General features: G+C 45.1%; 2 protein-coding genes and 3 long non-coding RNA genes across 9 annotated transcripts in view; 3 read left to right on the forward strand and 2 right to left on the reverse strand.

Annotated features, from left to right (window-relative positions):
* The window catches only part of LOC147016948 (uncharacterized), a 21,853-nt gene extending 18,895 nt beyond the window's left edge, over nucleotides 1-2,958 (forward strand). Inside the window, exon 2 of the long non-coding RNA XR_015049260.1 lies at nucleotides 2,377-2,958. This is a non-coding gene — a long non-coding RNA (uncharacterized LOC147016948). The remainder of the gene's footprint in view (nucleotides 1-2,376) is intronic.
* The window catches only part of LOC147016947 (signal peptide peptidase-like 2B), a 52,043-nt gene extending 48,178 nt beyond the window's left edge, over nucleotides 1-3,865 (reverse strand). The window contains exon 1 of one of the 2 annotated variants that reach the window (XM_085846208.1): nucleotides 3,598-3,865. The gene's annotated coding sequence lies outside the window, so the exon portion shown is untranslated. The remainder of the gene's footprint in view (nucleotides 1-3,597) is intronic. The other variant, XM_085846211.1, reaches the window with a different exon arrangement.
* Nucleotides 3,866-14,177: 10,312 nt separating this feature from the next.
* Nucleotides 14,178-41,778, forward strand: SNX33 (sorting nexin 33). Of its 2 annotated transcripts, XR_015049254.1 has the most exons (3): nucleotides 14,178-15,870; nucleotides 18,864-19,567; nucleotides 40,062-40,180. XR_015049254.1 is itself a non-coding variant. In XM_085846184.1 (2 exons), the coding sequence occupies exons 1-2, from the start codon at nucleotides 14,649-14,651 to the stop codon at nucleotides 40,313-40,315; spliced, it is 1,476 nt and encodes a 491-aa protein (XP_085702310.1). In that variant the 5' UTR covers nucleotides 14,185-14,648; the 3' UTR covers nucleotides 40,316-41,778. The 2 variants fall into 2 exon arrangements, 1 of the variants encoding a protein (XP_085702310.1); XM_085846184.1 differs by lacking the exon at nucleotides 18,864-19,567 and having other exon boundaries at nucleotides 14,185-15,870; nucleotides 40,062-41,778.
* On the reverse strand, nucleotides 35,624-45,287 carry LOC147016950 (uncharacterized). The gene is made up of 4 exons (XR_015049255.1): nucleotides 45,172-45,287; nucleotides 44,853-44,988; nucleotides 39,056-39,156; nucleotides 35,624-35,758 (listed from the first exon to the last, which is right to left on the reverse strand). It is a non-coding gene; the product is annotated as an uncharacterized LOC147016950 (long non-coding RNA).
* A 23,129-nt stretch (nucleotides 45,288-68,416) lies between these two features.
* LOC147016951 (uncharacterized) overlaps nucleotides 68,417-72,089 on the forward strand; it is a 77,211-nt gene continuing 73,538 nt past the window's right edge. The window contains exons 1-2 of one of the 3 annotated variants that reach the window (XR_015049262.1): nucleotides 68,417-68,967; nucleotides 69,183-69,311. This is a non-coding gene — a long non-coding RNA (uncharacterized LOC147016951). Of the gene's footprint in view, nucleotides 68,968-69,005; nucleotides 69,076-69,182; nucleotides 69,312-72,089 lie in introns of those variants that run through there. The other 2 variants (XR_015049261.1, XR_015049264.1) reach the window with 2 other exon arrangements.

The following is a 72,089-nucleotide window of genomic DNA, read 5'->3' on the forward strand; positions in this document are numbered from 1 at the left end:
ACTGGCAACATATGGTAAAAGACAGATAGCATGAATGTATTTTAAACAATATATTACATCATTTTTATCCATTGATTATCATTCAGGTTTTCCCCTTCGACTGTCCCGCAGCAGCTCCACTTCGATGACATTACCACGTAGTTTAGTGACTACAACAACGTGTACCATTCGTGAGTTCCGGAGGATTCATAGAGCGCATTAAAATTCCAGGGCACCCTACTTTAAAGTGATCCAAAAGGCCGGATCAGTTTCGTGTACATATTCATATCTTGTAGATTTTAGCTGATTCTGAAACTGTTAACAGCATGTCGATCGGATGGTTCTGTGATTTTCTACAGTAGTAAACAGAAGTACGACTTAAGCCTGTGCGCCACTATGCGGAGACCCGAGGACCTAATATTTCACAACAAACTAAAAACTCACAAAATTTGAAGATATTTTAAATAAACAATTTATTATAATATCAATTAAATATCATTTTTATCCATCGATAATATGAATTGTTCTGTACAGCTCTAGTTGTTCTCCTGGGATCTGCGCATCCATCCACGATCTATGTTCTAATGAAGTGCAGTAGGAATAATAAAAAGTCGGATGAACATGAACTGTTTAACTACCATAATCATCAAAACGAATTTTGAGGAGCCTCTTAAGGAAGACAATAATATCATTACTATATATGTCAAATCTTGTTTCATTTCATGCAGTGACAAAAATCTGATGGTGGAACAAAAAAAGGGGCGTGCCAAAATATTAATATAGATATCATGACAGTAACCCTGGATGAGCCCTTGGGTGGTGGAGGCCCCGGGTCACGTGCCCCAGTTGCCCTTGCGTAAATCCGCCGGCGTTGCCCCTGAAGCATGCGCTGTTTGCCAACCTATGGTTGTTTGTCGGTGCCCCGTCCTTTTTAAATGCTGAGCATCAAGGAAGCAGCACATCCTATTTGTGAAGTTTTCACTATGACTCGGCTCCCAGACACAGAGGAAAGGCATTACCCCATCGTGTCTGGTTGAATTAGGACACCGTTGGATGTTTACGAAATTGCGTCATGACAGTTGAAGTTTTGTTTGTATCTTTTTTTTTTAACCCAAGACCCTTGAATGTCAGAGGAGGGAGAAAATTTCAATGCACAAATGGAGAAGGTGAGTTTGCAAATTGTTTGTTCTCATGTTTGGGCACACCTTGCTATCAGGTAACCGTCTTAACTATTTGTCTTGATGATGTGCAACAAATATGAGAAACAGCATTGCGTAGTTCCTAAAACCACCGAGGATAGCTGAAGCATTAATTGGATAAAATTGGAAAAGTATTTCCATTTCAATCGTGCATTCCAACCAAACACGGTGGTGTCACGGTCAACTCCAAGTCTGGAAGGTCGGTGTTTCGAACCCCGGCTGAGTCATACCATTGATACCAAAGACTGCAAACAGTACGTGCTTGATGTTCAAGTGAATCGGACGAACCTGGGCTGAGTCATAGCTTGCTTGATGCTCTGCATTTCATAAAGATAGAGCATTGACAAACAACCATATGTTAGCAACCACAGCACATGCTTGATTTATTTATTCAAGGCTGTTCACATGAAGTCCTTCAAACCTGACACAGATTCAAGGAGTACTGTCAGCCCAGGTAAGTGAGTGCAGTGTGAGCGAAACGTTGTTAAAGTGTGGCAAAGTAGAGGCATCAACAAATCGCAACATCCCGTCTACCTGGTTGAAGAATGAATCGATTGTTGAAAGGTATTGTGCATTCCTGTTTGATGAGGCCTGGGGAATAACTGGCTGAGAATTGTCCAAGGATGAGGACTTGTGAACATTACAACTGACGGTTCGAAGAAACCCCTTCCATAACCCCAATCCACCCCCAAACCTTTCCCTTTTAATTCTGGCTTTAATCCTCAAACTGGCCTTGTTGTCGCAGGTTATGCGTGCGTTGTGCCAATTTGTCATGAGGCTGTTACATTCTCTCATATTCTCTGTCTGTCTCTCTCTCTGTCTCTGTCTCTGTCTCTGTCTCTGTCTCTGTCTCTGTCTCTGTCTCTGTCTCTGTCTCTGTCTCTGTCTCTGTCTCTGTCTCTGTCTCTGTCTCTGTCTGTCTCTGTCTCTGTCTCTGTCTCTCTCTCGAACCCAGGAGGCCACCCAGTGCTTTGCTTGGCTGGTTGGGGAATGTGGCTTCGACACCTGTATGTGATGTGTTACCTTTACCGGTGCCTCATCTGTAATTGTCATCATCACAGGAAAGCCTATTGTAACTTGTAATGCAAATCAAATCATCTTTTTGATTTTTTTCCATCGCACACGTTATCAATGACCTCAAATAAACTGTTTTCATTGAATGTATAAAGGAAACAAAACGTATTCTTTTCACCCACAGAGCCACGCTTGTACATTCCAATCCCTGCGAGTCAGCAGACACACCAGCCAGATGTCTCACAGCCCCTTCTGTGGCATGGCACGGATGTTTGGATTCGAAGCTTTGGGAGATCTAATGATCACGATGTCGATGATGCCTCGTCCTGCCTGTGAAACACCGTGATGGCAGTTGTTTATTGCTGGGAAGAGATTCGAACCCAGCCTCGACAGTTCAAAAGTGAGTGTGTGTACCGATAGGCTGTCCTATAGGTACGCACACACCATTGAGCTCCTATAGGTGTGACCATTGAGCTACGTCGTGCCCACGTGACAAGGTGTACATCGAGCAGGCGGGACTCCCAGTTGAATGTCCGTCTGAGCGCCGGCACTCACATTGATGAATCACCCTGCCTGTGCATCACCAGGATGGCAGTTTATAGCCGCGACGGGATTCGAACCCAGGCCAGACAGCTTCAAGGCGAAATAAATGATTGAGGTTTTAACAGGACAGGTATTGTCACTGCTGGTTAATCGTGTTTATTGCATACTTTTGCTCAACAAAGTTGTTTGGCAAGACGTCACAATAAACGCGTCACATGATGATGATGATGATGATGATGATGATGATGATGATGATGATGATGATGATGATGATGATGATGATGATGATGCGTGGCTGTTCTTAATGAGGTTCAAGGAACGAGACGTAATCGTCAAAGAAACGTCGATTTCAAAAAGTAGACATGACAAGGAATAATTATTATTATTATTTTACTATTTAATATTCACTAGTGCGTGCCCGTACGTGCAAAAAAAAAGGCACATAGGTCCCCAGCGTCAATTGTGGTGTCATATCAAACAACAAGAAGAATTGTGACGTCAATTGTGACGTCAATTGTGACGTCATAGCACCGTGTTCTGTCATTGATTTGGTAAATAAATGGCCTTAACTTGGGAACTACTTGTCCGATTAATATCAAACCTTGAAAAGGCACATACTCAGGTCCCCAGCAATATACCTGGCAAGTTTCAATTAGATCGGACCAGTGGTTGTCGAGAAACAGTGGTCACAGACACAGACACAGACACAGACACACACAAACACACACAAACACATAGACAGACACACAAACACACACGCACAAACACACAAACACACACACGCACACACACAGACACACACACACACACACACACACAGACACACACACACACACTGCTGGAATTATAGATGGATACTAACCACGTAACACTGTGTTATCTCTCATTCCGAGAAACGATGGAATTGTTTTTAAAGTTGGAGTTCCGGAAACGATTGCGTCTCATTCCGAGAACATTCGAGACGGCCATTGTATTTTTATAGTCTTCCCTTTCCACCATATGGAAAAGAAGGAGGGAATTCGATAATCTCTAGGGTTAAACAAGTTCCAGCACCGCAGTATCGACTCATCCACAATAAACACGATGACAGGTCGTTTAAACGAACTTTCCTCTTCTTCCTCTTCACGCCATTGCGCTGGTAAAACGAAACATACATTTGGGCGACATATTCCACTCGAAGATAACACTACAATGGTGACTGTGAATATATTGTGCTGTTTTTTTAAAAAAAAAATTAGAATCAAGTCAATTCTGATTCCAAAAATGTGCAGACGTCAGTAGCCACTACAGCAAACAATACCGTCATGGTCACTATATAGAGGATCAAAGAATAAGGCGTTCAAAACCAACGGTTAAAAAGTCAGGAGGATACCCATTCCCTACACACACATCTTCACACTTAATGTTAGTCCAAAGCCCATAAAATAACTTTATATCAAATACAATTAATATCTGAACTAAATTTTAAAATTATTTATATTAATATGCTAAGCCATATTTTGTGGACGTATCTCCGAAACTGCCGGACGGATTGTCGCCACTTTCGGCATGCGGGTGGTCTGTGGTCTATTGTACAGCATGGGCTATGTGAGATCGCGCCAGACGGACGGGTTTGGGAATTTTTTGGCGATTTCCTAATTTTTACATTCGTTTGCATGGCGACGTGTGATGTCACCGCTGAGACACGTCATGACGTCACGGCATCATCGGTCATTCGCTGACGTCATTACGTCTGTCGTCGACAGACCATCACCGCTGAAAGGCGAAATGCCACTCCGAGAAAACAGCATCTGCAATGTAAAACCCTCTTCTGCACATGCTGACTACCTCAGAAGGTGAATTTGACACAAGAAATGTAACAAGAAACATTGTATATAAAGAAATTCTATAAATCACATTGTGAACACTGGATATATTGATGTCCTAATGTACCCTCACTGTAGAAACTTGGCGCGGAGCGTGGGTTTGGCTAGTTTTTATTATTACGACAAATATGTCGGTTTTGGGGGAAGGGGTGCACGATGAATGAGGTCAGCGGGTGATGAATGCACAAACACGAAGCACACATTCACCTTTTGATGAGACCCTAACCATAACCCTCTCACAGAGATCACAATCACTGACTGATGTATACTATCATGAGTCTATCACCCATTCATTCATACAAGTCCTGCCAATGTCCAGGTCAGGTCAGGTATGGGAGCATGCAGCGCGTCACCATGTCCACATTCCGCAAGTATTCCAGGGGCCTCCGTCTGGCCATCACCCAGGAAAATGCCCATCCCCATCTCCTGCTGGACTATACAGGATGCTCACGGACTATGCAGGTAACAAATCTTATCTGAGTCTCTCTCAGCAAACGTTCGTTGGACACAAAGTCTGTCCAGTGATAACCAACGATTCTCCAAAGAGACCTTGTACCAAAGGAGTTACGTCTCCGTCTCAGATCCCTGCTCGGAGTACAAGCCTCACATCCATAGAGAGCAACACAGGAAGCACCAAGGACTTAAAGACTCGGACATTTGTCCTCCTGCGTAGGCACCAAAAGTGCCACAACTTATGATCCAGTGAATCCATGACTCTCCAGGCCTGACCCAGACATCTATTGACCTCTGGCTCACAGACACCAGATACATGAATATCACTGCCAAGGTAAGTGAATCTCTACATGACCTCAACATCCTCACCACAAACAGGTACAGGCAAGAAAGCAGCATCCAATATGTCATTGAAAGCCTGGATCTTAGTTTTGACCCAGGAAACCCATAATCCCATTCCTCATTCAGCACCTTGAGGTGCTTCTGAAGATGTAGGCTTTCAGTGTCCAGAGTCTCCACAAAGACGACTGAATCATCTGCGAAATCAAGGTCGGAGATCTTGACATTCCCAAACGATGCACCGCAACTTAATCTCTCCGACATCCTCCCCAGAATCCAGTCCATACAAGCACTGAAAAATGTGGGTGCCAGTACACACCCCTGATGATCTTCAGTTACAACTGGAAATAAGTCGGAGATCGAACCACCACACCTCACAGCACTCTCAGTACCAGAGTATAATTCAGAAATCAGATCGATCAACCTTGTTGGTACCCCATGAAGACCGAGAATCCTTCAGAGCGCTTCCCAATCCACTGAATTGAATGCTTTGCCGGAATCAACATTGGCTGCAAGCAGCTCCTGCTGAAACTCTCACCTGCGTTTGGTGAGGACTCGAAGAGCAAGGATACGGTCAATCATTGACATTTTGGTGGAAAGCGCGACTGCTCTGGGTGTTGCTGTTCAAGCAGATGTTGGTGAACCCTTTCAAGAATTATCCAAGCAAAGGCCTTTCCTGGCACTGAGAGCAGCATCACCCCTCAGTAGTTGCAGTCCTGGGGATCACCCTTCCCTTTACAGAAAGGCACAACAAGACCTCTCTTCTCGTCAGTTGGACGGCACTCCCCCTCATTGGGCCTGAGTCATTTGAGCCGTCCCGAATGAAAAATTTCCAGCTCGCTGGATTGGCCGAGAACGACCAACTGCCTGACCCCCACGATCACCAGACCATGATGTATTTTCTGTGGGGATTTGTCAAAGATGTTGTCTACAACACTAACGTGGCAAACCTGCAGGATCTTCATTCTCAGATCACAGCTGCGTGCGCACTGGTGGACCTAAACATGCTGAGCCAAACATGGCAAGACCTCGTGTACCGCCTTGATGTCCTGCGCGCGACAAACGGAGCTCACATTGAGGTGTGTTGATGGTGTGCTCAAAACTTTATGAGTTTCTGTATTGCATAAAACAAAGGGTATTGTTGTATCATTTGTGATTCTAAATATTGTTGCGGTTTTCGCGCCCGCCGGCGTGCTGACGGCCACGTAACTCGAATCGCGGCACGTCGCCCACCGGACGGACAATCCAGTCGTGACCCTCTCGGACTAACGCCGGGAACCAGTCACGGGTGGACCTTTCGGTCTCACCGCGATCGAGCCAATCAGCCCCCGCGTGGGATAGGGTTGCTCGCCAAATTCGACCTACCTAAGTACCCACGCGGAGGGTAGACCGGGCGATCGCACCTCGCCGCAGGTCGACTTCGGACACGGGCCACTTAAGCGACCCGTTCCGTACTATCAGAATAACCGAGCGGTGTTATCGTCGACCTCGACGGTTCGATTAATTATCGGGCGTATTCAGCCCACTACCAACCCTTTACGTGAAGCAAGATGAGGATTCAATGGAGGAAAAGACGAAGCGAAGCGGGAGAACAGTTCAACAAAAAAGCACATTTATTCGCGGCACACGGGAAGCACACAAATACAATTCCACCAAAAGCACACAAAAAAAAGAAAACACAATTCCATTTACACAAAAAGCAAATATAAAAGTGAAAAACACAGTGCAGAGCTAATACCGACTACCGAGCACACGGCAACACTTATACAATTCTACTTCACAGACGGCGCCGACAACACATACCCAAAACCAAGGAAAAGAAATACCCTCAAGGATGAGGCGGGCCTGAGGCCGAGACCGGGTCGCACCTACCCGTCTGGTGATGAGACGCGGAGCGGCGATGGCGCCTCACTCCGCGGGCCTCGCGGACAGTGCCTGGCAGGGGGTGGGAAAGGGGCCCCCTTGGTCGCACTATCTCAGCGCGGGGGGAAACAGGAGGGGGTTGCTGATGCTCGGGGTATAGAGGATCTTTATTATCCCTGGTGTGCGTCTCCACCTCGGCCAGGTCGCGCTGCCGGCCTTCCTCGGGCGTGCAGCTCCCGGCACCGTCGCGAGCACCCCCTCGTCTGCCTTCGCCGCTGCCGCCTCTCCGCCTCTGGACTCTCCACCCTGGACTCTTCTTTGGGCTCTCCTCGTTCGACTCTCTTCAGCTTCTCCAGCTACTGCAGGCTTCGGGCTCCAGACTTCCACACTCTGCTGACTGACGAACACCGTCCTTTTATCCCCCCGTAGCTTCGCCTTTGACCCCCTCCCTTTGACCTTTCACCTCGCTCCCCATTGGCCCGAGAAAAAGTGGGCGTGAAGGCTTTTTGATCCACAAATTTGCATATATCGATCGTTCTGGAGGCGGGGCCAAATCGCCCCTCGCTCACCGATTGGACGGCAAAAAGTGGGCGTGTGTCGTTTTTGATCCGTTTTTGAAGCACAAAATCCGTGATTTTGTACACGCTGTTCGACGCGCGCCCTGCACGAATCCAACACCGGTACCCACAGCGGGGCAAGAACGGTGGCGATGCTACGGTTGCGAGGTGTGACGTGAAGGTCGTGGCGGTTGTGGTGAAGCGGTGGTTGTGGTCGGTGGTTGATGTTGTGGTTGTGGTGGTAATCATGGCGGTTGGTCCAAAATAAAGATAGTAAAAGAAAAACGGCTATCCTGAAGAGTCGCAGCACGCATGAATAACATTTATTCCCACTAGACAACGGGTTTGGGCCTAACTACACATGCACTTGCCGAGATACCTCACCTAAGGGACCTGAATGGTGGTTTGCGAATCTGGTAACCACAACAATATGTTAACAACCAAAGTTGTCCAAGTCTTTTTGGAGCACCCTCTACATCAATCGGTCAGTCATGTGGATGGAAATGACATTCTTTGTAGCGGACGTTCTCATACCGATAGTTGTCTGTATTCTAGATGAGGCCTTGCTGAATTCCTAAACAGTGTTAAAACTACCTTTTTTGGTTTATAATCTAATCCCCCCACGAATACAACGTAAAACCCTATTCTCTTAACCAATAGCTACCTGAGACTGTGCTGTCTACTTGTCCTCATATCTATTACTACCCTCATATACATTATATATAATCCCTTTTTTCATTATTCTTTCCCATCCCAGCACCTTACATTTATTTATGTTAAACTGCATCTCCCAATCATCACAGTGACATGAAGGTATCTCGACTTTTCTGAATCTGATCACCACCCTCTCTGCTATCTACCTTATCTCCAAGCTTAGTGTCATCTGCATATTTGGAAAGCCTACTCTTACCCCACTATCCAATGTTTGATGTAAAATATGAATAATAATGGTCCCAGTACTGATCCCTGAGGTATCTCACGACTGATGTCCTCCAAGATAGACATCCTGCCACTCACAGCCACTCTTGGCTTCCTACCACTAATCCCAGTTAATTACACGACCAGCCACTTTGCAAGTCCTCACTTTAGCTAACAACCTTCTATGTGGGACCTCATCAATAATGCTTTCTGAAGGTGGAGATATACGACATCCACTGCCTTTCTCTCATCCATCCATTCAGAAACTGCTTCAGAGAACTCTAATAAATTTGTTCGACAAGACCTACCTTTGGTAAACCCATGCTGATTGCAATCAATTAGTTTTGAATTCATTTAAATGGATCCTCATGTGGTCCCTAATTAAGGTCTTTAACACCTTCCCCACAACTGAAGCCAAACTAACAGGCCTATAGTTCCCCAATCCTTCTCTGGATCCTTTATTAAACTAGATTATTATTTTTTATCCTTTATTCATAGAATACTTAGCCTGCGCAGTCTTGAGAAGGACGTTGTGCAAGCCAACTCTTCTGTGACCGACGATGTCACTTTTATCAAACTGCGTTTCCCATGGGTAGTCTATCAATGAGTTAAAGTTTTGCATTGATCAGTTAGCAGTTTCAACAATTGCAGATAATTTTTTTTCATACTGACCGGATCAAGCGTTGCACTTGTCGAATTATGACGTCATAATGAAGGCACCAATGGCATCATTATTAACAAGTCTCATTCCCCATGGGGAGTACTTGACAATGATCCATGTTTCAATTTTTCCATGGAGCGGTTTCGGAAATATGAAGGAGCAAAGTTTTTGGTTTTTCCAAGATGGTGCCCGTACCACGTGACTTATGACGTTATAATTGTCATTATAAATTCCTACAGGAGGAGATGCACCTATGATCAAAATTTCATGTCAACCACTCTAACGGTTGCTGAGATAATGAATATTTAAAATACACGGACATACGTACACACGGACATACGTACACAAGGACATACGTACACACGGACGCACTAATCACTTAACCCTGCTTTTCGCTTCGCGAGTGCAAGGTAATAATGTTGTTACATTTGCTACTCTACAATCCTTCGGTACCTGTCCTGACTCCAGTGAACTATTGAAAATATTCCTTCAGCATCTCGCTTACCTGCTCACTGCCCAGCCACGTCCATCAATACTCTCGGGTGCATATGATCTGGACCCGGAGCCTTATCTACTCTTGGATTACTGAGCTGTTCCTTTACTTCCTCCATTCCAACCTGGATCTTCTGTAAAAGCCCTTCCTCAACTCCTTGATAAATACTCTCAGCTATTGGCAATTCTCCTGACTGTTCTTGTGTAAAAGTTGAAGAAAAATACCTGTTTAATAAGCCTGCCATCTCAGTTTCATCACTAACCACTCTCCCGGTGCTATTCCTCAACGGGCCCACACTGGTCCAAACCTGTTCTTTTCCCCTGATATATTGAAAGAAAGCCTTGCTATTATGTTTAATATTCTTAGCCATGTCCTTCTCATACTTTCTTTTGACTTGCCGAGTTATTTTCTTAATTTGCCTCTGTTTAATCTGATAGTGATATAAATCAAACTCCAGTCCTGCTATTTTAAACCTCATAAATATGTTCTGCTTCTCCTTAATAGCAATCCTTATCTCACTTTTCAACCACCCTGGTCTCTTTCTGTTTCTAATTTTACTCCTCATTGGAATGTACTTACTCTGCACTCTACACATTTACTTCTTGAAGGTTTCCCATTGCTCTGATGCCGATTGTCCTGTTGTTAGCTTCTCCCAATCTACATTACCCAACTCTCTCCTCATACCCTCAAAGTTTGCCTTCATGGAATCGAATAGCCTTACTCCACTGTCCAGAACTCTAACCCTTAACAGAATCCTTGAACACACAATGTTATGGTCACTTGGCCCTAAATACTTCCCTAACTCCACCATAGTGGGATCATTAATTAAAAAGGGGGTCTAACATTGCATTCCCCTCGTGGGCTTATCTGTAATGTCTTTGTGGGTTGAAAAGCAATCCTTGACTCGATCTGGAATATCCTCATCTGTTCTGCCCTTTCCCCTTGTTCCTGGACCGAATCTATCCCTGGTAAGTTGAAATCACCCAAAATCACTGATCTTCCTTCCCTCACCACATGCCTCCATTTGAATTCTTCATGTACCCTTACCCATCTTTTCTGCTCTTCCCTCACACCAGGTGTCCTATAAAGGCATCCCACAATTTATGTTACTCTTCTTACAATCACCCAATCTTTATTCATACACAATACTCCACATTATAATTCTTACTTCATGTCATTACCTTATCTTGATACAATACTGGCTTTTGCCCAGATTGCTTTGCTACACCTCAACCTGTATTATTTATTTTCTATCCCAAGTCTATGTACTAGTCACGAGTGTGCCTGTTGATCCGTTGGACGAAACTTTCTTTGGTCTTCACAGCCTTGTTGCATACCCACCTGTTGTACTGCTTGAGTAGTATTAGCTTGCCTTTCACCAAGCCCAGATGTGCTCGGGGCAAGTGTGGGGATCATATGTTCGTCATTATTATTGCCATATGATACTACTATTATTGTTATTATTGTTGTAAATATTATTAGTGTTAATTAATATTTGCTTTGTTTCAATGTTGTCATTGTTTTTGTTTTCGATTTTGTAATTATGCCATGCCGTGGTAGAAGGACGTATTAAGATGCTTCATATACGTTAACATGGCAGGTGTTTCAAACATGGCAATTCTAGTGGGTTTTTTGTAGTATAATCGAGTCTTATTTAGGGTCCCACACTTGACAGATTCTACGGAGTATTCGGGGTCTTTGGCACTTTGGGGTCATCGGGAACTTTTGGGGACTTTATTTATTTTTGTATACATTGTCGAGGCTCGTATGAGAGCTAACACATAGAACGTACAACAAGGGGAGGAGGAGATATGAAGGTGTGGGAGAGAGAAGGAAAAAACTGGGGAACAGAGACATGAAGAGATCTGTGGAAGGGAGAGGGACGGGGCGGGGTACACAGGGTAAAGAAGATGGACATTACAGGGACTTTCTGGAATGAAAGCAGGGAATTTGAAGGGGGTGGGTTTGGGGTGGATGAACGGGGGTGGAAAAGATCATGGTTTTGGATGGGGAGGATAAGAGGTGGTGGTGAACAGCTGTTTTGAAGACCTGAAGGGAAGAATGTGATTGAAGAGAGTGTGGGAGTTTATTCCAAAGGCGGGAAAAAAAAGAGGAATGAAAGAGTGAAGGTGAGCAGTGATTCTTGATTTTGGTTGTTTTACCAGAAGAGGGTTGCTGGCGGACCTTGAGCACCCTGCAGAAATATGGGGGGGGGGGGGGTGAGATCGGAGAGGAGACGGTAGAAGACAGAAAGACCACCGGCCTGCCTGTGGTGAAAGAGTGAGAGATCCAAAGACTTGGTCTCATTGCGGGAGATACCAATGATCCTAACAGCCTTGATTTCCACAGCGTGAAGCCGAGAAAGGTGAGAGGCAGGAGCACCAGCCCAGAGGGGAGAGCAGTACTCCATCAGGCTGTGGATGATAGCTTTGTATATGGTGAGGAGCTCAGGTGGGCCAAGGAAGGATTTTGCACAACGGAGGATTCCCAGTCGGCAACTGGCTTTGAAGGCGAGCTCGGAAATGTGGCTTTCCCAGGAAAGGTCATGGCAGATAGTGAGACCCAGAAGCTTGAATGAAAGGACTTCTTCCAGAGGATTGTTGAGAAAGTAAATGGGGTGGGGGGGGGGTTCTAAACGGTGCTTTCGAAGAGACATAGTAAGACTGTGAGATTTGTCCGGATTGAAAGACATGTTCCACGTGTAGGAGCAGTTTGTGATTTTACCCAGATCTGCAGTGAGCGAAGAAGCTGCTGCTTGCCGGTCTGAGGGATGACAGATGGTACAGCAGAGCGTGGAGTCATCAGCAAAGAGATAAAGAGGATTTTCCAGAGAGTTGGAGAGATCATTGATGAAAACCAGAAAAAGAACAGGGTCCAGAACGCTGTCTTGAGGAACTCCAGCCTGGATAGGAAGAGGGGATAAGGGAACTCCATTTTGGGCCACACATTGGCTGTGACAGGAGAGGAAGTCTGCAAGCCATGAGTGGAGATGGCCTTGGATACCATAGGAAGAGAGTTTGGTGAGTAGGGCAGGGTGCCAGACTGTGTCCAAAGCACACGATATGTCCAGGGATACGGCTCGGATTTCCTGTCTGGCATTGAGGACCTCCATCCATTGTTGGGAGAGCAGAAGCAGCATATGCAGAGTTGCGTCTAAAACCAAATTGATGATTCGAAATCAAACCATTGGAGAAAAGGAAGGATTTAATGACTTTTGGGTCTTCGGTAAATTTTTGGGTCCTCGGGAACTTTTGGGTCCTCGGGGGGCTTTTTCGGTCTCTTGGGTGCTCGGGAACTTTTGGGACTTTTGTGTCTCTGGGATTCTTTTGGGGACTTTTGGGTCCTCGAGAATTTTTTTGGACTTTTGAGTCCTCGGGGACTTTTTGGGTCCTTGGGGACTTTTAGGTTTTCGGGAACTTTTTGGGACTTTTGGCTCTGCCAGAACTTTTTGGATCCTCGGGAACTTTATGGGTCCTCTGAGGCTTTTGGGTCCTCGGGGTTTTCAGGGTCTTAAATTGTCTTCAAAATTCGAAGGGGTCTCAGCAGACTAAAGGGTCAAGAGGTACATTCTAATTGTGGGCAATTCATGAATAGACGTACGTAATTAATAGACAAAAAGTATGCCACACACACACACACACACACACACCATCATATTCCTCGTTATTAATTTCTCCAAGAAAGACCTTGATCTAATTATACAAGGATAGATATATTAATTAATTATTACACAGGGATACATGGTATTTAAGGAACTTGGACACTGGATCCATTTGTCGCGTCATTCCCGCGCTGCAGCGACATCACGTGACTGTAATTGAATCCATCAGTTTATTTACTTAAATATCACCGGTTTGGGGTTTGGGGAGGAGATGCGGAGATGAAGAAGAGCGAGAAGAACAGTGAAACAGTCACCGAAGGGAGATCATCAGGGCGTTTTTCACACGTCCTTTCATTGCATTCGGAAATACCCAACAAACGTGTTTATATCATGGTTTAGTTGTTACGTTCAAACTTGATAAACATGAACGATGAAGTAACAACATCATGATTTTCAAGATTTTTTTTTTTCCCCAACTCGTCTTTCGTATGTTGCTCAGTGCATGACGGTCATGACGATACAGTTAGCGTTATTCAATTGCTACCCGATATTGAGTTTACCAAAAATTACTGCAATATTAATAAATATAAATAACATCTGAAGAAATATAAAATAATTAACGACGAACGGGAAGAATCGTGACGACAAAGAATTATTGTCGAACTGATTGCGTCACATCCGCTACGCTGCCTTTGCCCCGCCCACACCCAAACGGGGAGGCGTCTATCGGTGGGATAACTTTCCGTTACGTGTGCTTTTGCTTTTTTTTTTTTTAAAGAGTAACCGAGCGGGTGAAAAGGTAGTCGGTCGTACAAAGAACCGACGTTCGCGTCTTGCAGTGCATCGCGCTTCCCACGTACAGCTCGGAATTGTTCAACAAGAAGAAGCTTCGGCGAGGCTGGATCCGCACTGCATTGTTTATCCGTTCTTTGGCTGTTTGTGTCTGTTATGCAAAAGCAACGATCGAGGAGGTCGGGGCGCAGGAGAGAGAGAAAGAGAGTGAGGGCGGTGAAGGAATTAATTAGATGAGGGCAGATATCGTTTCAACGAAGAACGATTCGATCACTCGTTTCGAGCATAAAGCGGCCTTCATCGGTTCTGTTGGATCTACTTTGTATACTTTGACACCGAGAGAGTGAGTGGTGCGGATCGGCACGGGCGGCATGAAAAGTAGTGCGCACACGGCGTCGCGTGCGGCCAAAGCGCTGTACGATTTCCACAGCGAGAACCCGGCGGAGATCAGCATCTACGAGAATGAAAGGGTCGCCGTGCTGAACGACGCCGTCGGAGACGGCTGGGTGGAGGGAATCAACAGCCGAGGTGAGAGGGGACTCTTCCCGGCCACGTACGTGGAGTTCTCGGGCCACGAGAGCGTCGCGAGTGCGGGAACGCCTGGATGGCCGAGCACGGAGCGGGTCGACGACCAAGAGGACTGGGACGCGGATTGGGACGACTCGTCGTCCACGGCCGGCAGTTCGGTGTGCGCTGCGGCCAACGGGCTGCCGTACGCGCTCGGGGACGGCGCCAGCGTGCTGGGGGACAAGAACCAGATCGTGGAGGGTGTGCGCGGACCGGAGTGGCAGGAAAACCCGCGCCCTTTCACGTGTTCCGTCGAAGAACCCACCAAGCAGACCAAGTTCAAGGGCATGAAAAGCTTCATCGCGTACCGCTTGACCCCGAGCTTCACGCACGTGTCCGTGAGCCGCCGCTACAAGCAGTTCGACTGGTTGCAGACGCGTCTGCAGCACAAGTTCCCCGTGCTGAGCGTGCCCCAGCTGCCCGAGAAGCAGGCGACCGGTCGCTTCGAGGACGAGTTCGTGCGGAAGCGGCGGCGCGGCCTCGTGCTGTGGACGTGCTACCTGACGGCGCACCCGGTGCTCTCGCGCTCCGACGCCTTCCAGCACTTCATCACGTGCACGGACGAGCGTGCCTGGAAGCTGGGTAAACGTCGCGCCGAGCGTGACCAGACGGTGGGTCCCAACGTGTACCTGTGCTTCGCGCCGCCCCCCGGCTCGCACCTCGATTTGGACGATGTGGAACTGCGCGCCGACTCGTTCCGAACGTTCGCCAAGAAGATGGATGAGAGCGTGACCCTCCTCGGCACGGTTGGCTCGGAACTGGCGCGGCGGCACGCGTCCGACTACCGGCGGGACTTCACGCGTCTCGGATCGGTGTGCGAGTCTCTGTCGCAGGCGTTCGAACTGGACGAGAGGCGCGGCCCGGACGCTCTGAGCCGGGCCATGGCCGGCACCGGAGCTGCCTACGTGGCCCTCGGCGAGATGTGGGCGCAGCAGGCGCAGCACGACATGCATCCGCTGCTCGACGTGGGGGCACTGTATCAAGGTCTTCTGTCCAACTTCCCCGAGATTCTCCAGGCTCAGAAAAGTACGTTTTTTTTTCTATCGAAGGCTTCATGAGGACCTTCTAATTGTCACATTGCTGTATATTTATTACGTAGGCATGTGGACTATGGTCTATGAGAGTGCGAAATGATGAATGGGGAGGGGGGGGGAATTGGACATGAAGGATTGGAAATGTCAAAGGAATGAAATCGTCGCAGCATTTTTTTTTTCTTCGCTTTTTTCCAGGTTATTGTGATTTCCTCCCCCCTCCTCCTCTCCATCACCTCTTTTCTGTTTCATCCCTGCTTTCCCCTTCCTCCTCTTCCTGTTTCATTCATCTTGTGTGCAGCTTGTTCACCTCCATGTGTCATCCTCCCCCTCCCCTTGAAATCATTTCGACTTGTACTCTGCTGTTGGTGTCCCCCAACCCTCTTTCCACTCGCAAGGCATACAATTAATCAGACCGAGGGGTCTTGTCAGACATGTACGGAGCATTGCATCCAAGGAAGGGAAGGAGGGGAATTCAAAAATTCCACAATATACCCGTACATCATAAATGGATGGCTTCCGATGACGTCAAGAGATAGCGGTACATTTTGCTTGAATGATGAGGACGATGGTAGACGATGGACAACATCGCGTTTGAACTGAAAAGGCCAACCCAACCCTTGAAACTTTTGCTTCACTCGAAGCCACTTTAATGTTGGTCTTCATTTCGCTGGGTGGAATTCCACACAAAGTTCCATTTGGAATGTGTAGATCAAGATTTATTCACTCTCTTTTGAGGTTCAGAAGGTGATATAAACAAGGGAAAATCCATTTGGAAAACAATAGATATAGTGGGTCATGTGGAGATTGCTTGTTTTGACCTTGACAGGGATACTTCCGTGCAGTAATATTTTGAGTGACCATGTGACAAATTACCATTCAAGCTTTTTTTTTGTGGTTGTTTTTGTATACAGTCAAGGCTCATGGAAGAGCGAGAACACAGAACGGATCAGGATGCAACATAACAAAAGGAACTGCCGAAAGAGAAGGGGGAAATGCCAACAGCAGGGCAGGAGGGAGAGAATATACCGAGACGAAGAACAAGGGATGTGAGAGTAAGGATGAGGGGTCGGGAGGAATGCAGGGGGTGGATAAGATCCAGAAGCAAAAAAGAATTGGAGGGTGTGGGGATATCAAGAATGCATTGGAAGCAAATCTGTTTCGCCTTCGAGACCATGTTCTGGTAGAAAACTGGGTGTTGCTTCCAAAGCAGGTACAACGAGGAATTTCCTGCTTATTCGTCCCCTACTGGATTCACTGGAGGACACTCTATAAGTTTTGCTCTCTGTCTGTCTGTCTGTCTTAATCTGTTCCACCTGTTTTTTTTTTGTTTTTTTTTCCAACTTTCTTTCCCATACCCTCTAACATATTTAACTGAAACTTCGTACATGACTTTATTACGATAAGTTACAGATCAAGTTTGAGTTTCAAGGCGTTTTATCAATTTTTCAAAGTTATGCCATTTTTGGACTTAGGAAATATCACTTATTATACATGGGTCAGTGTTCAGCTGCCCTGACTCCACCCCACTGCTATGCACCCATTGGCTGGACAACTGGCCTGACTCCACTGAAATCATGTGCTGCCATTGCATGAAGCGGCCTAGATCTGCAGGCCTCAGGCTTAAGGCTTGGGTGTTCGTCCATGGCCCACTGCAATTGAAATGATCCCATGTATATAACCACAAAGTATGAAATATGCACATAAGCCGTCTGCATGTTTTTGCTTCATGTATGTGCATTGGGTTATTTTTTATTATCTTGGTCATCGAACGTGCCATTATACACCGCCCAACAAATAAACGAACATTCATTGGATTCTCCATGTATGGCAAAGCGATTCTCGCTCTTGTTATACTTATCGTTCGAGATGATCGACTCTCTTGTTGGTTCGGCAAATAGGTTTTATATGTCGTCGCTAAATTTAAGTTTTCAAGTTGCCAATTTATTTCCATTTCAAATAAGTTGACAAAATACAGACTTCCACACTTGCATGGATTGTCCGTGTTTACCCGAATGATGAATTCCCGGAGATCTGGACAAGCCCGGAAGTTAGAAATTGATCGAGCTCGGGTTTTACCATTCGTAATCGGTCAAAGAACCGCATCTGTGTCGAGGCTGATTTAGGAAGTTGTCTATTCTTTTGTATCTCCTAAATTAAAAATCCAAACCCAACTTCATGAAGAAAGCGACAGTTTTTTCACTGTTTGATTGTAAAAAAAAATCGATACTTATCTGAATTTCTGAAGAGGCGGCTGAAAAACCACACGTGCTCATTGTGCATTGGTAAGGGAAAAACTGCACCTGTGTAACTAGTTGGTGAAGTGAACCATAGTAAGCAAGCATTCACACGAAGAACATTATTGGACACTGAAGAAGGGCACCGGTATTGCTAAGAAACATGCCTTCACTTGGTCTGTGTTACTCATTGGACGTGTGCTTGCTATGCAGATCTGACGAAGCGGTAGACCAAAGTATCAAAATTGGTCAACTTTGAAAAGTCGAACAGTGATGAGATATGTAACTAAGGTATGGATCATATTGCAGAAAATCTTCTAATACGGTCAGTTAAGTGATGTTACAAAATAGGGTCATTGGTACCCCAGAATGCCTTGAAATTATGTCACTTCCTTCAAGGTCACGGGCTATGTTTGTCTGAAGGTAAGTCTTGTGTTGTCTGCCATTGTGTTTGTGTGGTTCTTCCATTAGCCTTCGACCCTGTAAAACAAAACAAAAAATGTTCTCTAACTGGGCTTGCCACCAACAATGCAATTACCTTAATACAACAAACATGAGGTGACCTATTATCTTTCCACCTGAGCCTTCAATTCTAGATGTGGGAGAATAAAGTGTGAAAGATTATTTCAATATGTGACACAAACTCATCATGCGATTGTAATTTTTCTGAGATTGAAGGGGGTTTTGGAATGATGACATTATCTACCCTTTCCCCTGTTCCTTTGGATGGATGCTGCTATCTTGTCTGTAGCTCTTTGTGGTGAGGATGTTGAGGTTACGGAGAGATTCGTGTCTGCTGGCTGTGAACCGGAGGTCAATAAACGTCTGGGTCGGGCCTGGGAGTCATGGATTCACTGGATCATGGGGTGTGGTGCTGTCGGTACCTATGCGGGAGGACGAAAGTCCAAGTCTTCAGGTCCTTGGTGCTTCCAGTCTTGCTCTACGGATGTGAGACTTCGACTCTGATCAGGGATCTGAGATGGTGACTTAATTCCTTTGGTACCAGGTCTCTTCGGATAATCCTTGTCTATCGCTGGTCGGACTTTGTGTCCAACGAGCGGTTGCTGAGAGAGACTCAAATGAGATTTGTTACCTGCATAGTCCGTGAGCATCAGCTGCGGCTGTATGAACATGTGGCTCGTTTTTCTGACGCTGATTCTGCTCACCAGATTATCTCAGCGAGGGAGCCTCATGAGTGGAGGAGGCTAATGGGCTGACCACGTGCCTTGTGGTTGCAGCAGTTTAATCATCATTTCAAGGATATGAAGATGGGCCAGTCATCTGCCTGGGGGATGGCCAGACGGAGGCCCCTTGAGTACTGGTGGAAAGTGGATGCAGCGACGCGCTGCTCCGGCACATGCTCTCATACCTGACCCTGACCTGAGATCTGCTTGATGTGTTGCTGATGATGGATGTTTCAATCACTGATTGTGATAGAATACTGCCTCAGCAACGGTAATGAGGAAGACTAGTTTTGGTTAAGATTAATGATGAACTGCGTCAGCGGAGAGTACAACAATGGACTTTCCCAAACAGGATTTGGTAAAGCGCAAGTTTACCACCTTCAGAAACAAGGTGATGCTGACGTGGGAATTGCCCTTCATTGGGCAAGGGCTGGGAACAGGTTGACATGAATTTTATTTGCCATTTTGGAGTAATTCCCAAAACATCTGCCTCGCGTTGTTTCTCAAGGTGGTCAAGCTGCGCTTTTCCAACTTCTGTTGGGAAAATTCAATTTTCCCTCAGGAAAGCTTCTGGCATGAAAAATGTGTGTGTGCAAGGGAGTTTTCTTGAATGAGGGACTTGTAATGATCAGTCGTGATCATTCTATCTATATGAGTAACTTGAACCTCCCTGTCAGGTCTCTTCAAATAAACTGAAAGTAACAGACCAATTTTACCTCCCCCTTGTACAACTCCATTGGTCACTTACAGCTTGCACCCACAGTGAATTGTGAGCAACCTAGCACTTTCTCCTGAGGAGCACCACCACGAAGTACTGGTTGACCACAAAGCTCTCGCATCGTGGTCCCAGTTTACAAGACTAGAGGGGAGGTGGGGTGAGTTTGACAACGAGGTACCAGTTACTCGTAAATATACTGTAGTCACGACTAATCATTACAATCGACATGCATAAACTTGTACCTACCTGCGAAGTCTCTTCAAATATGCTAGATTGGCACAGAGCAGCAGTCTGGTGGAATGGTGACAATTCCCCCCTCAGGGAATTAAAGACGTTAGTGAGAGGTGTGACGAGCAATGGAGAGGGGAGGCTCTTGCAACGGAAGTCTCTGGTTGGCACACACATCAGGTAAAATGACACAAAAGAGTCAGTACTTGCCCAGTAGCCCAGCTGTCCTTCGGATGTCATCAAGGGCTGTACCCTGGAAGAGTCCGAAGGAAGTGCTAATCTCTCTCATGTCGTGGGCCCTTCCTCCATCTGTGACGATGGCATTATAATCAGCTGGGTGGATTGCTGATACAATCCATCGTGAGACAATATCATAAGAAACTGCCTCATATGGTGCCCTCACACTGATGAAGAGTTGTGGCGATACACGCAGGCACTAGCCCGGTGTTTTTTTATTTTTATTTTTTCTCTCAATGGAGGTGAATTCTCAATGGAGGTTTGGGAGGGTGACTTCCACTGAAGCTGAAATCTGTCCTTGGTTTTTGGTTAATACATTTTCACAAGGGATCAGCCTCAGACATTTGCTCAAACTGGATGTGGCCACTGCCCATGGTGAGGGCATGGATGGTGCTGCATCTGTCCTGAGGTGATAGCCACAAGAAAGACCATCTTTCCCAACAGATGCTGCACAGACGCAGCATCTAATGATTCGTATGACACTTGAAGTAAGACCAGCAGAACCAAAATCAGACTCCATGAAGGAATCGGCTGTTTCAATGGAGGCCTCTTCAAAAGGAAGGATCTGACAAGTTTGGTCAGGATGCTCAATGAAACTGAAGAACCGTCTGGAAAACCTCTGTGAACTGCTGCAATAGCTGTACGATAACTCCTAATTGTGGTGAAAGGTAAACCCTTATGAAATAGGGAGACAAGGAAATCAGCCAACTTTCCTAAGGGGGAAACACCCAGATCCACCTCTTGATCCTGTCAGCATCTGTTGAAAACTGCCGAGTGGGAATCGTAGGTAATTTGGGTGGATTCATGATGGCACTGTGTGGCGAAAGAGGCATCCCTTCCAGAATGGCCTGCTTCCTGCAGATCTGAATCCACAGTGTTATTCTGAGATGGGCTGGGTTCCTTTATGGAATTCCTGAGCAGAGTTGGGAGAGGAGGCAGACCAGAACTCCATCGCCAAATGACAAAGGGAGGAAGGAGGAGTGAGTCCCTCCCTGTTTCTTAATAGACGTTGTAACCGTACACTTGTACTGTACTTATTGATCAGTATGGATTGCCCTTTCATCGCAGCTATAAAACCCTGAAGAGCGAGCCAAGCAGCCTTCAGCTCTTGCATTTTGATGTGAGCTTGAGTTTCTGGGGGAGGGAGAGAGGGACAGAATGGGTAAGTTCATAGGATCCCCTTGAATGAGTACCTTATTTTCATGCAAATGACCCGCCCCCTGGTATACCCTTGACCCGGGAGGGGGGGGGGTTAAGAAGTGCTCTCGGAAAATTTCAGGCACGTATACTCTGTACAACAGCTCTCCTTTTCACATGGCTGGGAGATGCGTGATCTTCTTTTCAGTAGCTGACACAGCTTTGTTGTCAAGGGCCAGACCAACGAATGGCTCTTTTCATAACCAATTGACATGAAATGAATATCGTGAGAAAGGGTTGTTGTGATAATTAAAGTATTTAGGAACTGAACACACCTCCACACTTGCTGACTCCGTGCTGCTTCAGCTGTTTTGCAGCGACACTGAAGACAAGACTTTGTGGACTTTATGGAAGATTACTGAACGTGACCTGAAATAGCTTTGGAATTAAATATATATTTATATATGTATATCTTTATACTGTATATATATATATATATATATATATATATATATATATATATATATATATATATATATATATATATATATATATATATATATATATATATATATATATATATATATATATATATATATATATATATATATATATATATATATATATATATATATATATAGGTGTGTGTGTGTGTAATATGCGAAAGAACTGTAATTAAAGCTGTTACAATTATACATTAAAAAAAAAAAACTTCCCTTTTTTGCATCTCCTTAATAATTGAACTTGGCCCCCTTTGGTTATGTCACGTTCCGTATGGTGAAACATCGTATACCCCGCAGGTGAAATTTTTATAACTACGTAATTTAACGTGTAGCCCACGGGTTATTTGCATGAAAATAGGGCAGTGACGTAGAGGGTAGGTATGTGCCGGCCACATGTGGAGCCTGCAATCTGGTATCAGATCCACAAAACTGGTGAGGAGGCCTTGGAACTCATGCCGGACATTTGCCAGAGCCACCTGCAAAGAGCTGAGTTGAGATTAGCTCAATTGGATATTCTCTATCTGATGGGTGCACGGATGTGCCAGCTGAGCTGGAATATCTTCGTCCACCCCTCGGAAAGAGGGGAATTGGGAAGTAGTCATACTGGACTTCTCCCAACTGTTGGAGGCCAAGAGATTTGACTAATGTGATGGTTGTCTGTAACTGGTTCTGGAGGAGCTGCTCTGACCCTGCCACTTGCAGCCAGTTATCGAGGTAGCAAAAAATTCTGATTTCCTCGCTATAACTGCAGAAGACTCAGTCCCAGTGTCCAAATGGATTGGCTTGCTGTACATGTGGTGAGGTTATCTCTTCAGAAGATCATTCCAAAGAAGATGAAGGGTCACCTTGGGTGGCAAGGATAAAACCCAAGGAGGTCATCCCCTTGGGCTTTGTTATTGGGTAGGTGGTGGGGACACTACCACCTGTTGATGGGAATATTTGGGTTGGGTGGGGAGACACCACTGCCTGTAGGGTAGGGGGCACTGTGCTCGGTCCTGCTGTTGAGATCCGGGGTCGGAAAGTGGAACAGCAGGCCTGAAGCATTTTGTGATTGTAAGAGCACTGCTGCCTGGTGCCAAGGCAATGAGCCACCCCAACCGGCTGCTCAAGGAGGGACTGAGAGGCTTGGTTCAGATTCATGGTTACCTTCATAAACGTTGGTAAATGCCAACTAAGTTGTACTGAAACATCTGTAAAACTAAGGGAAAAACGCTGTTCAGGTTAAACTCAGGCAGTCAGACAAAATTTTGAAACAAAAGGTTTGGTCTGAGCATGGAAGCATTATTTTATCAAATTATTTTCCAGAACCACTGGTAAAGGCCCAGTCACACCTTGACGTTTTAGCCAGCTTATGCCGATTTTTGAAAAAATTGTCTAAAACGCTGGCACATGTCGAATACGTTATGGGTAAGTTTTGGAAACATTGAGAGCACGCTGAAAAACACTGCCATATGTCGTAGAACGCTGGATTTCATCATTGTACTTTGCGATTGTCCTCAAATTTTAGCATGCTTGAAATTTTACGACTTATGCCAGCGTATGACTCACAAGTTCCACTACGCTGGCCATAAGTTGTAGGCACATTGTGCGATCGTTGACACACGTCGACACGCGTTACTTGTAAGTTACTCATAAGTCGAAACACGTCGAGGTAATGTTTAGCGTACCCGAAACTTATTTCTAACCTATGAGTAACGTGTTGGCGGCACGTTACGCGATCTTTGACACACGTCCACACACGTTACTTGTAAGTTACTCATAAGTTGAAACGCATCGAGGTAATGGTGAGCGTCAGTGTTCCAGACTCCCTGGTTTTTTTTTTTCTTTTTTCTTTTTCTTCGGTATGACGGTGATGTTGACACTTAGATTTCTATTGCGGTTATGATTTAAATCGTTGAGCGGCAGCCTATTAATTATATTATATTATAACCGCACTAGAAATCGAAGTGTCAACATCACCGTCATACCGAAGAAAAAATAACCAATGTCACCCCCAGGGTGACCATTATCTTGCCAAAATGTGAACATGAGTGACTTATTTATTCGATTAAAGTTACTCAAAAAATAAGGGTTTCGTTGACCTTTTTGTGACCTTGACCTTTATATTTTCGTACGGTTAATAGTATCTCTCCAGGACCGTTGTACATGAAATATCAAGAGATTTTGATGAGAACTGAGGAAATAAAATTTTCATGGAAAATCCGTTTTTTCGTCATGACGTCATCAAATGACGTCATAGCGTCAAACTTTTGACAGATCTGGAAAGCACTTATCAAGCGCTTTCACATGATGTATTACTCGATATGGTATCTAAGATTTCAAAATTTGACCTTGGGGTCAAAAACTTTCGACCTCCAGCGCTAACCATGAAGGTCAAGGCCGATCGCCACCAAAAATTAAGCAGCTGAGCGCCAGACCATGAACTATATTCGCATGAAGTTTGAAGACGATCCGATCAAAATTACTCAAAAAATACGGGTTTCGTCGACTCCCCTGATTTGCGACAAAGTGACCTTGACCTTTGACCTTGACCTTGAAATTTTTATCCGCTGAAAGGGACCTCTATAGGCCTCTGATATGCAAAGTTACAAAAATTTCCAATGATGACTGTGCTCTGCAGAGTGATCGATACCTGATTACAAACAACAACAAAAAAAAGCATACAAGCTGACTAACATATCTTGCAAAAACTTCGTTTTGGCAAGATAAAAAACCAAAAAAAAAAAAACCAGGGAGTCTGGAACACTGACGCTAACCATTACCTCGATGTGTTTCGACTTATGAGTAACTTACAAGTAACTTTTGTCGACGTGTGCCAACGATCGCATATCATGCGTACAACTTATTCCCATCGCATGCAGAACGTGTGAGGCATACGGCAAGTACGTCGTAAAAAATTTTTAACACGTTTAAAATTTCAAGACGTACTCCACTTACTACGATGTATGATAGCGTACTTTCGCGTTCTATTCATGTATAACACACACACACACACACACACACACACACACACACACACACACACACACACACACACACACACACACACACACACACACACACACACACGCATTTAAAGGCCATTTTCCCCGCTAAAGCAGGGGTTAGCGTTGCGGGCCCCATGACAATCTTCTGCACTTTACCCTGTTTTCTGCATCTCCCCTTCTTAATCCCCTTGCCCACATTTCCTCTTCCACCACATTTAGCCAAGTTTTTCTCGGTCTTCCCCGTCCTCTACTTCCGACTACACTCATTTCCAACACTCCTCTCACCCAGTCACTTTCATCCTTCCTCAACACATGACCCAACCATCTCAACCTGTTTCTCTTCACAACCTCCATCACAGACTCTATTCCCATCATCTTCCACAAGTCATCATTTGTCTTCCTCTCTCTCAACGATACTCCACACATCCACCGAACCATTCGCATTTCCACCCTTTCCAGCCTTTGTTGCTGCTCCATGTTCAGTACCCATGTCTCGCTCCCATAAATCATCGTACTCCTCACACATGCAGCATACACCTTTCCCTTCAGCTTCAACGACACTCCCCTCTTTGTCAGCACGCCACTCAGTTCCCGAAACTTCTTCCATGCACATCTCACTCTAGCAACCGTCGAAGAGTCTGATCCACCTTCTCCATTCAGCATGTCTCCGAGATAGCAAAATGTTTTCACCCCTTCCAGCTTCACACCATCTCCAAGATCCAACTCAACAATTCCTTCATCTGCTGCTCCCTCTATGCACACCTTACACTTGAATGTCACACTGGTTAATGACCCTCTCACCCCACTACATTTTCGATGAACCCATTCAGCACACACTGTACGCTGAATGGAGTTCACTCCGACACCCTTCCTGCACACAGCACACGGCCACTTCCCAGTCCTTTCCAACTCACCACATGCTTTACCACTTGCCATCACCTTCGTCTTTCCGATATTCACCTTCAAACCTTTTGCCTCCATACATTCCTTCCACTTGATCATCTTCTCCTTCAGTCCATCCATACTCTCTGCAATCAACACCAGATCATCTGCATACAGCAGCTCCCACGGTAAACCCTCCTTTACCCTCCGAGCCAGCACCTCCATCACAACTACAAATAGAAGTCGACTTAGTACCGACCCCTGGTGCACTCCTACCCTCACCTCAAACTCACCACTGTTCCCATCCTTCGTCCTTACAGCTGTGCGTGCTCTCTCGTACATGGCCATCACTACTCTGATCAACCATTCCTCCACTCCTAACTTCCTCAATGCCCATGCCATTACTTCGTGTGGGACCCTATCAAATGCTTTCTCCAGATCAACAAACCCAAAAAACAACTTCTTCCTCTTCTCCATGTACTTCTCCTGCAACTGCCTTACAATAAAAATTGCATCTGTCGTTCCTCTTCCTGGCATAAATCCAAACTGCATTTCGTCAATCTTTACCTTCTTCCTTATCCTCTTCTCCAACACCCTTTCCAATACCTTCATTCCATGCTCCAATAACTTTATTGCTCTATAGGAGCCACAGTCCGGAGGGTCACCTTTCCCCTTGTACAGAGGGACGAGGGTACTCAGTTCCCAATCCACTGGAATGCGGCCTTCTTTCACCACCAGATTACAGATCTCTGTCATTCTCTTCACACCCCAACTTCCCGCTGCCTTCAACATATCTCCCACAACTCCCGTCGGCCCTCCTGCTTTTCTACTCTTCATTGCTCTTATAGCTTCCTCAACTTCCTTCTCAGTTATCTTCTCTGCTGGTCCTAAAACTGGGTTACTCTCGATGTTTCTATCCCATTCATTTTCTACATTCAACAGCCTTTCCATATATCTCTTCCATCTTCCTTTAATTCCATCTGAATCCACAACGATTTGTCCCACTTCATCCTTCAAGCAACTCACCCCCGTCACATCAAATCTCTCTCTGCTTTGCGATCCTGAATACCGCTCTCTTACCCTCCTCCGAATCCAAGCGTTCTCCAAACATTTTCCTATGGGCCTCCTGCGCCTTTGCAACCTCTTTCTTTGCAGCCTTCTTGGCTTCCTTATAACTTTCATGTGCTGCCTCTTCTTCCACCGTATCCTTTGCCTTTTGCCATTCCTTGAACTTCTTCCTCTTCTCTTCAATCGTCTTTCCAACTTCATCACCCCACCACCATGTTTCCAAGTGCCTCGGTGGTCCTTTTGTCCATCCACATACCTCACCAACGGCTCCCAATAGACTATCTTTCATTGACATCCAACCACTTTCAAGCTCAACCACATCATCTTCAACCATACTCAGCCTCTCTCTTAATGCTTCCTTCACTGTCGCCTCTTTCAACCTCCACACCTTCATCCTTGGTTGGTACTTCACCCGCCGAATTCTCCGTGCACCTTTCACCCTTATATCGCAGACAACCAGGTGGTGCTGCGAAACGGTCTCCTCCCCTGGGATCACCTTTGTGTCCCGGAGGTTTCCCCTATCTCGCTGATGCACCATCAGGTAGTCAATGGTTGTCGTCAACCCACCTGACGTGTTTGTAATAAGCTTATTATTCGCTTTCTGGAATTGAGTATTACAGAGCAACAAATCAGCTCCATCAGCAAACTCCAAGATCCTTTCACCTTCTCCATTTCTCACACCATATCCATAACCCCCATGGACTCCCTCAAAACCATCTGGACTCCTTCCCACATGTCCATTCAAGTCTCCTCCAACCACAACAACTTCCTCATCTTTCACATTTTCCATTAACTTCTCCATCGCACACCAGAACATGTTCTCCTCTTCATCGCTTCGACCGACCTGTGGGGCATATCCCGAGATGACGTTCACCAAGAGATTTCCGATCACGATTCTCACCATCATAAACCTTTCACTCACTCTAGTCACACTCACTACACTGTCTACAAACTCCTCAGAAAACATTACACCAACACCATGCATGCCTTCCAGGCACCCTTGCCACATAAACTTGTACTTCTGCCCCTGCCTTCCCTTCACCATTCTCACACCACTTCCCTTCCACCGTGTCTCCTGCACACAACATATGTCCACTCTTCTTCTGACCAATGTTTCAACCACTTCTCCAGATCTCCCTGTCATTGTCCCTACATTCCATGTACTAAACCTCAGAAACCGATCTCCACGTGGGGCATCAGACGATTGGTCATCATAAATGGAAAAATTTCCTCCTTTGCTTCGATCGGGTTCCCCACCTTGAGTTTTAACGAGAGGGGGTGAGGACCTCCACGGGGTACTTCGGGCTGTACCCTGCCCATCAGTTGTACTCGTCATGGTTTCCTTTTGAGGCGATGTTTTTATGGCCGGATGCCCTTCCTGACGCCAACCCTTTTAGTCGCCTTTTACGGCACGCAGGGATAGGGTGTACCTATTCTGACCGGGGTACACACTGGGTATTCACGTATACCAAACTTACCCATACCATATTCGACATGCGCCAGCGTTTTAGACGCATTTTTCAGAGGTCGGCATACGCTGGCAAGATCGCCAAGGTGTGACTGCGATGTTGACACTTCCATTTCTCCGGCGGTTATGATTTGAATCGTTGTGCGGCAGCCTTTTAATAGGCTACGCCACGTGATCGTCGGCGATACGTGCAACGCGCTATGCATAAGTTAGACTATCGTTGGGCATATGTTGTGAATGCCGACAACAGGCTAAGCATTCGTTGGTATAAGTTATCTATAAGACAACAAAACGTTCTGTGTCCGTTACTAATATGTTATGCATACGACCAACTCGTTATGAATACGTCCGAATCTTAAAAAAAAAAAACATCAAAAGTTCAGTGTAAGCCAGCGTTTTACATACATTTTGATACGTTGCCATTGCTGGCTAAAACGTCAAGGTGTGACTGGGCCTTAAGCAAGGTTGCAAACAGTACAACACATAAAACCCAAAGGAAATAAACGTCTGAAGCACCCTAAAGGTTGGAAATATAAGACCCACGTTGGGAAACAACCTTAATGAGATAGACATCCGAAGGAATTACGTCTCGTCGCACAAAGGGATTTTTCGGCAGAACCGAGGTACGTTTCTGCCGAGGAACGGTATGGTAACGTACCTCAGTTCTGCCGAAAAAATCCCTTTGTGCGACGAGACGTAATTCCTTCGGATGTCTATCTCATTAAGGTTGTTTCCCAACGTGGGTCTTATATTTCCAACCTTTAGTACCTTAACAGTGCGACAAAAGAGGAAGTGCCGGGTCCCTCTCGGTGCACTGTGGTTTTGAGCTGGACTTGACCATTGGAGTTATATGGGAGGGTTAAAATTGGTCTGTGTTGTCTGGAGGGCTTTTAAAGGGAAAAGCTTATGTGAAGCGACTTGAGATGTAGGCATAAGTTATCAATGTGGATCAGAAAAGGCAAAGGCAGCAATTTGGCTACTTTATGGAGGATTCGGATACGTTTTCAAGATGAAAGGTAGGTTCACGGTTCCCTCGACTACACAAATGCTTAATTGGAGTCCACCTTTTGGGATTGTGAGGGGGGTAATTTCTACAGACTATTAATACAAGGAAGTACAACAGCTGTTGCATAATTCTCAATAATTAAGTATTTAATGGAAAAGTTTAGTTAAGGAATTTTGTGCTGCCAGAACAATTTTCCACCTCTGATGTTGCAAATTGCAAAAAGCAGAAAAACTATGGTTAGAAATCCTTCCTTATCCCTTCAATTTTTTTCCCCTATATAACTATATTCCTGAAGCAAAACGTCTTTGGGAGGGGTCTTTGAGGACTATGACAAAAGCCATAAATTTTGTGTCTCCAGAAGAAAAGCTATTATGGTTTGAAGATGTATTGACGTGTACGAGTAAGTTGCCCGTGCCCGCATGGGATTCTAAATGGCGACGGCAAAAATACAAATGGCGTCTTTTATGTCATCGAGCCCGCAAGCTGTGAGCAAAGATTCATATTTATTGCCACATCTGATGCAATTTAAATGCTCCAATGGCAGTGCGGTGCTCCATTTGAAACGGTTTGTTCGACATGTAGCTTGTTGATACTGAGGGTCCAGAATGAAAATTTGTATTGGTGTCAAAGCCAGTGTCAGATTGCAGATTTTTTGTAGGATTGAGCCATAAGGTAGATTTTATTTCAAATCAACAATGATTCTGACCTTCTATGTGATAATTTTCTTGCCTGTGCTCAAACCTTTTGTTTCCAGTCCTCATTTACTCCAAAGAATCTGCTGAATCGTATTGCTGTCAGCACTTCAAATGCCTTCTGTCCCTCTTTAGCAGTTTGATGTATGATGTGACTTTCGACACTGTGCTTCATACTTGTATCACTGCCCCATCCAGCTGAATTTTGCTTTGGCAGCGTTTCCAGGAATTGCTGGTTCAGCTGTGCTTTATTATGGAAAGAGCTGCCTCATTGTGCATTTGTGTGTGTTGTAGCAGAGGAAGCATTAAATGGTTCATCATAAGTTCCGTTTTTAATGGATGCAACAGGCCTTGTATCTCATTCTTTACATATATACTTGAGCAATATAAATGCGAGCGTTCCATCCGTAATGCCAGGGGATTGTGTGGTTAGATAATTGTGGTTACTTGGGAAATGAGAATGTGGAATTTGAAGAAAATAGGAAATGGAATGAAATCTGTTTATGCAAGTATGACAAGAACATTTGAGCCACAGAGAAGCAAACTCTGCTATCCAACCTGATAAGTTTGGGGGGAGGAGGGGTATAAAGTTCAGATTTCCATTTGGAAACTCATTTGACTCCAACTGAATAATCACCGGTAACCATGTACAAATTTTGTCAGGTGAACCAAGTCAGAGTGAGGTCTGTGGAGGTCAGTTTAATGGGCCTCCACTCAAACGTGCATTGACATGACAAAATGACCACTTTGTACCTGGTGCTGAGGTATATAATAACTGGACTTGGACAGCCTATTACGTATGCGATAGGATTAAGTGGAGCTTGACGTAACCATGACAGGCATGGGAAATGGCGGGCCAGAACCTCTTTATTCCACACTGCATATCAATACGCAAGGCTGTAAATACACCACATTTCCTCCCTTCAAGATCTAATCCCACACTAACGGGTCAACCCACACGACAATAAATGAACATTTTACTCATTTGATGAACGCCATAAAATAGCATAATCGGACATTACAAGAGCATCATACCAATAGAACATTGCAATCAATCACTTACAGTAGGTAACTGAAATGTACCATTGAGTGGATTTAGCACAGGGGTACAATCTACCCTGGCTTGAGATTTTGAGGGGATTATTCTGCCCCATAACTGAATTGATTCACAGATCTAATCTCTCTGGGGCCTTATGCCTATGGTGTGTCTGCAGACACCACCTTGTCCCCAGAGCTATCTCGGTTGGTTGAGATGCAGCATCTGTTGATGCCAGTACAGCATCGGTCTCAGCGGGAAATGCTTCCGCTGGTGCAGGTATCATCTCAGGTGACCCCGATGCCTCCAACTCCATTCTTATAGGAGGGTCTGCTGATTGGAAAGGTTGAACTTCACCACTCAGCCTGGTATCCTGCATTTGGTCCACATGCCGTTTCCAAACGCAGGGTCCAACCGCAACATCATAATTTTAGGGACCCTGTCTCGACCTTACATTACCAGTTACCAACTTGTGGTCCTGACGGTAGTCATGCACAAGAACAGGCTGTCCTACCAGAAATGCATGCATGTTGCCTTTACTTCCACCAAGGGCCCGTTGAAAAAGTCTATCTTTGACCCTTTTTCTGACATTAGGTTTAACCGCATCCAATCTAGTATGCAGTGCTTTGCCAAGAAACATCTTTGCAGGACTCTCACTGATTGTTGCATGAGGAGCGTTCCGGTAGGATATCGGGAAACGGGCTAACTTTGCTTCAGTGGTGTCCTCTTCCCTTGCAGAGCGAAAAGCTTGTTTGAAAGTTTTTTGGGCAAAATGTTCAGCCAGCACGTTTGTGGCTGGATGGGAAGGGGCAGACTGAATGTGTTTCATTCCATTTCGTTTCATGAAGAGGTTAAATTCATCCGCTGTGAACTGAGGACCATTGTCAGATACGAGCTGTTCAGGTGCACCATTCCTGGCAAAAATCTCGTGCAGTTTGGTGATGGTCTGTTGTTACGTAGTTGACTTCACGACATAAATTTGTGGCCATTTGGAATGTGCATCAACCACCACCAGAAACAGGGCATCTGCATTACCATGATCAGTCGTACTCTTGTATTCAATGTGATAGTCATGTCCAGCTAAAAACGATGCATATCATTGCAAACGTGCAGTTGTCATCACTGGTATGCTTTTGTGAGGGTGGAGGATGGGTAGCAGGGGTTTATTGCCAGTGACTATGGTAAACGTCCTGCCAAAATCATAATGGTGACTTTTTTTTTTGCTTCCCAGGTAAGAGCTAATGCCTCCTTATCTATCTGTGAGTAATTTTTCTCTGATGAGGTTATTGACCTGGATGCAAAGGCTATTGGTCATTCCTCACCATCATTCATGACATGAGAGGGTACACTCCCTAGACCATATGGTGACGCATCACTGGCAAGTCGTAGAGGTCTGTTCGGATCATAATGCGTAAGTACTACATCAGAAGCAATCATCGTTTTTACCTCCGTAAATGCTTTCTTGCAAGCCTTTGTCCAATTCCATGTGTGTTCTTTCTATGGTAGCTGGTGTAACAGATGGAGAAGTGTTGACAAATTTGGAGGGAAACGATGAGAATAATTTACCAACACGAGAAAGGAGTGAAGTTGTGGGACATCTTTAGGCTTTGGTGCTTCAGCCATCGCCTTTACTTTGTCAGATGTCTTACTTAACCCTTCCGCAGTGATTTCATGCATGCAATAGGTTAGCTTTTCTTTGAGAAACACATTTGTCTAGGTTTACCCGAAGGTTATGCTGTCTGTCTTAGCCTCTGTAAAGCGAGTCCCAAAATTTGAAATTGTTCACCGTCTGAATTCCCGGTGATGATTATATCATCGATGAGACCTTGTACCTTTGGTATTCCTGCTTATACCTGATCCATGGTATGTTGCCACACTGCAGGGGCTGATGCAACCCCAACCACCAGTCTGTTGTACTGGTACAGACCCTTGTGTGTATTGATTGTTTGGTACTTCTTGGAGTCTTCTTCCATTTCCATCTGAAGATAAGCTTGGCGTAAATCAAGCTTGGAGAACTTCTTTTCTCCTGCCAATATTGCCAGTACTGTATATCCTCCACAGATGGTAGTGGGTATTGATCCACCCGAAGTAAGGAATTTATCAATACCTTGAAATCCCCACAAAGCCTAATTATCTTAATTTTGCTTCACAACAAGGACAATGAGCGAGGCCCAACCACTCCATTCTACCTTGGAGATAATGCCTGCCTGTTCCAATCGTTGAAGCTCAGCGTCTATTTTTGGATGTAATGCATATGGAGCTGGCCCTTGCCTTGTGAAACACTGGCTTACTGTTCGTCTTTAAGCTCAACCTTGCTTTAGTGACTCTCAATTTAATCCTGAAGACCTCTTCATCCTGAAAAGTACTGGTTAAGTGTTTCAATTGAGCATCAGTCGATCCGGAAATGGTTGAGTTGACATGTATTGACTTGACAGTGTGCCAGTTGAGCTTGATCTTCAACATCCAAATCCAGCACATCGGACTGCTGATTGTCCTGTACCAGCACACGTAGCTTGCCTTTTGGTTTAATTTGCTCACCGGTAAAAGTACGAAGTACAGCTGTACTGGTCTTTCGTCTCAGATGTTTGTACAGTTTGGAGTACTCACACAATGAAATGACAGAGACTGTCGAGCCAATGTCCAACTCCATACGTAGATTTCTCCCCGCCACCTTGAGGTGAATCAAGATGACATCCAACTTGTTGACATGGTTGGTTCAAATGTTGGCTACAAGTGAGTCTTCCTGGTCACTGTTACTGTTGCTACGACTCACAGTATGTGCATTTGCGTTCCTTTTCTTACCAGACTTCCGGCATCTTCTTGCAGCATGACCCTTCAAGTGACAGTTATAACACCCCGCGTGCTTGAAATAACAAGCATCAGGGTGGTGTTTCCTTCTGCATCTGAAACAAGACCCCCTGTAATTTCCATCACTATGGGCACCAGACGACCTGGAAGGTGTGGCCCTAGGCTTAGTAGTCATCTTGTGGACCTCGGGTCCTCTCTTATTCCGTAACTCCACAGTCTTTTGCAGCAGTTTCCATGACGATCACTATTTCAACAGTTCTCCGGAAATGAAGCTCACTTTCTGACAACAGTCGCTTCTGAATACTCTCACTCGTCAATCCACAGACGAGCCCGTCTCGTAATGTGTCATTTAGATTGTCACCTGTCACAGTGCTGAGCCAACCTTTTCAATTCGGTGACAGAATCACATATCGATTCTCTGTCATGCTGATCACTTTTGTGGAATCGAAATCGCTCTGCAATTATGCTGGGTTTTGGGCATAAATGAACCCAGAGAATTTTCACCAATTCCCCATAAGGCTTTGTGCATGGCTAGTCCGGTGCAGTGCGATTCAGAAGCAGCCCGTCCATTTTGCTGCCAACTACGCTAAGAAACGCTGGCACCTGTCTTTCACCAGCAATGCCATTCACCAGAAAATATTGCTCCAGCCTCTCCGAATATGTTGGCCAGTCTTCCCGCCCTTAATCAAACGGCTTTGCTACCGATTTATAATTTGCCATTGCTTTGTGACGCAACACAAATGTTGCCCACTCACTCAGTCTGAGTTCCACTGCCTTCAACGCTCCAGGCCCCAACATTGTCTTGCTGCTTCAGCGAAGCTCAGCAGGCCTTGGACTTTCAAAGCAGCTCAGCGTAGTTCAAATAACTTTACCGCAGCAAAGAGATCCCATCCTTGTCACCAGTTTATTACGTATGCAATAGGATTAAGTGGAGCTTGACAAAATCATGACAGGCACGGGAAGTGGCGGGCCAGGAACTATTTTATTCCACACTGCATATCAATACGCGAGGCTGCAAATACACCACACCGCCATTTTGAACTTGTGTTGGTTTGAGTCAAACTTTAGGGCAAACTTTCAAGACTTTAGGGCAATCCAAGTTCTGATAAAAGGCCTCGGCAGCGGGAAGCTGTGTGGTGTCGTAATCTATAAAATAACGATTCTAAAATTTATAATTGAAAAGTAGAAACAGGATGGAAGTTCATTATAATTGATCTAATGATGCAACCAAAATAATTAATGAAAGAATTGGGAAATAAACAAAGGAACTTACAAAATATTGAGGTTTGTTTGGGTCGGCATGCTGAACCACCAAAATGTCTTCTTTTTTTTTTTTTTCTTTTTTCTTTTTTTTTTTTACCTCTGCCACCGAAGGTGGAAGGAGGAGGTGTTTTTCCTGTCTTTGTTTGTTTGTGTGATAACATTTCAAAAAAAGTCAGGATATCTCAAAAGTTGTGGATGGATTGGGATGAAATTTGGTGGCCAGGTTGGATTTGTTCTGTTCTTGCGTATGGTAGCTTCGCTGCCAGGTAGCTATCATTTCTTGGAAGCGTGGTTGTGCCGCTGATGCTGTGCCATTCTACCAGTACACGAGTACTCATTTTGCCGATCTCGGAAGGATGATGGGCTGAGTCAACCCCACCTGGTGTTGATTCAGCAGCCAATGGTGCTGAAACTCAGGACCTTAAGATCCTAAGGCGAGGCGGTTGGGTGGGTGACAAGGACAAACTGATTACATTTTGGTGAAGATCCGGATCTGGCTCCTGAAATTTTTTAAGTGATTCTTCACCATTGAGGGATCGGGCCTGAAATGATAAATAGCACGATATTTCAAAAAGTTGTGGACGGATTCGGCCGAAGCTTGGTGAACACATTGGGTGTGTGACGAGGAAGAATTGATTCAGTTTTGGTGAAAATCCGAAACTGGTTCCACATACGATAATTTTTTTTAATTTTCAAGTGATTCCTCACCATTGAAAGGTGAGGCCACAAACGATATACAGTATCGCATATTTCAAAAAATTATTGGCCCCGATATGTTTTACTGGATTAGGCATTGCGTGGCGGTGGTATGCGCTCCACCGAGCGCCCTTCTCGTTTTCTGTTTTTAACTGCATTGGAATGCGTAACTTTTTATTCTTTATTTTTATTTTTTTCCCCTTTTTTAATTAATGCTCGCTGGCATTTCCTTGGTTGAATCTTACCATTCGAGTGAGAATTGTAGAAAAAACGAAACCGTTTCTACAGTTTAGACCAGCTACACATAACTGAAAGGCTGTAGTTGAGCAGAGCATGTGTGGGATCATCCTCTTTGCTGTGTTGCACTACCCTGGATCTTGCATAATTTGTACCTCAACATATTAAACTTTACCGGTGAGTCGTTTTTTTAATTCTTTTTTTTTTCTTCCCCTTCCTTGGAATGCAATCGGGCTGCTTTGTGACCCTTAATGTTATTTTGGCCAAGGTTTACCTATTTCTTATTTTGATCCTCCTTTGCCAAATGGAGTTTTGTAAAGTGCCCCCGTTTGAGGCCTTTACACTGCTTGTGTTTCCTTAATTCGCTCGAATTTGAAGGGAGACGATTGATGAGATTTCAAAGGCAATTCTTTAAACCGGGTTTGCCGTGCCAATAAACATATTCAATCCAATGCATCGCTGCAGTGTGGTGAACGCTCATTTTAATGTGACACTACTTGAGCAGATGAAGATCCATTTTATATACAAATGGTCACCAAATTTCTGTTCACCTCTGGGTTAAATGATTACCTGGCCCCTGCTCAGGAATATCGGTTGCAAGCCCAGGAAGCGAGGCTTGTATGCAGAAGGTGTGGATGCAAGTGCGAGTGTAATTTTTGTGAGAGTAGTTACATGGGTGTGGGATTTAATGAGAGTACGTAGTTAGTTACATGTGGAGAGAAGGCAGCAGAATAGAATGATTAAAACAACGGTAAGGAAACTGATGGACAATCTACCTGCCTTGTTCTACTCGTGAATGTTTGACATTCCCTTGTATGGATTTTGCTCACTTACTTTTCTAAACCAGAACTGTGTTATTGAGACTTTTATAAGGGCCGTATATCTATTTTGTATGCAGTTTAAAAAAAAGAAAAGTTTGTTTTATTATATTCACTTATTTATTATTTTAACCAGCCCCTAACTTGCAGCATGGTATTTTACCTTTCTGCCCCCCTCACTCATACCTCTCAACTTTCTTTTCCCTCTTTCACCTTCCTTTCTGTCTTTTCGCAATTTATTTTTCTCGCTTTAGCCTTCACACCCCCCCCCCTCGTGTGTGTGTCTTCTCCATAACTCCAAAACCATGAAACCTCGCAGCCTGAAACTTTGCATGAATATTCACAGAACTCCAAGGGAGTGCATGAATGAAAACTGTATTTGGGCAAATTTAAACACCCCTTTTGAATATAATTAACAGCCTTATTTAATTAAAACCAAAAACATGCTTCCCTTCACCTCATAGTATAAGGGTCTTAATCCGCAATTTTGTTTTGGCCTAATCAGACGCACAGATCTCTGGTGTACATTTGAAGACCGAACAATGTGTCTTCTATCATTAAATGAATGTACCGTTTTAAAGAAACAAAAGTACATTTTGATTACAACTCATGCAGAGGAAACGAGGTAATAAATGTTTTGTTCGCAGCGATCGTGGCAGCATTCACATACACACCACCAAATGAAGGTATGCTCTCTTAATGCAGAATAAAGAAAATAGTGAAATCTTTCATTAAGATGAGTAAAACTAAGACTACGATTTGTTTAAGACTTTAAATTAATTAAGAATAGTAAAACTAAAATGGGGTAGAACTAATTAAGATTGAGTGAAAATAGTAAAACAAAAACTTGGTTTTCATCTGCCTTTTCAAGCCTTATAAACAAACTCATGGATATGCAATTCACATATTATGTGAAGTTTATAAACATAGGTGACGAAAATAGACTTGGTCGTGAAATGCCCACATACGTAATTAATTCGTCGGGAGGCCGAGGAAATTTCCAAGAGATTTTTTTTTAACCTGTTTTTTTAGAAGTTGTTATGCACATTTTAAAAACAAAAATAATGCATTGAAAACTGAACAGGTACGTTTTCATTACAACAAAAATAGTCATGATTATTATTGTGGTGGGAGGGAGGATGAGAGGAGGGACCCGGAGTTTCCCGGCAACGCTGGGTACCTTTGCTGTTATATACAGTAATATAAAGATGTTCCCAAAGTTGTTTGCTTTATCCCTTCTTAAAGTATTGCCTCTTGTACAATATTCCAAATTTCCTGAAGCAAGAGGCATCCTGGCCAGAATATGTCTCAAGCTCCAAAAGTTAACTGTTGTCTTTGCTGCATTGACTTCAAAGGGAATTATACGTCAGCAATCCTGATGTAGGGCTAACATAATGGCTCTTCAAGCTGTGGCATCTAAGTTCGATTTCCTAACCCGATGATGAACTATATTCCTGGTGCTGTGCAGGCAGGTCATCGTTAAGTATAAGTTGTCTTTCAGCAGGACCTTAAGATGGGGTCCCACCTACTAGCAATGTTTATGGACACCATGGTTTTTTCGTTCTTTTTATTTTTTTTTCAAGGTTCAGCCATTGTACGCCATATCCCTGGCTAAATTCCTGACCTGACGACTGCTGGGAAAGGCTAAACCACCAAATTGCATTCCTTGCCATGCTCTGGAACAAACGAGCAGATGCACTGCTTTGGCAGCACCAATGTTCTGGAACAAGCAAACACTGGATTAAAATTTTTAAGTGCTGCCTAAAAATGCTGACACACTGTAACAGTGAGCTGCTCTAACAATAATTGTGCATGTTCGGGTCGGCACGCCAAACCACCCCCGACGTACCAAATACCCTTCAGATCCCCACGCCTCACTGTGTCGTATATCCAGTACTTTTTTTTTTTTAGTCTGCAGGTGCCACTGCCAGTGGCCATTCACACATTAAGTTAGGGAGTTCATAGAACGCCTTACCCCACATATTCTTGAGAGAAAAAAGGACATAGACGGGGTCTGTGAGCAGCAAAATGGATTTGTCGAGATGATGTAAAATGTCGTAGTATTTTGTCCAAGTACTGCAAAACAGGTTTTTGAAAGTGTCAAAAAAGCAATTTGTGTTCTTGAGTGTTCAAGTATATCATTCATTTGAAAAAAATAAAGTTTAAAAAATTCCGGAATCTTGCAACCGCTAATGCAGCATCTTTTACATCACCTTATTTAACATGTTACATTAGATCATCATGCCTGTTGTTTGTGTCCTTTGTGACAACCTTCAACACAGTAAGTTTCCTGTTTGGAATGATATTCAATTTTGTTTGACTGCCAGACAGACTAAAACTAGAAGGGCACTCGGTAGAGCACATACCTTAGCCACACAATGCCTGATCCAGTAAAACTTACCGGGGCCAATAATTATGCTGTATGAAACATGCTGTACTGTATATCGTTTTTGGCTCTAAGTGGTGAAGAATCGCTTAAAAAATTATAATATCCGAATCTTCACCAAAATCTAATCAGTTCGTCCTTGTCACACACCCAACCTGCCCACAAAATTTCATCGTGATCCGTCCACAACTTTTTGAGATATCCTTCACACAGAGAGACGGGTGAAAACACAATCTCCTTCCACCTTCCACTTTCCACCTTCGGTGGCGGAGGTAAAAATAATTAACTCATTCCTCTCTGCGCATACGCAATCAGGAGGAATTCAAAGCCAAAATACTGCTAAACTACAGGTTTGTTTTCTGATTTGTGTTCAAAATATTACATTCAATTGAAATCAAGTTGTTCCTTGATCATCAACTGACGTTTGCAGACAGACCGACAGACACAAAGTGAACCAATTACTTAACTCTGCTTTTCACTTTGCGTGTGCTTGGGGTAATTACTATTTTGCCAGAAATATTGTGGCTTCCTGCTTATCAGCTTATGGGTGTGTTCGCTCTTAGCCTGACCATGCTTGTTCTCTATTCCAATTCAGGTGCAGTGGTCAAGGTGCGTGAAAGCCAGAAGGCGTCGGATGAAGGCAAAATGGAACTGGCGCAACTCGCAGCACTGCGCAGCCGCACGAACATCCTGTCCCTAGCAACACAGGCTGAGTTCAACCACTTCCAGCATATGCGTGCCCAAGACTTTCGACAGATCATGCAGGTTTTCCTCCAGGCTCAAATAGCCTTCCACCAAGCCATCACTCGCCGACTCCAGGAGGCATTGAGCATGTATGAGGATATCTGAATGGCAAGGACCTGCTTTGAATCATAACCACCTTCTGTTTTTTTAATGTCCTATTCGAGGCACAAACTACTTTTTCCTTCAATATGAAGTTTGGGATGGGGATGCTATATACGATCCTAATGATAAACTTGGGTGGACGCTTGCCTCGGATTCTGGCCTGTTGGAAAGACTCGATTTCCCCTCGGATGCGATTTGTTCCCCTTGACTCCTCGGCATCCATTTTCCTTTCTCACCCTTTCACTGGTCTGGTCAGACCGGCGTGGCGAGCCAATGGTGTTATTTGTTGCATAGATAAGCTCTAAGTCGGTTGTCCTATCTGGAAGCCAAACATCCATGGAACTTTTTGAGTTTACACAGTTACTTGAGTCTGCCACGCATTCCTCTGTGTCGTCACCATCGTTAAGTCTGCCTCTTTTATCAGTCTTAACCTTATGTTACTGGATATTATAAAACGTACATCATGCAAGCCATCTCGGTAGCTTTTAGTCTTTAATGAGGCACGTTGAAGTATCATGTGTGTGAGGTAAGCGCTCCTCTGTTTCTCTTTCCCGTTTATGGTTCGGGTGTTTCGTAAGCAATGAGGAGTTTGGAAAGGATAATGTCACATGTATTGTTTTTGTTTCTTCGGCCACGAATATCATGTTGGAAAGCGTTCACTTTGATACATTTTGAAACCTCCTGAAACGAGGTGATTGAGGAGGGTCGTTGGGTTTCTTGGTGCACCGTTACTTTTAGTCTTTGAAGTGTTATCTTCCTCTTTTTTTTTTTTAATTTTTGGTGTTTTGTGGATATCCCATGGTAGTGTATCACGATTTGGTTAGCCTCTAGAAATGGCTGCAGGGAGTAAGATTTGCACTTTGCAACACTCCTTTCATTTTGTATTTTCCTCATACCCAGACCTATCTGGGGGTGGGGAGGAGAGGGGATCAAGCTAATGAATACAGTTTGTAATATCACCATTTATTATGACATTGTTACATATTATAGAAAGCAGTATTTGGACGCAAGACATAGTTTTGGTGCCGTTATTTTTTTTTTTAATTTTCTTTTGTTCGAGAACTATGCGATGACTGGGAGTTGAGTACGTGTACGTAAGGGAAGGCAGCCATTCCGTATTTGGTTTATAACTTCAGGTTACCCTTGGGTCTTCTTTTCGATCCTGTCAAACCCATGCTGTGTATGTTTGTGAATGAGGGTTAGGCATTGGAAGGGTAGGTGATGAGATGGTGGAACATAAGGTCTATTGCAATGGTTTTTTTTTTTGTTTGCTTTTTTAACCAAGCATCAGGATCGTTGGTTAAATGTTGCCATTCTGTAGTATCCTAACTGTTGCGGACAGTGTGTGCTGTCAGGGATGGAAGTTGGTGGGGATGGAGGGAATGAGATGGGGGAGGGAGGATGCTGAAACAAGAGTGTGTTGGAAAGGAGTGGGAACTGTGAAATAAAAATATATAATATTTCCACCACTGCAGTCTGTTTTTAATTTCATTGGATGAGTCATCAGTGATAACAAGCAGTCGTTTGTAACTGCACTCGGTGGGTTGAATATTTTGCACAGACCAGGAGTCAGGGTTTGGGAGGGGGAGTTGTGGGGGGTTGAACCATCCTGGCAAGCCATCGTGGCTTACGATTGGAGGGATCATTTCGACGAGCTTGGTCAGTTCAGTCTGCCTCTTATTTTGAAAATGACTCGACCTGAGTGCCAACTTTGGTGTAAGAAGGGTTGCATAAATATGCGTTGACAATTGTGTGCATAATTGCTTTTAAGCATGAAAATAATTTTCGCCCAAACATTCTGCACAACCGTGAAATCTCGCTGGTCTTCTCTCCTATTTGATGCTTTTGGGGGGGTGTTTGGGATATATTGCAGTAATTATGGTGTTTGTGTTTGTGGAACAGATGGTGGAAGGGAATGATTTCCTTCTTTGGCTTGTTCCTTGTGGTGGCATGAGAAACCTCTGGATCATGGGAGCATGGCTAGTGGCCATTGGATCTGTATTTATTGATGGCAGTGACAGATTCCACCATTTCATTGTGAAAGTAGGGCATGCCAGCTGCTGTTATTTATCCGTACGAAGGTTTTTTGTTTTGTTTTTTTTTGAAAAAAAAAAAATTGGGAGATATTGTAATTGGCTCTGTCTGTCTGTCTGTCTCTCTCATGTTATCTCCTAATCGGTTGTGCAGAAATTCACCAAACTTGGTCGTTCCAATCACTGCATGGCAAGAAGGTGCGAGAGCAGTATCATTTTTCGCCTTTCCCTGTGAGGTCAAATACCAAAAAATACAACTGAGGCCACATTTTAAAAGCTTTTTTCATGAAACTTTGTGTATGCAATCAACGTTGAGCCACACATGAAATATGTAACAAATTTTAGCTTATCTGGAATTGGAATTCCAGATAAGGTATTGTCGTCGTGCAGCATCTGCCCATCCATCCATCTCCGAGTTCGACTTCTCCGGCCAAACCGCTGGGCCGATCCGGCTGAAATTTGGCAGTAATGTTCTGCTCCTGACTGCTAACAGGGATGACAAACCTCGTTCCAGTCACATGACTTTAAGTTGGTCAAAATGGTGGTTGTGTAAATTCCTTCAAAAATCTTCTCCAGACCCACCAGTCAGAATGCTGCCAAATTTGGGTTATAATCTTAGACCAGGGCCCAGATATGTGGCAGGTCCAATGATCCTATTTTTTGGCCTTGTCCCCCAGTTGTTCATGCCTCGGGGTGGGGACTTAGGGTACTGGGTCAAAGCGGTAAGAATTATTTTTAAACTCAAAATTAGTCACGAGTCAAAGTCGTTTCTTGTGGAACTTTTTTGCCATCTTTCAGCATTGCTTTCGGTGGGAAGCAAGGGGAATTGCGATGGTGCGCCATTGACTTCGCTCTTGTTACCCTCGCCAGAGGAGAGGGTATTGCATTTTGGGTCCATTTGTTTGTCTGTCGATTTAACTGTCTGTCCGCACAGAATGTGAGTGTGTATTAATTACATTAGAACCATCAAGACCCTTAAGATCCTTTAGACCCTTTATAATCCTAAGACCATTTTAGACCCTTTAGAACCATAATGCCCTTAATAACCTTTTGACCCCATTAAACCTACAGGCTTCTCAGACTTCTTTCTACATTTTAGACCTTTACACCTTTCAGACCTTTTAATACCAAGTAGACCCCTTTGACCTTTAGATCCTTTAGACCCCTTCAGACAATCCCAACCCTTTAGTTAGACCTTAAATTGCACCCTTTGGATCCCTTCGACCTTTTAAAATATTTTAGACCTTCAGACCATTTGATCTTTACACATTACAATGAGACCATTTTGACCTTTCATTTAGTACATCCTTCCATTTATTTGCCACATAAAATACATCACAAAACAAGTCCTGGTGAGGGTCTGCAATCTCTGATTGCTCTTTCTTCTTTGTTTTATAAATACTAGTGCAGGCCCGTAGGTGCGTGGCCGTACGTGCGTGGCTGTACATCAAAAAAAAAAACCTCAAACCGCGTGCCAGAAACAACCACACAGGCCGTTCCTTCACTCTCGCGTGCCCGTACGTGCGTGGCCGTACGTGTGTGGCTGTACTTGCAAAAAAAACAAAAAAACTTGCAAACCGCATGCCAGAAACAACAACCACACAGGCTGTTCCTTCGCTCTCGCGTGCCTGTACGTGCATGGCTGTACTTGCAAAAAAAACTTTCAAACCGCGTGCCAGAAACAACAACCACACAGGCCGTTCCTTCGCTGTGCAAAAAAACAAACAAACAAAAAAAAAAAACTTTAAAACCTTGGGAAACAGCTGTTTCCCTTGGGAAAATTCAAACCTTGGGATTAATTAATAATTTGAACAATTAATTCAAACCTTGGGAAAAAAACAGCTTTCAAACCTTGGGAAACAGCTGAAACAGATGAAGAACGATATCAAACCTTGAAAAGGCACATACTCAGGTCCCCAGCGTCGATTGTGACGTCATATCAAATGAAGAAGAAGAAGAAGAATTGACATTAATCATGCAAAAAAAAATTAATTCATAAAAGAAAAATTGTGATGTCAATCGTGATATCATAGCAACGTGTCCTGTCATTGGTTGGCAAATAAATGGCTGTAACTTGGGAACCGCTTGTCCGATATAATATCAAACCTTGAAAAGGCACAAACTCAGGTCCCCAGCAATATACCTGGCAAGTTTCGATTCGATCGGACCAGAGGTTGTCGAGAAACAGCGGTTGCAGACACACATACAGACACACAGAGATTGCTGGAATTATAGATAGATAGTGAGTTTGGCATTTGATCCTCAATCATGTTGATGTGGATTGACACTGTACTTGCTTTGGAAGGAGTGTATGTATGTGTGTATGTATGTATGTATGTATGTATGTATGTGTATATAGCTGGGTGTGCAATATTCAAATCGCTCCATTGTATTTGCGAATAGAAAAGGCAGTTCTGAAGCACTTTCTTCCTCTTCCTCAGGGGGCATGTTTACAACCATTTTGTTGAATTGAGTTTCACGACATCATAAGGGAATGAAATGCTTACCGATGCAAAAGAGGGAGTGATAATTTGTGTATTCTGTCTCAGAGTTCAGATAAGTGCGTGTTGAAAGTCTGTAAACATCATGGGTAGCTGACTCCCTTCGGAACTCCAAAGTGTTCCAGCCCTTGGGTACATGTGTCTGTGGGACCACAGACAAGGAATTTTGTGTGCAACACCAGATGGTGGTCTGGCCGGGAGTGCGTGCCCAGCCGTAATACACACCATCAACAGTAATCTCGAGCTCGGGTCAAAAGCCCTGCGCAGGACATCGTCCGATGAAAGATCAGAGAGCATGAATCACTCTCAAGTAGCTTTTACTCACCACGAATGCCATTCCTGAAACCACAACCAGCGCAATGTTCTACAAACTGTTCGTCCACATTACCCACTCTCCATCGGCGATGTCCTTACAGGCCATCCTACTTTCCCAGCATCCTCCCTCACTTGGATCCCAGCATCCTGTCATGCTCTGTCACTGTCGCCTCGATTGACCAGCAGCTGCAATGACCACTCCCCCTTTGATGCCTCCGACCACCATACTACCTCTCTAACCCATAATTGGTAGGTTTGTTTCAGCCTTCCGTCCCTCTCCCTCCTACCCCCAGCCCTGATATGGATTTGAACAAATAATTCTAGTGTCCTCGGAAGTTGTTTTGCAAACGAGAATATGAAGACACACAAGACTTCAACATTGAAGGAGCATGATAAGCCGACTCTAATGTAAATAATATTTAATATTTTAACTTTGTGAACGTAGTGTACACTGACTACATTGTGCTGCACCCCCTCCCCCACCTTCATCCTTCAGTACATACCAATCGGAAATTGCCAAAAAGAACGGAAGAGATTATGATGATAAAGAGAAATGGGTAATGGAAAGAAGTCTGGTAGGATGTAGAAGTAGAGAGGGGTTGATAAGGGGCATGTATGTGGCTTATTTGGGGGATGGTAGGAGGATGGGGTGTCAGAGTTTAGATACTGCCAAATTTGCATATGTTATAAACAGATGGATCTTTTGTGTACAAATGGTATCCTGATACTGTACTGGTCCTTACAGATGAAATGCAGGTTCTTGACTCTCTCCAAAAGGAGTCCCACACCAGTTTTACTCGACAAGTACTGTATCTACATCTGTAAGTGTGTAAGTGATATTTATGTTCACCACTGTCTATCACTGTGGTTGTAATCTTGAATGCCTTGGCAAAAATACCTTACTTGGCATCAGACTAATGCATTCCAACGACTTGTTTTTCATCCTGAAATGCCTCGTTTGCCGTCCTCGGGGCAGATAGCTGGGGAATTGTATCGGAGCCATGCCTTGGCTTGCGATATAGAGACTTGTTTTTCTTTCAGTCCAACACATGCTACATGGTATATAATCCCGGGTAGAGTAGTGCATATTAGCACCATCACAAATCGCATTCATGGAGTCATTGCATGAAATATTTGGTGCCCGATGTTCTGTCGCCACGGAATCTTGGATCAATTCTATCTCGTAATTGTTGCCCTCGTTGAATTAATTGAAGGTACCTGGCTTTAGGGTTGCTCTAATTTATTTTTCTTTTTCCTACAATGTCATCACTTTTTCCCATTTTTGGATATTTGCTCGCCATGACTTTCTCGCACGATGAATTTCCAGTTTCCTTTGCAATGGGGGAAATGTTCCTGAAAGTCTGCCAGGATCTTCTGTGATGAAATTCTGCTAATAGCTAGCAGTTGACCAGTTCTGCTTCTTTCGTATGCAGCCATATGGGTGTGGGTCACATCCTTTTTTTTTTAATGTTTTTTTTTTTGGGCAGAGCTGTGCTGCTGATGCAGTGTCCCCCTTTAGGTTCGAGCATAAAATTTTAATTTTTTTTGTTGTTGGCGATAACCCGCCTGCTCTTTGCCGAGGATACTGTGAGATCCTTTAGTCCACCAACTAGTGTTGGCAGACATGATGTCCAGTTTAAGGTCGATCCGATGGATGGCGCACACATTGATGTATCACCCAAAATACAAAACACCAGGATCTTGTTCTTGCGTATGGCAGCTTGGCTGCCGAGTTGCGAACATTTCGGTGGGTGCGGCTATGCTGCTGATGCTGTGCCCCTATACCAGTACACTGGTACTCATTTCGCCAACCTCGGAAGGAAATTATGACAGGCTGAGTCGACCCTATCTGGTGCTAATTCAGTGGCCAACGGGGATCGAACTCAGGACCCTAAGATCCCAAGCCAGCCACCACTAAGCCAACACCAGGATGACAGTTTATAGCTTGGCCGAGATTTGAACCAATGCTAAACAAGTCAAAGGTGTGTGTGCATACCTCCACAGTCGAGGTTATCCCGACAGCCCCAGTTGACCAGTTCGATGGGTTTAAATTAAGTTTGAACTAGTGGACAATGCCGAAGCTGTTGCTTTGGTGTGGTGATGCACAGTTTTGCTTTGTCTAGATCTCCACAGATCTCCATGAGAGGAATAACTAATGATTTATTGAGGATGCTGTATTAAAAATGACTTCATTATACTGAACTTTAAAAACAGCTCTGTGTAGTAGAATAACCACCAATTTTTATTTTATTTTAGATATTCACTCAATGATCTAGAATGTCATTAAATGTATTGAAGCAATCGTGACAAAAGGAATTTGCCACATGAATTGGCAATTGTGTTTGTGAAAGCTCCATTTATTTATTTATTTATTTATTTATTTATTTTTTCTGATCCAAATGTTGTAACAAAGAAAACTGCCTGGACTCTCGGATTCACAGAGTCTAACAAGTGCTCTGGCCCCAGGTTGAATCAACATTGCCCTGGTACCGGTACGCTCGTCCAATGAGAAACTGTCTGATTTTGCTTGCTTTCAGCACACTCGCCGGGGAGCTCGCCATCTTTACTTTCTTACATTTACTACAAGAAAAGGAAGAATCGCTTCAAAATATTTGGAAAAGGTTTTCTTGGTTTTGTTGGCAATCGAATGTGGTGATTCAGGTCGCCATTACGTCGCCACAAAGACTGTAATTAAATACAGTGTGTTGTGAAATTGTGATTTATTTATTTTTCAGTTGGTTCCCTTTTTAAGAAAAGCAAAAAAAATTTTCATTCTTAATCAAATTCACCATGTTGGGCAGGGCATGTTGAAATACCTGGAAATATGCACACCTGCGGATGAGTTGTTCCAGGCTTTAGGTGACTGTTTATGTGCATTACTCACTACTGTAAATATCTATCATTCGCTGCAGTGTCTTTGGAGCGTGTGACATTAGGTTTTGGAAAGTCTGACCCTCTGGCTGCACAGTGGCTCCGCCGGGCAGACTCTGCCAAGTTGCCTTTCCCAAGTTTGAATTCCATGCGCGTTTACAAGGGCCTGGACTGCCTTTTGCATTCATCACTAGCCACAGATGGATATACACACTCAATGCTTGTCTTAAAATCCTGCCATGCAGTCTTGTCGTTCATGTTGTTCTCGTCCGTACTTTGGAAAAAATGCCTTGGGAAACGATGTTTGCATTTTGACATCTGTGTGGAAGTCGTCACGGCCATCCACCTCGGCTCGTTCAGCACGTCGTATTGTTTGCCTTACCTTCAGCTTGGTGGATGTTGAGTGCATATCCTGTGAGTTTGGACCATGCGAGTCTGAGGGTCCTGTGGCTTCCACACTGCAAATACACACACAGGAAGCTCATTTGTTCCTGTGACAGGAAACATTGAGGGAAGTTAGGTGCTTGTCTATCCCCAATTGCTGTGCAAGGAAAGGATTATTTCTTAATTTTTTTTTTTTCCTGAATGCTCCGAAACTTTCTTTACAATGAAATCTGTCAGAGAAGTACCCCCCATCCCCCTGTCCTTCTCCAGCACCATGCATAATACATAGATTATAATCCTTAAATATGTATTGCCTTGATACTGGTATCCCTCGACACCGAGATTCAAATGGTGTTCTTGGCTAAATTTCCATGTACAAGTCAGAGCCAGGTCACATGACTAATGACTATATTGATAAATATATACGAGTTCCCTTACAACGAACTTCAGTGCAGGAGGAGGGAATTTGGGCCAATCAATGCCTGTGCAATGGTTGCAAACCTATGGTCGTTTGGCCGTGCTTTGTAAATGGTGAGCATTAAGCAAGGAAGCAGCACATACCATTTTGAAGTCTCTGGTATTACCCGGCTGTGGTTGGGTTTGAACTGTCAATCTCCCCAGACACAGAGAAGATGCTCGAACCATTAAAATGTCCATTAGTCCCAGATGAAGACTACTCGGTGGTCGTCATGTTGGACCTGAGTCTTTGCCTGTCGTGTAGCTAGTTTGCAGTGCCTTCATTTGTGAATCTGGATCTTCCCAACAGCTTTTTGTGACCGCTTCAGTTACTCCTCTTCATCTTTCATCCCCATAAGGAAGAATTCACCTTTCAGCAACAAATATAACATTGATCCCCCCCCTCCATATCATTGTTGTGAAGGCTACCATATCTTGCATTTTGGGGTCTGAGTGGCTGTGAAGCTTTTTCAATATATGTATAATATATTTGTAAAAGGAAGAAGTGGCACACTGAGCAATTGGATAATTCAAAGTTAAGTTATTTATTTAAAGCCTGACGTTTCAACAACCAACTAGTTCTCTTCCTCGTAGGCATTGAGAGTGCTGTGGTGGTGACACCATTAAGTTCAGTTGGGGACAGTTCACATCAAGGATTGGTCCAAGTCCTAGCCAATCATCAGGGTCCCTTGCAATTGAACGACTCTACTGTTTGTCGATGTAATCGATTGCGTAGTGTTTTGTATATGGGATGCAAGTCTTTTATACTCCTATTATTTGGAAACCCCTGGTACTCTTGTGAAAACTCCATCAACCAAAACATCGACTTGCATCCCCCATACAAAGCACTGCACAATCAATTACAACGTCAACACAGAGTCATTCAATTGCAGGGAAGCCTTGCGTTTGGCTAGGAATTGGACCAATCCACGATACGAGCTGTCCTCAACGGAATGTAACGGTGACACCACCACAGCACTCTCAACGCCTCCTAAGGAACAGGACTATTTCGTTCTTGAAATGTCAGGCTTTAAATAAATAATTTGAATTATTGTGTTGCTCAGTGTGCTCCTTCTTTCTTGTGTATATATATATATATATATATATATATATATATATATATATATATATATATATATATATATATATATATATATATATATATATATATATATATATATATATTCAATTTGCTACAAAACCAGAGTTGAAAATTCTTGTCATTATTTGGGTTTTTAAATCCCAACTTGCCCACGTTGGAGGCTTCGACTCATGGAGGTGGCTGTGGGTTTCCTTCTCTGCGGAGATCACCAAGACTATGGCATTCTCTTTCTTTTGGAACATCAAAGGGATTTCACAAACACCGACGTCATTGTGCTAAGGCCACTTTTTCCAGGTGCTGACAACTTCCTGGAGTTGAAGCTCGTGCTTTGATCAAGCTGTTGGTTTAAAAAAAAAAAAAAAATTTGAAGTTCGTTCTTCCTGGGAAAAAACCTTTAAAGGGCAATTGGCATTCATTTTCCATTTCAATTATTTTGGACATGGCAACCTTTTATTTCATTTTTTTTTTGCATTATTGCCAAAGCAACAACTAATAATAAACTACCTAAAGGACACAGGCAGTATAATTTATTTTTTCACGGCTTAGAATATGATATCGATACATTGTCCTGAAATGATACAGTGATACAACTATTCATGTGATTAGATCTCAGTTTTTCCTGCTTTTATGGGTCATGATATTACACAAGGTTAATAAACTGAAGTTGTTCAGAAGGAACACTTTTATAAAGCTGTTTTACCTGCCCTGTGTCAGTCAGAATGTAGTGTTTACAACTGGTGTATTTACGTGAGAGATGGAACAACATTATTAAGGTGGGAAATGAAAACGAGACTATCTACTTTGCCTCTCTAAAGAATTTGCACCTCTATCCAGCTTGCTCGATATATGAGAACATCACGTTCAATAATTAATCGTTCCTCGTACAATCTCTGTGAGGTTCTGATGGTAGTTGGGATGGTTGATTCTGAGCTTGACTGATAAATCTGGTGCTGTCAAAATGTCAGGTGCCTTCTCTTTTTCTTATTATTCTTATTATTTTATTTTTCCTCAACCACAGGTGGAAGGAGGCTATGTATTCACCCCTGTTTGTTTGTGACTTGTGAAATCGAAAATTTATAAGTATATTGGTTGGTCTGGTCTGTTATTCTGTTTGTCCGTCTATCAATTGCCTCCGGGTCACATTTTTACTCTGATCTTCACAAAATTCCACCACCTCGTCGAGGGAGTTATAAGCTGGAAGCCTATTGTTGAGGTCAAAAGTTCAAGGTCACAAGTCACCAATTTTCAACTGATTCACTTCATATCTATGTACACTGTCCAGTGCCAATAGAAAGTCTACACCCCCTTTTAAAGTTTTCACCTTTTGTTGCCTTGTATCCTGGAATTGAATTGCATTAAATTAGACTTTTTCCTCCTTTATTTACACATCGTGTCTCACAACTTCCAAGTGAAAAGCAAATTCTACAAATTTCAGAAAATTAATAAAAAAATACAAAACTAGAATATCTTTGATGGATAAGTGTCCACCCCCCTGAGTTAATAATTGGTGGAAACACCTCTAACAGCAATTATAGCTGTGAGTGGTGGGATTGGTCTCCACCAACTTTGCACACCTTGATTGGGTAATATTTGCCCATTCTTCTGTACTAAACAGTTCAAGCTCAGCTAAGTTGGGTGGGGCACGATGATGCACAGCAATCTTCAAGACATGCTCCAGATTTTCGATTGGATTTAGGTCGGGGCTCTGACTGGGCCACTCAAGGACATTTATCTTTTTATTCCATAGCCACTCCAGTGTGGCTTGGGCTGTGTGCGCTTTGGATCGTTGTCATACTGAAAGGTGAACTTCTGTCCCAATTTCAGTTTTCTTGCAGCAGGTTTTCCTCGAGGATTTTTTTTTGTATTTTGCTCCATCCATTTTCCCTTCTATCCTGATAAGTGCTCCAGTCCCTGCTGATGAGAAACATCCCCACAACATGATGCTGCCACCACCATTCTTCACAAAGAGCTGGTGTTCTTTGGGTGATGTGCTGTGCCGTGTTGGGTGTGCGCCAAATGTAAAGTTTTGCATTTAGGCCAAAAAGGTCCATCTTTGTTTCGTCAGCCCACAAAACTTTTTGCCACTTGGCTTCAAAATCTCCATCGTGGTTTTTTGCATTCCTCAAATGGGGACTCATAATGGGCTTTTTTGAGTAATGACTTCCTTCTTGCCACCTGACCATACAGGCCAGACCTTGGAGTGCTTGGGATATTGTCACATGCACAGAATGACCAGTCTTTGCCAGAAAGGCATGTAGCTCTTTCAGAGTTGCCATTGGCTTCTTCCTGGCCTCTCTGATCAGTCTCCTCCTTGTTTGGCCATCCAGTTTGGAGGGATGGCCTGATCTAGGCAGAGTCTTGGTGGTACCATAGGCCTTCCACTTCTTAATGATTGTCTTGACTGTGCTCCAAGGGATATTCAAAGCCTTTGAAATATTTTTGTACCCATCCCCTGATCTGTGCCTTACCACAACTTTATCCCGGTGGTCTTTTAAAAGCTCATTGGTGCTCATGGTTGAGTTTTTGTTGTGAAATGCACTATCTAGCAGAGGAAACTTACAGCAACAGCTGATTTTATTCTGAAGTAATTAGAATCACTACAATTTAACAAAGGTGGAGGCCAATTAACTTGGTGTGTGATTTTGAAGGTGATTGGTTACACCTGAACTAATCTCCAATTGCTATTATAAAGGGGGGTGGACACGAATCCAACCAAGATATTCTCGTTTTGTATTTTTAATTAATTTTCTGAAATTTGTATAATTTGTTTTTCATTTGGAAGTTGTGGGTTGGAGAGCCTGGTGTTGGCTTCGTGGTTAGGGTGTGGCTTGGGATCCTCGGGGTCCTGAGTTTGAGCCCCGCTGGCCACTGAATTAACATCAAGGGGGTTGACTCAGCCTGTCATCCTTCCAAGGTCGGCGAAATGAGCACCAGAATACTGGTAATTATCCCCGCGCGTCGAAGGCAACTAAAGGGTTGGCGTCAGGAAGGGCAGCAGCCGTAAAATCATTGCCACAAGAAAGGGTACCATGATTGGAGCCCGCAAAAAGCTGACCCATACTCAGGGAAAAAGGCTTTAAAATGGTGTGGTGCTGATTTGGAAGTTGTGGTTTATGATGTGTGGAAAAAAGTCTGATTTAATAAAATTTAATTCCAGCTTATACTGCAACAAAAGGTGAAAATTTTGAAAGGGGTGTTGACTTTCTGGAGGTACTGTATATAAACCTGAAAAACATGGTTGGATGGTGAACCCTTGTTGAGGTGAAATCTTGTCCATCATCGTATGTCGATTAATTACGCACTGTTTGGACCGTGAGTACGTCTATTAATTACTTATTATTGGACCTTGACTACTCTTAATTACGGACTATTGGAACATACCTTTTCGACATGTCGACCTTTTGAGCCTTTGCACCGTTGAGACCCCTTTAGACTCCCAAGAACCTTTGGAGCCTTTAGACCCCAAAGACTGGTAAGAACCTTAAGACTCTGTATACCCCTTAAGATGCTTTTAGACCCTGTTAGACCTTCTGTCTGAGGGCCTTCTGCAATAACACTTGAGGTTCACAAGTCATAATTAAAAGGCCCCACCCATTGGTTAACCACCTCATTACCAAGCTAAGAGGTTGCAAAATGGAATCAATTCATTAAATTTCTCTTTTCTTATCTTTTTCAGGTTCTGCTCATCTTGTTTAGTGGCAAAGAGAAAAACCTCACATGGCAAAGAGGAAACGATGTCCATGACGACAATTTCATTCCAATTATGGTCAAATGGGATTTTTTTTTTTTTTTGTGATTTTATTATTGTCAAACCTCAGGATTTTTTTCAAGATTTAAGATTGAAACTTACGCAGCTTATTTGGATAATATCTGGTCAAAATTGGTCAAAGGTCAGGGTCAATGCCATCCCAAAACATGTAAAACACCTATTAGGTGGCAAGTAGAAAATGTATCAACCAAATTTGTTATGCACATCATTGCATCATGTAAAACACTTGACAGGTTAAATTTTCCAAATTACCAAATTGCTGTTTCCATGGAAACTATTGTTTATTTCAATTTCGCAAGTATTGTGCTATGCACGACTTCTTTCTTGTTTATTTGTTTGTTTGTGTGCAGGATATCTCAAAAAATTATGGATGATTCAGAGGAAAATTGGTGGATGGGTTTGGTGTGTGACGAGGACGAGTTGATTGGATTTTGGTGAAGAGGATTTATATTTCAGGTCACTGAATTCAAACCGCCAATTATATTTGAGGTCAACGCAGACCAAAAGGTCAACATAGACCCAAGGTCAATAACTAAGGTAATATTTCTAAAATCCTCAATTTTCATCTGATTGACTTGAAATTTGAAGAGCAGTTGCATATTTCGTCATTAAATTGAACCACAAATTATTTTTGAGGTCAAATTTGTTTTATCGATTTTGGAAGTCTCGTGCTCTGCACGACGTCTTTTTCTTGTTTGTTTGTTTGTTTGTTTGTTTGTGTGCAGGATATCTCAAAAAGTTGTGTACGGATCCGGATGAAATTTTTTGAACATGTTGGGTATGTGACATGGACCAACTGATTGGACTTTGGTAAAGATCCGGATCTGGATCCGGCTACTAGAATTTGGTGAGTGATTCTTCACCATTGAGAGATAAGGCCAAAAACGATATAATAGCATGATATCTCAAAAAGTTATGGACGAGTTATGATAAAACTATGTGGATGAGTTTGTTAGGTTGACAAGAACAAGCCAATTAGATTTTGGTTCCGGTCCAGATCCAGAACCGGCCCATCAGTGGATACAAAACGTAAACTTCTGTTTCTTGAAAAGAATTAAAAGACTTGCAGGATTATAAGCAACAGACCCGTGTGCATTGAAAAATACAGCAAGGTCCAGAAGCGAGATTAACTTTCCAACCATTTTATGTCCACATTCCATGGATTGTCAGGTATTTACTAAAGACTTTTACATCCTGGAAGACTTGAAGACTTGAAGGCATGGAAAACTGGAGGCTGACAACGAGTTGAAGTCTGGATAGATCAGTGATGTGGCTGTTCTTGTGAAGAATAGCAATCATGTTGCACGAGGAAAGGTAGACCTTTAATACATCAATGACATGGTCTCATGGTGTATATATATATATATATATATATATATATATATATATATATATATATATATATATATATATATATATATATATATGTATGTATGTATGTATGTATGTATGTGTATATATATATGTATGTATGTATGTATGTATGTATGTATGTGTATATATATATATATGTATGTATGTATGTATGTATGTGTATATATATATATATATATATATATATATATATATATATATATGTATGTATGTATGTATGTATGTATGTATGTATGTATGTATGTGTATATATATATATATATATATATATATATATATATATATATATATATATATATGTATATGTATGTATGTATACCAGTACTACCTCCCCCACTCAGTTGGCTTTGTGCTTTACTGGATGAGGAGGGTGTGTGGACACACAGCAGGACTAAAAACAAGACCTGTCAAAAGGTGGAAGAGCTCCTTGTGAGCCAACGGCAAAGGTGATGTGACTACAGGTCGAGCTTAACCACAGAGCAGGAGGTCAATCCATCCGCACAACCTGTGCATCTTCCCAAAGGTCATTAATACCTTGGCCAGTTACACTCCATCACTGGCCACAAGCACGAAGAATTTATAATTGTGAATGACACCACCCCTGCTCCTCAAAGGACAAAGCCCAGGTGAACATTGACAGCACACGTTTGACCGCACACCAATCAAACTGTGTGCATATTACACATCGCCTGAAAAACAAGCCATCATGCAGGATGAAATCAACAAACTACATCAGCAGGACATCGATGAAGAGTCTTACAGCTCAAGGTCTTCTCCTGTGATTCTTGTTCAAAGGACAGATTGTAGCACTTCTGTGTGGATTACAGGAGACTCAACGTTGTTACTGTCAGACTCAATCACCACCATGTATTGATGATACTGTTGTGGTTGACGAAATTCGCAAACCACCATTCAGGTCCCTTAGGTGAGATATCTCTGTAAGTATATGTGTAGTTAGCCCAAACCCGTTGTTTAGAGGGAATAAATGTCATTCATTCGGGCTGCGACCCTACAGGATAGCCGTTTTTCTTTTACTATCTTTATTTTGGACCAGACGCCATTACTACCATTACTACCACCACCAACCACGTCTCAACAGCCATCACACAACAACCACCAACCGCAACGCCGCTTCACAACCACAGCCACGACCTTTACCGTCACATCTCGCTCTCGCAACCATCGCATCACCGCCATTCCCGCGCCGCTTGTGGACACCGATCCTGGACTCGTGCAGGGCGCGCGCCGAGCGGCGGGTGCAAAAACACCAGCCTTTCCGAAGAAATCGGATCAAAAACGATTCACGCCCACTTCTGTTCCTTCCTATCAGCGAGCATGGGGCGATTTGGCCCCGCCTCCAGGTGCGTCGGAGTATAATCGCTATATGCAGATTCGCGGATCAAAAAGCATTCACGCCCACCTTTCCTCTGTCCAATGGGGAGCCAGCCAGAGGTAAAGGGTCGAAGGTGAAGGAGCGAAGCCCCGGGGGCTATAAAGGGCCGCGTTCGCTCGCCAAAAAGGCAGTTGAGTTGAGTCAGTCAAGGAGAGTTGAGTTGGGAGTTGGTGGAGTGCAGTTGAGTTGGAAAGAGTCAGTCAAGGAGAGTTGAGAAGAGAAGAGTCGGAGAAAGCAGTTGGACGGAGCTGTGGAGAGTTGGAGAGGTGGCGGCGGCGAAGGCAGTCGAGAGGGCGCTCGTGTCAGAGTCGGGGAGCTGCGGAGAGGGGAGGCCGGTAACGCGACCGAGGTCGCGGTGGAGACGCTCGTCGCGGGACCCGAGCCAGCGAGATATCCTCATTCCCCCGAGCATCAACAACCCTCTCCTGTTTCCCCCCGCGCTGAGATAGTGTGAGAAGGGGGCCCCGTTCCCACCCCATTCCAGACACTGTCCGCGAGGCCCGCGGAGTCGGGGCGCCACCGCCATTTTGCGGCTCATCACCAGATGGGTAGGCTCGACGCGGTCTCGGCCCCAGGCCCGTCTGCCCCCTCATAGTAGAGGGTGGTCCCTTTTTCTTTTGCTTTGAGTATATGTGTTGTCGGCGCCGTCTGTGAAGTAAAACTGTATAAGTGTTGCCGTGTGCTCGGTAGTCGGTAGTAGATCTGCATTGTGTTTCTCTTTTACATTTGCTTTTTGTGCATTATTGTGTGTTTCTTCTATTTTTACATTTGCTTTTGGTGTATAATTGTATATGTGTGCTATCCGTGTGCCGCCGCGGAATAAATGTGCTTTATGTTGAACTGTTTTTCCCGTTTCGCTTCGTCTTTTCTTTTATTGAATCTCCATCTTACTTCACGTAAAGGGTTGGTCGTGGGCTAAATACGCCCAATAATGAATCGAACCGTCGAGGTTGACGATAACACCGCTCGGTTATCCCGATAGTACGGAACGGGTCGCTTGAAGTGGCCCGTGTCCGAAGTCGACCTGCGGCGAGGTGCGATCGCCCGGTCTACCCTCCGTGTGGGTACTCAGGTAGGTCGAATTTGGCGAGCAACCCTATCCCACGCGGGGGCCGATGGGCACGATCTTGGTGAGGCCGAAAGGCCCACCCGTGACTAGTTCCCGGCGTTAGTCCGAGAGGGTCACGACGGGATTGTCCGTCCGGTGGGCGACGTGCCGCGATTCGAGTTACGTGGCCGCTCGCACGCCGGCGGGCGCGAATCCGCAACACTGGTGTCAGGTCGTGACATACAAACTCATCCCCCTCCTCGCGACACTGGTGTCGGAGAACGGGACAACGGGCTCTCCTGTCTCCAGCTAAATTCACGGGAATCGGTCCAGGGGTGAGAGGAGCGACCCCCAATTCCCTCCAAATTACGAGCGATTCAAATTCACCCTTTACGAGAAATAAGATGGCGTCTCAAGGCGAACGGGAGCCGGGGGTATTAGAAATGTATATGTGTAGTAATGTAGGATCCATGGTCCAGGATGAAATCCCCGTGCAGGAAATGTCGGTTGTGCAGGAACACGAACTCGCCCAACTGAACCCAGAGCCCGAAATAGGTGCGGCGGCGGCCGCGGTGTATGACACCTCCCTCCCCCTCTCCACCAAAACCCTTCCCCGATCCCTGCCGAAACGGCTCACCCAAGCGCACCCGACATGGCCCAGCTATGCGCCATGCTGGCGGCAATGACAGCGAGGATGGATACAAACACAAATGAAATGAAAAACGAAATAAAAGGCATGACCAAGCAAATGAAGGAAGAAATGAAAGAGCTGCGGGGTGAGACGCAGAACATGGGCCGAAGCCTGCAGGCGGGCATGAAGGCCGTTACCAGGGAGTTTAAAATGGCGACTCCACGTGTGGGAGCGAACGAGCTGGGAGGGAGTGCAACGGCTGTCGGCCCCGCGGTGGAGGCAGGTAAGGAAAAAATAATTCGGGGGACGTGTTGGGCGAGGGTCGTGACGGAAAAAGTGACGGTAACCGAGAGGGAAAAACTAATTGGGGTGACGGAGACGTGCACGAGGGAGATAACAAGGGAAGAGACGGAAATAATAGTTGAGACAAGGGAGGTAAAGGGTGAAGAGGTGACTGAGTTGGCAGAGACACGGGAAATGGGAACGATAGAGGGAAGACTACACGATGAAGACGGGGTAAGTGACGCACACACACACACACACGGAGGTAGTGGAGGATAATGGGGGTGAGCTCGCGGACTGGGTGGAGGCCTGGTGCGAGCAGCGGGATGGCCTCCTCCAGGAACGAGGGGAGGGAGTATTCCCCCTTGAGGCGAGTCACGACCAGGTGGGTTCGGTCGTGTCGAGCGAGGTCGAGGGGAGGAGTGCTGTGGACGGGTGCACGGAAAGCTTGGGGGGGGTATAGAGGCCCCAGAGACCCTTGTGGGGACACGAATCCCCAGTGTGGTTGTCCCTGTGTGTGTGGTGCAAGGTGTGAGTGCGTCCCCGTGTGTGGATGAAACCGCCAGTATGGATGAGACACCGCGGGCGAGTGCCCCCGCGTGTGTGAGTGAGACACCGCGGGCGAGTTCCCCCGCGTGTGTGAGTGAGACACCGCGGGCGAGTTCCCCCGCGTGTGTGAGTGAGACACCGTGGGCGAGTGCCCCCGCGTGTGTGAGTGGTGTAGTGGCAAGTGTGCCAAAGGGCGTGCTTCCCAGCATGCCGTGTGTGGATGAGGCACCGTGTGTGAGTGTCGCCGTGTGTGTGAGTGAAACGGCCAGTATGAGTGAGGCACCGCGGGCAAGTTCCCCAGCGTGTGTGAGTAGTATGGTTTGTGTGAGGGAAATGGCACGAGTGAGTGAAAGGCCGCGAGTGAGTGGAGCCACGTGTGCGAGGGAAACGGCATGCGTGAGTGAAACGGCCAGTATGAATGGAGCACCACGTGTGAGTGGTATGGGTAGTGTGAGGGAAATGGCATGCGTGAGAGAGACAGCGTGTGTAAGGGAGATGTCGGTCGGCATGTGTGAACATGCAGCCGCGTCTCCCGGGGTGAATGTGATGGAATGGACTGTGAGCGTCGTTACACGCGGGAGTGCGTGTGTTGAATGGCGACGACGACGGCGACAGAAGAAAGAAAGCCGAGTAGCGGCTGTAGTTGTTTCGGGGACCGTGCCGGGTTCACCCAGCAGCGAGCACGAGGTCCGTGCTGTGCAACGCACGAGGCCCCCACCTGCTCGCTTGCGAGAGTGAAGTCCCGGTCCGGAAACGCCAGCGGTGGATTTGCCGATCCCGCGGACGGACAAAGTTTAGGCAGGATTTCGGATTTGGACCGGACGGGTTCTCCACGCGATCTATGTGTTAAGCTCCAACGGGCAAAGCACATGTGTTCGCGTGGGGAACTCCTCGAGACGTGGGGCTTGTGTTTTTTTTTATGCGCACGGTGACGTCATGGCTGCACGGGGGGTTGGAATCCGGCAGGAGGGGTATCCCTGCCGGATGGTACCGTCCAAGGAGGGACGAGGTACACGTGCAGCTGCATGACGTCACGGGCAGGTGCAAAGTGCGCGAGCTGTGAGTTGCCGCGCTGGTGCTGCGCATGTGGAAAAAAAAAAAAAAAAAGCAAGCCTCACTTTCGGGTGCACAGGATTCCTGGGCAAGGGGTGGAAGACCCCCTTACCTGGGCACAGGATGCAAACTAGTTAGGGGGAAGGGTTAGCTTAGTTAGACCGACTTCATGGGGCAGGGGTAAGTCCTCATGGAGTCCGTGGAATGAATTAGTTCGAGGGATTGTAGCCAGATTTAGGTTGGGAAATAAAATGATTTTTATGATTTAGAAGACAGTGACAGACAGTGAATGTGTAGTGGGGACGTAGCTTAGCTACGTAGTGTTAAAAGGAACGTGCTGTAGTTTAAGGGACGACGTGGGAGCACGAGTTAGTTAGGGGATGTAGTTAGAAGGATGGCAGATTTCAGCGGTGAGTGTGTTGAAGAGTTGTTGGTGAGTGAAGTGGAAGCATGTGCTTGGTGAGTGAGTGAGGCCAGCGGGTCTGTGTGTATGGAGCAAATGGGGACTGCATGGTGCGATGAGTGATTGGGGGGAGGAGTGACTCCCGCCCAAGGGACCCCGGGGTCAGTGTAGAGTGAGTTAGGGGGTTAGTTAAATTGAAAAATGGACGTCGTTTTGTTGTTGGTGTGAATGTCGGCTCGAAACACATTTGGAGGGGTGCAGGAGCCCTGTTGACGGGCTGGGAGCATGGCTGCGAAAGGTGAGTATCGCTGAGTGGGTACCCCGGGCACCAGGCTAGTCGGCCGTAGTAGGCCAAGGGCCCATGGGGGGCCGGGATAGCGTAGTGGGCACGGGTGCGTCTGCTTGGTGCGGGGGCCCGGGGCGCCATTAACCGCGTGGGCAGTGTTGTGGGCACGGGTGACCCTCGGAAAGGGGCCCGGGAAGCCAGCCTGCCACGTGTGCGTTTCAGGGGAGGTGCCATGGGGGCACTCCCCGGTGTTTAGGGAGCTGGTAGGCTCGGAGGCAGTGTAGTGCCCGGGGGTGCCATAGCGGGAGATTCGGCAGAGGGTAGTGCCTGCCAAAGGGAGCCACGTGTCCCAGCCATGAGACCGTGTGAGGGCACGGGAAGAAAATTGGGGGGCGAGGCCCGAAATTGGAAGGACACCAACACAGGCGACGGGAATCTGGGTTGTTAGAACCAATAGTTTAAGCGAGAGGCGCTTGTCGAAAGCCCCGGGGTAGTTTAACAGTTAAATGGTTAGGGTAGATAGGAAGTGTACCCCTCCGCACCATCCATCCCCTCGCGCTCGTTGTGGGCCGCTGGACCCACTTTGTGTTGTAGATCGCTGAAGTCTGGGGAGGCCATCCTGAGGCTTCGTTGGGCCTCGACACAGGACGCTAGCTCTCCCTTATTCCCCTCCGGGAAGGGAACGTAGGGGTTGGGAGTAGGCTAGGTGACAGGATAGGTTAGCCGAACAAAGACGATAAAGGGGGTTTGGGGACGATTTATAGTGGGGAAGTAAAAATAAAAAAATAAGTTGGGGCTAAATTGGGGTTTGACAAATTAAGGGAGTGGGTATAGACAGTGACAGGCAAAGGCGATAGGTTGGGAGGGAGACTGTAGGGTACGTCCGAGCCCGCCTTCCGAGTGGCCAGCACCACCGCACTCCCTCCACCAACCTCCACTGAACGGCAAAGGCCGGCCCACTTCATCGGCAGCTGTTGTTTTGCTGCAAGGCCTGTGCCGGCTGGATCGTCTGCAGCTGCTGTGCTGCAAGGCCTGTGCCGGCCGGATCGTCTGCAGCTGTTTTCTGCAAGGCCTGTGCCGGCCAGTTCGTCTGCCGGCTGTGTTTGCCTGCAGCGGCCTTCTTCTGCAGGCTGTGTTTGCCTGCTGCCTTTGCCATGCCATGCCCACTGCCCCTGTTCACCAGCCCCGTTCAATTTTTGCTTTGCCCCCCCCCCTGTTCATTGCCATGTGCGCCAAGATCAGAAAGCAACAGTTTGCAAGCTGCGAGAACTGCCCTGTTGGCAGCGACAACACGGGCCTGCAGTGGCGGCCCGTGCACCGTGTTTGCGTCCATCCATTCATCCATCCATTCGTTGTGTTCATTGCGTGTGCCACTTGAGCTGGCACGGAGACTGCGTTTGTGCAGCCCATGCACCGTTGTGGTTCACTGGGTTCATTTTAAAAAGGGAAGGCCTTGGACTGCGAGTGAGCAGCCGGCCACGTTCCCCATCACCTGCATTGTTTGAGCCAGAGACTGCATGTGAGCAGCCTGGCTCCCTGCTGACTGCTTTCTTTTTGCAGAGTTCAGTGATCCTGGGCCATGGTTTAGTGTAAAATTTGTAAGTTAAGGTTAAGATGTACTGTAAATATAAGTGCGCCCCCGGCATGTCTGTCCTAGCGCCGGCAATTTTATTTAAGTCGTCCGTGTGAGTGGGTTTGTTTAGGTAGTTCCTCAGCCCTCAGGTTATTTATTTTGGGGACACGAATACCATGAATGTCGCACTCAGGGATCCGTAGGTAAAATGTACTAGGGGAAAACTACACATGATGGCACACGAAAATTTGACGACTCGGGACGAGTCTGTAAAAAGGGGAGGGGGTAGTGTTGTGGTTGACGAAATTCGCAAACCACCATTCAGGTCCCTTAGGTGAGATATCTCTGTAAGTATATGTGTAGTTAGGCCCAAACCCGTTGTTTAGAGGGAATAAATGTCATTCATTCGGGCTGCGACCCTTCAGGATAGCCGTTTTTCTTTTACTATCTTTATTTTGGACCAGACGCCATTACTACCATTACTACCACCACCAACCACGTCTCAACAGCCATCACACAACAACCACCAACCGCAACTCCGCTTCACAACCACATCCACGACCTTTACCGTCACATCTCGCTCTCGCAACCATCGCATCACCGCCATTCCCGCGCCGCTTGTGGACACCGATCCTGGACTCGTGCAGGGCGCGCGCCGAGCGGCGGGTGCAAAAACACCAGCCTTTCCGAAGAAATCGGATCAAAAACGATTCACGCCCACTTCCGTTCCGTCCTCTCAGCGAGCATGGGGCGATTTGGCCCCGCCTCCAGGTGCGTCGGAGTATAATCGCTATATGCAGATTCGCGGATCAAAAAGCATTCACGCCCACTTTTCCTCTGTCCAATGGGGAGCCAGCCAGAGGTAAAGGGTCGAAGGTGAAGGAGCGAAGCCCCGGGCGCTATAAAGGGCCGCGTTCGCTCGCCAAAAAGGCAGTTGAGTTGAGTCAGTCAAGGAGAGTTGAGTTGGGAGTTGGTGGAGTGCAGTTGAGTTGGAGTCAGTCAAGGAGAGTTGAGAAGAGAAGAGTCGGATAAAGCAGTTGGACGGAGCTGTGGAGAGGTGGCGGCGGCGAAGGCAGTCGAGAGGGCGCTCGTGTCAGAGTCGGGGAGCTGCGGAGAGGGGAGGCCTGTAACGCGACCGAGGTCGCGGTGGAGACGCTCGTCGCGGGACCCGAGCCAGCGAGATATCCTCATTCCCCCGAGCATCAACAACCCCCTCCTGTTTCCCCCCGCGCTGAGATAGTGTGAGAAGGGGGCCCCGTTCCCACCCCATTCCAGACACTGTCCGCGAGGCCCGCGGAGTCGGGGCGCCACCGCCATTTTGCGGCTCATCACCAGACGGGTAGGCTCGACGCGGTCTCGGCCCCAGGCCCGTCTGCCCCCTCATAGTGGAGGCTGGTCCCTTTTTCTTTTGCTTTGAGTATATGTGTTGTCGGCGCCGTCTGTGAAGTAAAACTGTATAAGTGTTGCCGTGTGCTCGGTAGTCGGTAGTAGATCTGCATTGTGTTTCTCTTTTACATTTGCTTTTTGTGCATTATTGTGTGTTTCTTCTATTTTTACATTTGCTTTTGGTGTATAATTGTATATGTGTGATATCCGTGTGCCGCCGCGGAATAAATGTGCTTTATGTTGAACTGTTTTTCCCGTTTCGCTTTGTCTTTTCCTTTGTTGAATCTCCATCTTACTTCACGTAAAGGGTTGGTCGTGGGCTAAATACGCCCAATAATTATAATTAATCGAACCGTCGAGGTTGACGATAACACCGCTCGGTTATCCCGATAGTACGGAACGGGTCGCTTGAAGTGGCCCGTGTCCGAAGTCGACCTGCGGCGAGGTGCGATCGCCCGGTCTACCCTCCGTGTGGGTACTTAGGTAGGTCGAATTTGGCGAGCAACCCTATCCCACGCGGGGGGCCGATTGGCACGATCGTGGTGAGGCCGAAAGGCCCACCCGTGACTAGTTCCCGGCGTTAGTCCGAGAGGGTCACGACGGGATTGTCCGTCCGGTGGGCGACGTTCCGCGATTCGAGTTACGTGGCCGCTCGCACGCCGGCGGGCGCGAATCCGCAACAATACCTTTGACAGGCTCTCTGGTGCACAAATCTTCAGCGCCATCAATCTTGCTTCCGGATACTGGCAAATTCCCCTCAATCCTGCAGACAAGGAGAAAACCGCCTTCTCAACAGGATCGAGATTGTACCAGTTTCGCATGATGCCAATGGGAATTTGTAATACACCACCAAGTTTTAGGTACCTAATGGAGTTAGTCTTGTGTGGCCTTCACTGGAGCATCTGTCTAATCTATTTAGATTTTAGACGATGTCATTGTGTACACTGCGGGTTTCAAGCGACAACTTGACCATCTCAGAGACGCCTTTCACATTTTTTGTTCTGCAGGATTAAGGCTCAATCCACTGTCACTTTATTAGGACGTTTGGTCTCCAGTGATTATATGCAGCCTGATCCATCAAACACTGAAAAGATAGAAATTTGGCTGACACCACTATCCCCAAATAGATCAGAGCTTTCTTGGGTCTATTGGTTCACGAGTCAGTAAGTGACCACTATATTCGTTATGGGTGTGTGTCTGACTGTCCTGAGCATAGCTCCGTGGGTTTTGATCCGATCTTGATAAAATTAGGGTGCGAGGTTAATATCATGATCTAGTTGTGTTTTCCTGAGAATGGGTGTGCTGCGCCCATTTTGGGTGGAGCCACGCTCAAAAAACTTGTTTTTAGGGGTAGCGGATTTCAAGTTACATCTTCTCCGAGGGGTTTGTCGAATCTGGCAGGGGTTTCGGTATTTGGTAAGCCCAATGGCACCTGCATAGCCACGCGGAGCTCGACTTTTCATTTTCATCCCAAGGTCACAAGGTCACGAACTTAGAAAATGTCAAAAAAAAAAATCAATAAATTGGGCATCGAGCTCCTAGGGTTTTCAACTGTTTCGAATGAAAGTTGTATGCAAGTAGTGCTCTTCGAGTACTACAACTTTCATCATTTACGTTTTTCCCGATTCCCGCCAGTTTGCCCGTGGTGTCCCCTTGAAGGTCAAAAAATAAAAAAGGCGAACCGTGTACATTGCTCGTGAACCATCGCCGTCTCCAGACTTGTTCTTATTACAGACGTTTCATCAAGGACCGCATTTGATCCACTTTTGACCGTGAATTGTTTGCAATTGTTTGGTCAGTGCGACACTTCCGCCACTATCTTGCATGTCATCCATTTACCATTCCCACAGACCAGAAGCCCTTAGTGGGTTTAAAACGAATGACCCTCGACAATGACCCCATTGGAAGACAAGCTCGTTGGTCTGTTGAACTCGTCGCTTATGACTGGTGCATCATTCACAGTGAGGGAGCCAAACACCTCAACGCAGATGCCATGTCTCGATGCCCGGACGACACTTCTATATCGGTCAACACACCACTGTGAGCTCCACATCTCGTAAGCTGCATGGGTGCAAGAAATACCTCAAAAGCAACCCAAACACAAGCCACAGCCTGGGCTCCTGTAACGACCCTCTCCATAAGACCTTTTTAATGACTCCAAGTAAGCTTGACACATTGTCCATGTTTTTTGATCACAACACCACTCGGGGACATGAGCCTGTTCTACTCGCAGACCTTGACTTGGTGAACATTCAATCTGCTGACTTGGACCTCCTTTGAGCTTCAACGCTTTGATCCTGATCTGAAACTTGTGTTGCATTGGATGGCATGGGGGGGGGGAGGGGGAAACCCCTGCGTTGGTGACTGCGCAATGCCCTGCCTTACATCAGGAAACCGTTGCCTCAGTTTGGTCATCTTACAGTGAAGGATTATCTCCTGTGTCGATGGATCCTCCACTCACCCTCTCAAAGGAAGTTGCTGCAAGTGGTGATCCCAAAGTCTTTAATTCTCCAAGTGCAACACCATATCCATGGACATTCCACTGCTGCCACCAGTATAACACCCGTTTTACGTCTGAGTTTTAATAGAACAATCGAAGGACCAGGAGATGGGTTTCTTCCAAAAGGTAGTATATTCTTCAAAACAGAACCGTGTAACGTAACAAGCATTCCAAGCGGACGCAGCATGAACCATGAGCTAAAATCACCACCAAGGTCCCATTTCTGCCTCCTCCTTGCCCAAAACGGAAGGGACTCAAAAAATCTGTGAATTAAAATAACTGCTATTCAGCAGAATTTGCTTTTCAATAATAATAACCAATTATTGTGCTTACATTAGTATTAATATTGTTTTGTAATAGCATTAATAATACCAAATGCTATTATCATTGGTGTTGTTATTAGAAGGAGCTTTGGAAAAACTCCACGATTAGCTGTCTTAACATGGATATACACCTTCACACGGACTTCCCCCAAGGCAGAACACCCCCTTGGGGAGGGGGGCAAATTAAGTCGCTGCAACCTCCATCGTGTAACCCTTAGTCCTTCTGTCAAGTTTGGTTGAGATTGGATAAGTAACAACTGGATGTATTGCTGTCAAAAAAACAGACAGACAGACACCACAAATTGTGTATTTTAATAAGATGGACTTGGAGGAGGATGCTGAGAGTGTGTCTAGGATGGAGCATAAAACACACGAGTTCATGGTCGAGTGGGAGTTCGAGAGAATGATCGTCTCCTGAATGTCATCAAAAGGAGGAAGGAGGAAGAGAAGACCTGGCAGTGGTGTTACCTTGTATTGCAGGATTATTGATGGAGGGCAAGAATAGGATTGGCCGTCCTGCCATAACCTGGGTGGATAATTTGAAGTTTTGGGCTGTTGGTGGGCTCCCTAGTTTAAGAGACTGCTTTGTATTACCAACGGCTGCGCTTTGGGCTGTGGTGTGAATGATAAATATCCACAAGGTGTGTGTGTGTGTCTGTCTGTCTGTCTGTCTGTCGTCGGATGTTATGTTGGTTTCAGAAGGTGGAATGGAGTCCTCGTAAGTATCAAAATATGAATGAAGTTTCCACCCTTGTTTCGGTGGGGGGGGGGAGGTGGGGTCACGATTCACGGACCAAGTTGTGAGGTTGTCTTGTTCTCAAAGTTTTGTTCCAAGGGATCTTTTCAGGGTCATCAACGACCACCGACCCCCGAACAGCTTCCACCTGCAATTCGTTTCTAGTAATATTCCCTATTTACACAAGCAGTGTGCATATAACTAACACACACACACACACACACACACACACACACACACACACACACACACACACACACACACACACACACACACACACACACACACACACACACACACACACACACACACACACACACACACACACACACACACACACACACACACACACACACACACACCCCTACAGGGGGAGTTATTAAAATAACCTCGCCTTTGTTATTTAGATATAAATCCATTATTAGGATTTTTTCCTCGCGAGAAAAAGGCAGAAGGTAAAAGGTGCAACCCTAATAACCACCCTTGGCACAATTGGTCGGGTGGTGCGGGAAGTGCTCAGAGGAAACGGATGGTGGATATGGGTTCAGGTCATGGAAGGCCGAGGGTAACACCCATCCGCTCAGTGTCTGCCGGCTGGTCCAGGGCCAACCGAGATGCTTTAAAGGGTAAAATCTGCCAACATGAAACATTGCCAACGTTAACGCTGACGTCACACTTGAAACCGCGTATTTATTCATGGTCCGGACGTTGTCGCACTTCATCAAATTCCCATTCGGGGTGGATTAAGGACCAAGAAGCTCGCTCGCGCTTGCCAAGCTCGCCGTTCCTTATCGAGGGGTTTGAATGGAGTGCTTGTTTGAGTGCTTAAGCCACTTAGCGAACGCTCTCCAAGGATCTTGGTAAATTATCTGGATATCTCATTAGCTTCTTCCCATTTTTAGACGGCGCTCGCTGAGAGAAAAGCGCGGTTAATCAACCGGTCACGTACGTACGCGTGTACATTTTGTTAAGGGAGTACATCCAAAACCGTCCAACGGAGGAAATGAAAACTTTAACACGTGTTACATGACCATTCGATGAAGCGCATATTGAACGTACATCGAAAACCGTTGAAAATTAGAATCATTTTAATCACTTCAGCCTTTATTGTGTGCTCAGCTGGTGGGGGAAAGAAGAAGAAGAAGAAGAAGAAGAAGAAGAAGAAGAAGAAGTAGTCCAATTTGGCGCTTTCACAATCTCCCGATTTATACATTATTATCGATCTATTCTGGCGTCTTTATCAGCCTTGGTAGTTATGAAAACACTCGAGAACGAGAATGAAAACTACTTCGTGAAGGATTATGAATGTATTTTCTCGCAAGACTTTTTCAAAGTATAATTTGTACACATTTACCTCAGAAGTGAAATAAATTTACCTCAGAAGTGAAATAAATTTACCTCAGAAGTGTAGATCGACGCAATTCCAAATTTTCCGCCAGAAGAGTTGCCTCGCACCAAGTTCTTCTTAAGACTGACTGCACGTAACGGGGTAAGTATTCGATGAATACCATGTAGTTTTGGAAGTATCCCCAAAATGTTTTTATTACTTCACTGGCGATGGATCGATTTTAATATGAATCGAGTATTAAAATCGCACGAACAAGTCACGTGATATTTCTGAGGTAGCTCTCATTTGGGACTCGCTACTGATACGGACTGTATTCATTTACAGCGGAATCATAAATAGGTGACTCGTTTGATTGTCATGGAAGTGTTCTTGTTGCTGTCGTCGTCGTCGTCGTCGTCGTCGTCGTCGTACGGTCCAAATCATCCAAAGGGGTTATCCATGTATTACGTAAGGAAATATGCCAGGAATTTTAATCTCCAGGCCCTAAAATCAATGATCTCCCCGTCCATTTGCTCCCCATAATCCTCCGAAAGCGCTTTCCCTTCTCCCCGCAGGCCTCGCAGTATCTGTTCCACCTGATATCGCCACCTTGGACGTTCTTCGGCCGGTGGGAGTGTGTTGCGTTGAGCGTTTTCCAGGTTCACCACCCAAACTGGATCGCCGATAAACAAGCGATCTGGACGGTAAGTGGATCCACCCAAACGTTGGATTGTGACGTCATAATAACAGCACTGATTATAATTGCTGTTCGATGGAATTATCTGGTGGAAAAGGTTTCCACGAAATGAACATTATTTGCATCATTGTGTGAAGCAGTGACAGCATAACCGAGGACCCTCCCCCCCACCCCCCACCCCTCACCTCACCTCACCTCACCTCACCTCTTCCAAACCCACTCACTTCCATGGAGGTGGAGATGGGGTTGATAGAGGAATGGGAATTGGGAACAGGACAGGGTGGTGGAGGAAACACAGAGAGGGGGGAGGGGGGATGCCTTCATTTTACGTGTCATCCAGAGGTGTTTGCTCTTATAAACCCTTTACCAATGCAGCACTACAGTTCTGAACCTAACTTTCCTGCCACTAAGTATCTTCTGGGCAATTTCCAGCTAATTGGTTGATCACCTGTAATAAGCCAGTCCTACGAGGCCACAGGTGTGACTAGAGAGGAGGAAGTGATGAGTTTTTGTTCCAGAAATAAAAGCAGCTGATATTTCGTGCAATTTGTGGACGTGATGTAATTGGTCAAAATGGATTTTATGGTCAAAGAGAGCTTATTTAACCGCAACTGTAACGTGCACGGTGATGAACGCGGTTGCTTGCAAACCTGCAAATGAGGTCTCTACAACAGTCACAGGTCAAAGGTCCGAAGCTCAAATCATCCAGGAAAGTTGTATTTTGGCTTGTGTAAAAATGCATCTGCATAGCTTTATTAAATCAAAATACCAGGGGATCTTTAAACGGCCTCCACGAGGTTTCGTGCTCCAGGGTGCAGCACCCCCTGTTAGCACAGCACCAGACGGATCAAACCCTGAACTGCAGCAAGCACACCCCCATTTGAGCTGTTCTGCCACCCAGTGGTTGATAATTTAATCAAGAAAAAAATTTCCATGATACAGATGGGATTAATTAAAAGATGGAGCTGTTATGTGAATAAACCAAACGTTTGCATCCCATTCGAGCACAAGCATTCAGCAAAACACTAACAATGTGCTAAACAGACCGGTAGCTTTTTCATAGCAACGGTTGCTATAGTCCGCAAGACAATCGCAGTATTGTACTGCATCCTCAACGCCTCTCAGAGGATGTAGTGGGATTCTCGTGAGATTTCATGACAAATGCCTCGGAGATGTTTTTATTTTATTCTCGGAAGTGAGCAGGTGTTTTGTTGTGACAAAAGCCACCAGTGTTATTCATACAATTTTTTTTCTTTGCTGCTGTTCACTTTATTCCCATTAAATGGCTAATCTAATTACCTCCGGCACCGAAGGTGAAGGAGATTATGTTTTCACCCCCTTTATGTCTGTTTGTTAATTGCCAGAATCCTTCGGAATTCGGCAATTATGTTGGTCGGTTGTGTGTGTCATTCTGTGTGTCTGTTGGGTAGTCGATCTATCTACCCTTATTATCAGTATTTCCATCGATATGTTTGTCTATCTGTCTGATGGCTGCTCTTGGAGCACCCTTATTCTGGACATTTCCATCTGTCTGTCTGTCCGTGAAACTTTGGTCAAGCCTAGGGGCTAAACCACTCAACCGATTCCAATGAAATTTGGTAGGTTGGACCAATATTTCTGGGAATCGTGTGCTTTCGAATATGGGACCCCGGGCCCTAGCAACGGCATAGCAACGGCCCTTTAAAGTGGTCAAAAAAATCAAAATAAAATCGAAGCTTAGAGTTTTGTGCACAATCTATCTAGCTCCCTTCATGCCAATTTGCAGCCCTCACAAAAATATTTGTAGGAGGAGATAAGTTTTGGGTGAGTACATGTTGAACATTTCAGAAACGGTTAATTGCGAATATCTCTTGTGAAAAAAAAATTGCGAAATTGCGAAAAAAATCGGAGAGTCTGATTTTGATGAAGCTTTGGTGAAATGTGTACAATGTGGCTGGCATGTACACAAAAATGAATGGTTGCTATGCACACCTCCGTTGCTTAGCAACAGCGAAAATACTTTATCGTACATCGTACACTTATTGTGGACTGTACAAAAATATCAATACCTCCGAAACTGGACCTCCGAGGGACCTGTTTTTTTTGTGCCCAAGGAGAATGTCTTACAGCATCATATAAAAAAATAAAATCTTTAGCGAATAGATAAATGGAATTACCAGGGCTGCCATTTGTTAGAGTCTCTTTGGAAACATGCCTGAAATTTCACAAGGTGGGTTTCTGGGCACAAACTAAGAGGGCTGTGATCATCAGATTTATTGATAGCATGTACATGAATATCGGCTAGTCGCGTCGGCCAGCTTTCCATCGAGAGCGAGCAGGAATGTTGCCTACTGGCTTGTTTGTATGTATGTCTGTTCGGTCCAGTGCTCCGTTAATACAATGGCGATTTCGATGAAACTTGGTTGGTAGGTTCATACCATGACCTAGTTGTGTGCAAATGAGAACCGTTGCTATGGACCCATCCGTTGCCCAGCAACAGACCTTTGAAATTTTCAAAAAAAACTCAAAAAAAATTTTTTTCGAAAATCAAAAATCGGGCCACGAGCGACTGTGGGCAGTACATTCAGCCATATTGTCAAAAATTTTCAGCCGGATCCTATGAAAATTGTCGGAGAAGATATACTTTGAATGAACCCTGGTCGAAAACAATAAAAAAAACGAAGTTCGTTATATCTCAGAGACTATGAGTCAGATATACATGAAACTGGTATGGCAGGTTCATGGTATGTCCTAGTTATGTGTGAGAAAGAACCGTTGCTATGGACGCTTTTGTTGGCTAGTATCA

Source organism: Eptatretus burgeri, chromosome 11 (genome assembly GCF_056783735.1).
Source record: "Eptatretus burgeri isolate ZD-2024b chromosome 11, Ebu_testis_v1, whole genome shotgun sequence".
Lineage (NCBI taxonomy): Eukaryota > Metazoa > Chordata > Myxini > Myxiniformes > Myxinidae > Eptatretus > Eptatretus burgeri.

Bases quoted from the DNA above. Each gene is read 5' to 3' on its own strand.
- SNX33 (XM_085846184.1), top strand. From the start codon at position 14,649: ATGAAAAGTAGTGCGCACACGGCGTCGCGTGCGGCCAAAGCGCTGTAC. The intron at 15,871-40,061 runs GTACGTTTTTTT...ATTCCAATTCAG, and splicing joins GATTCTCCAGGCTCAGAAAA to GTGCAGTGGTCAAGGTGCGT.